At 43.8% G+C, this 71,216-nt stretch overlaps 2 protein-coding genes and 3 pseudogenes across 2 annotated transcripts in view; 4 read left to right on the top strand and 1 right to left on the bottom strand.

The window, feature by feature from the left end:
* Window positions 1–6,236: 6,236 nt before the first annotated feature.
* LOC142442398 (nucleosome assembly protein 1-like 1) lies at window positions 6,237–9,677 on the top strand (annotated as a pseudogene).
* Window positions 9,678–18,246: 8,569 nt separating this feature from the next.
* On the top strand, window positions 18,247–23,985 carry CXCL9 (C-X-C motif chemokine ligand 9). Its single transcript, XM_075543552.1, has 4 exons — window positions 18,247–18,382; window positions 20,334–20,460; window positions 21,808–21,892; window positions 23,881–23,985. The coding sequence occupies exons 1-4, from the start codon at window positions 18,319–18,321 to the stop codon at window positions 23,983–23,985; spliced, it is 381 nt and encodes a 126-aa protein (XP_075399667.1). The 5' UTR covers window positions 18,247–18,318.
* A 10,129-nt stretch (window positions 23,986–34,114) lies between these two features.
* On the top strand, window positions 34,115–34,708 carry LOC142442400 (E3 ubiquitin-protein ligase RNF4 pseudogene; annotated as a pseudogene).
* Window positions 34,709–49,546: 14,838 nt separating this feature from the next.
* SDAD1 (SDA1 domain containing 1) overlaps window positions 49,547–71,216 on the top strand; it is a 25,101-nt gene continuing 3,431 nt past the window's right edge. Inside the window, exons 1-20 of the mRNA XM_075544187.1 lie at window positions 49,547–49,707; window positions 53,793–53,897; window positions 54,273–54,371; window positions 55,678–55,788; window positions 57,362–57,433; window positions 57,504–57,604; window positions 58,775–58,832; window positions 60,367–60,441; window positions 61,543–61,644; window positions 62,249–62,318; window positions 63,818–63,921; window positions 64,559–64,616; window positions 65,678–65,736; window positions 66,260–66,336; window positions 67,209–67,306; window positions 67,414–67,490; window positions 68,421–68,550; window positions 70,043–70,137; window positions 70,266–70,456; window positions 70,578–70,662. Coding sequence (XP_075400302.1) covers window positions 49,618–49,707; window positions 53,793–53,897; window positions 54,273–54,371; window positions 55,678–55,788; window positions 57,362–57,433; window positions 57,504–57,604; window positions 58,775–58,832; window positions 60,367–60,441; window positions 61,543–61,644; window positions 62,249–62,318; window positions 63,818–63,921; window positions 64,559–64,616; window positions 65,678–65,736; window positions 66,260–66,336; window positions 67,209–67,306; window positions 67,414–67,490; window positions 68,421–68,550; window positions 70,043–70,137; window positions 70,266–70,456; window positions 70,578–70,662 — 1,857 coding nt within the window. The 5' untranslated portion in view covers window positions 49,547–49,617. The remainder of the gene's footprint in view (window positions 49,708–53,792; window positions 53,898–54,272; window positions 54,372–55,677; window positions 55,789–57,361; window positions 57,434–57,503; window positions 57,605–58,774; window positions 58,833–60,366; window positions 60,442–61,542; window positions 61,645–62,248; window positions 62,319–63,817; window positions 63,922–64,558; window positions 64,617–65,677; window positions 65,737–66,259; window positions 66,337–67,208; window positions 67,307–67,413; window positions 67,491–68,420; window positions 68,551–70,042; window positions 70,138–70,265; window positions 70,457–70,577; window positions 70,663–71,216) is intronic.
* On the bottom strand, window positions 52,147–52,245 carry LOC142444033 (U6 spliceosomal RNA; annotated as a pseudogene).

Genomic DNA, 71,216 nt, shown 5'->3' on the forward strand with positions numbered 1-71,216 from the left:
CTCCAATATTTACAATAGTACCAGGCATTGAGTAAATATTGACTAAACGAATAAATAGATTACTGACTCTTGCTACACTAAAATCCTTTGGAAATCCAAATACAGGCCAATTTTCAAAATACCTTGATTTAACTAGGCTTTAAATTTTGGAAGAAAATAAACTTAAACATAATGAAAAGGGTGTTAGTTCTGTTGGTTGACTCATGTGCGAGGCACTGGGACCCAAGATCTTCTCCCATGACAGTAGCTAATATGCCTTCTGGCAAATCATTTACAGACTATGAGGACACCTATGTGTGAAGAGGAATGAGGTTTTAAAAGGGGAATTTTGAAATATATAACTTTCAAAACTAGTAAGTTTTATACTTTAACAGCAGTAGTAGGGGAAATCCATACCCCTAGAGGTTCACTCTAAGAGACATTCCTTTATTTATTCAAAATAAATAATAACATCGTATTTTCACTTGTGGTAGAGTTAAGCAGGTTGCTTACATATTGTGCAGGACACTCAAACCTAATTAGAGCAAGAATAGCAAGATAGACTTATTTCCTAGGCTCAGATGCAAGAGAAAAAAATCCCTTAGTTAACTTTGCCATGGGAAAGAAGGGGAAAAGAAAAAAAGAGATGTTGAAAAAGGTGATTTGTCTGCACTTACACCAGTGACCATCAAGTCAGCTCTGACCAATTGTGTCAGAGTAGAACTGTGCTTCTTGCAGTTTTCAATGGATGCAACCTTCCCAAAATACCACACTCTTACTTCCAAGGCACCTCTGGGTGAACTCAAGTCTCCAATCTTGCTGTGAGCAGTGGAGTGTATTAACCCTTGGCACACCATGGGGCTCCAACGTGAACCTAAGCTGATTCGGATTCACAGTGGCCCTCTAGGGTAGAGAGGAACTACCTGAGAGGGTTTCCTTGGCTGTGATCATCACAAACACGTATTTCAAGATCTGTGATCCCGAAAAGCAGCTGATGGGTTCAAATCACAAATCTTACTATGAACAAACACATTAACTGGTGGCGCCACCTAGTGACTCCCCTGTGCCACTCACCCCACTACGAGAAGAGTTTTATCTGCCCACTAACTGGTAGTTTGGGGGGGGGGGGGAGGGTTCAATGACTTACTAAAATGATATGCCAAGTGTTATATAAATGTACATACAAAGGCAAATCAAAAAGCGTTATTATAAAATCATAGAAAGCTATTGTTTCTTGACATATCCACTCATTTAGGTCTCCACAACCTTGCAGGCCAAGTTTCCATAACCCTTCCTCAAATAATTCTTTGATTTTCAATTTAAACCATGTCACCAGCAATTGTGGCCCTATTCCAGGAACTCAACTAGTGTCCATCTTCAGTGTTGACGTTTGGAAACAAAGAAGTCTGAAGGGGCAAGAAGATCAAGACTGTTAGGTTTGCCCACGAAATCCATGTAAGACCGGCCCTTATTACCTTAGATCAGCGGTTTTCAACCTGTGAGCTGTGACCACTTTTGGGGTCAAATGACCCTTTCACAGGGGTCACCCAATTCATAACAGTAGCAAAATTACAGTTACGAAGAAGCAACGGAAATAATTTTATGGTTGGGGGGTTACCACAACATAAGGAATTATATTAAAGGGTCACGGCATTAGGAAGGTTGAGAACCACTGCCTTAGATGGTATTTCCTAAAGTGGGTGATACTGCCCCTGGGGGCAATGCATAGGTACCTTGTTCTGATAGGGAAAATTCCTCAGCACAACTTGCCTTGCTTTTTCCTCAGCAATTCACTTTTTCATTTTCTTGAATTTTTTTTTTCTTAACTAACCCTCAAGAAAACCTATCAAGATTATACATTTGGAATTCCAGACAACAGTCTCTATAACCTTCCGAAATGCCCTCTCCCTTTGATCTCTCTGGTAGCACATTCCAAACCCTTCCAGACCGAATTCAAGCAATTCCTTCCTCCAGGGAGCCCTCTGTGCTTCCCAGCCCATCAACAAGAGCTGGAGGCTTTTCTGCGCGCCTTCAAGGCCTCTGTACAGTCCTTTATCAAAGAGCTCTTCTCCCGCAGTCACTGTTAACTTACATGCCATCTTCACCCATTAAACTTTACACTCTTTAAGGGCAGAGATTGCTATCCACAGTTATGTCCCCAGGATCAAGAATCATCAGCATCATAAAAGGTTGAAGAAGTGACTGAATGAATGGTAAAAGACTGTCATTCTTTTTCTTGTAAAGTAGCACAATTTAAAAGGAACTTAAAACAAACATACAAATTCTAAACATGGAAATTATCCCTTACCATCAGGTTGATTCCTTATCTTTCCTCCTCCTCCAAGATAATTTTGTCTTTAAGCTATGCCTCAGCTTCATCACGACTATGGTTACATGTCATCCACTATAAGCTGACTTGCCAAAAGTCAGAGAGCAAAAACGCAGTGCTAGTGCCAGCATTTAGCTACAGCTGTCCTTTAAATGATGTCCTGCCATCACCTCTCGGGCTGGTGTATTCACAGATTCAGCTGTCCTTAAGCTTTCGGTGGGAATTTGAACCAGGACAGTATATAATCACGCGCACACGGGATGAACTCATTCCATTCTCTTATTTATGTGAGAATAAAATATAAAACCTCACAACTGAAATTCCCTTTCAAGTAGTTTACTCCCGGAAAACCTGCAACAGCTGCGATCTCTGTCAGGCTGGAACGTCTCAGGGCAGAAAAACGGAGATCATTTCCCCGGAGAAGTAGCTGTGCTCCCTGGTCAGAGGTGGAAAACTTTGTGAGACTTGGAAAAACCAAGCCGTCTGGGTGGTGTTCTGACTCTCTCAAGTCGCACCCTCTATAATAACACTTTGGAAGGAGACTCCCTGCATCGACGAAGAAATAGGAAAACTGACTTCGGTCGTTGTAAGACAGGAAAGACTAATAACAACTTATAAATTATCAAGGGTTCGTGAGGGAGGGTGAAAAATGAGGAGCCGATACCAAGGGCTCAAGGAGATAGAAAATGTTTTGAAAATGATGATGGCAACAGATGTACAAAAGTGCTTGACACAGTGGATGGAGAGATGGATTGCGATGAGTTGTACGAGCTCCCAATAAGATGATTTTTTAAGAAACAAGAAAGAAAGAAAGGTCGGGATGTTAAGTAAGATTGAGAAGTTCAAGGAGCTTCTTTCAGAAGTAACCCTTTTTAAAATTTCTTTTCAAGTCAGCATCCATTCATACCAATAATAGCTGCTGCGAGCCGGGGAAGTCCACAGTATGAAAAAAATCCAAACATGGGTTTCACTGTGACACCAACTTCCCCCCTCACTGGGAAAAGGATGCAGTTAATTTGCACTGGGGCAGGGTTCGTCACACTGACTCCTCATCCAGAAAGATGCAGGGGCGGGGGGTGTCCTGAGGTTACAGCTGCAAACGGTGGCTCCTTTGGGACACAGGACCGGAATGTTCTCGGTGCGATGAGACACGGTGGGGCCGCAGGGAAAGTGGGAATTGTCTGTTGATTTCAACATCCTCCTCGCCCGGGCTTCCCCGCTTTGCGGGCTGTGGGAACCGGCTACAAAGTCCTCTCACGGGTTTCTGTTTCTTCTAAAAGGCTCCTCCCGCCGACCCAGGCCCAAACGGGCTCGGTCTCCTGAGCGCGCGAGCTTCGGCCCAACGGCCGCGCGGAGGCCCCCGCGCAGGGAAGGAGGCCGCAGACCGAGACCCAGGCCCATCCCACCGGGACGGACTCACCCAGCATGCGACCTTGTCTGTTGTCCGAAGGGCCTGGGCCCACGGTCCCCAACCCACCACGGAGGCTTCTCCGAGCCTTCCCTGGCGTCCGTCCTTCGGCCCTTCGAGGCCAGCGCCCCGGGCCTCGCAGGTCCCCGTGAAGGCCCGCCGCCACCCCGGGGACTATCGGGGCGCCCGGGCAGCAGGGAGGGGCCGCCCGAGGGCCACACCACTACCTGTCTCCGACGAGCGTCCCTCCACCGGGCCGGCAGGTAAGGCAGGCACACGCGGAGGCGCTAGTAGCGAGGCGCTAGCAGCGGCTTCAACCCTCACAGAAGGTTCCGGAAGCCCCGCCAGCTGGGCATGCGCACTGCGGCGCCTTGGCCCCAAGCGCGGCCCGGCTCTGTGGGCCCATCCCCCCGCGCTGACCAAGCCCGGCCCATGACGGCCCTTTAACTCCTGCCAGGCCCTCCTTCCGCCCTCCCTAGTCTAGCGGGGCAAGGTGATGTTATGTAGCAAAAGTATCCCGAATAAAATCGTCTTGCCGTGAATAACGTCTCGTGGAGAAGAGGTACCGCTCCACGCCTCCGGATCTCAGAAGTCTAACGGTGGAAAAGGTTTTGTTGGGTGCTGGCCACTCTGTTCTGACTCAAAGCAACCCTGTACACAGCAGAACCGAGCACTGGGGGCCTGCCCCACGCTCACCATAGTGTCTATGTTTGAGCCCGTTGTTGCAGCCATCGGAACCAGCCAGCTCGTGGAGGGTCTTCGTGCGCATCCTCCACCCCCGTCGGCCAAGCATGATGGCCTTCCCTAGCAATGGTCCTTCCTGATGTCCACACATGCCCATGGTGTGTGAGATGAAGTCCTCCTCACTTCTAAGGAGCATTCTGGCTGTACTTCTTCCAAGACAGATTTGTTTGCTCTTTTGGCAGTCATGGTATGTTTACTACTCTTAGCAACACCACGATTCAAATGCATCAAATCTTCTTCCATCTTCCTGATTCACTGTCCAGTTTTCCTATGCATATGAGGTGATTGAAAATACCAGGGTGTGAGTCAAGTACACCTTAGTCCTCAAAGTGACAGTTTTACTTTTTAATACTTTAAAAAAGAGGTCGGTGTGGAAGATTTGCCCAATACAATGTGTCATTTGATTCCTTGACTGCTGTGTCCATGGGCATTGATTGTGGATCCAAGTAAAATGAAATCCTTCCAGCGTCAAACCTTTTCTCCATCTACAATGATGTGGCTTATTGATCCAGTTGTGAAGGTTTTTTCTTTCTCTTATCTTCTTTTGAACGTTAAGGTGTAATCCCTACTGAAGGTTGTGGTCTTTGTTCCTTGTGAACAAGTGCTTCAAGTCCTCCTCACTTCCAGCTCGCAAGGTCATGTCCTCTGCATATCTCACACTGTTCATGAATTGTCCTCCCTTTCTGATGCTTCATTGTACTTCATATAGTTCCGTTTCTAAGATTGTTTGCTCAGCCTACAGATGAAGTATGGTCAAAGGACGCACCCTGTCACCTACCTGTCCTGATTTTGAGCCATGTGGAATGCCATTATTCTGTAGGAAGAACTGCCTCTTGTCTATGTAGTTTCCTCGTGAGCACAATGAAGTGCCCTGGAATTCCCACTCTCACAAGGTTGTGCATAAATTATTATTATCTACGCAGTTGAATGTCTTCATATAGTCAATATGTTTAGTATAGTTTACTGTCAGCCAAGATTCATCCTATATCATTAGCAAATGCTATCCCTTCTTTCACATCTTCTTCTGAACCTCACTTGAGTTCAGGGCAGTTAGTTCCCTGTCTGTGTACTGCAACATCTTGTGTTCTTTCCATCTTTTTTGGATGCTTCTACGTCAAACAATTTTTTAAACCAATGAAAATTGTATGAATAACACCTGGAAATGATGCTTGCACAGATATCTAAGGTGTTAAGGTTCCGGAGCAACGGGTTATGAATGAGGAGCAAGCACATTTCTGGCAGGGAAATAGCATGAACAAAAGCTATGTGTGAGAAATAGCATTCTCCCTTTGAAGAACTGAAAGAAGAGAGAGCAAGGGTACTGGGAGAAAGATGCTGGAAAAGTAGGCAGCAGTTGGTCATGCTGGGCCTTAATCTTTATCCTAAATATTTTCTATTTTTCTTTATTCACTGCAGAAAATAGCCACTATTTCTATGGTTCTTTACAATTGACCGTGCATTGCTACTAAGTAGCAATCTTAACCAGTGACAGTTTTCTCAGATAAGGGAGTTGGAGGTCAATGGAGAACGTTTTTTGTACATAGTCTGCCCTTAAGTAGCAAAAATGTTTCCTGAGCCCATCCTCACCATAATGGCAGGCATAGTCTTTACCCAGACTGCTGTTGTTGTTCTTAGGTGCCAGTGCATCTGCTCCAAGTCATAGCAACTCCCTGCACAACAAAACCAGACAGCTGCTTTCTTAGCTGCCTCCACTGCTGCTCTGAGTCACTGCCTGGCTCTGCGTCCTAGCCACCAATAATTTGGAATTTTTACAACATGGCAGACATTGATAACAAAGAACAGTATGAACTGGGTCAAGATTTGGATGATGTTGAAGTAGAAGAAGAAACCGGCAAAGAAACAAAAATCAATGCGTGTCACCTGACTTTTCAGAGGATGCAAAATTCTCAGATTCTTGCTGCCTTTCAAGAAAGACGTGATGGTCTAGTAGAAGCAGCACCAGGATACGTTGAAAGCTTGCCTAACTAGGGTCGTTCAAAGACAAGTAAATGGTTTGGTTTAGTTTGGTTTTATAAGAAAGAGCTTTCTATAAAAAAAGCAATTGTATATTGAGAAAACATCCCAGCCCAGTCCAGACCAAGTCCATAAGTCTGATATTAGCTCATATGTCTGATACCAGCCTGTAAATTCCTCTTCAGACTCATGCAAAACATGTAATGACACCGAATGCAGGAAGATCACAGGCCAGTGGGTGGAAAGACTTGTGGATCCAGTGGCAGTGGAAGCATCTTAGTGCCGGCAGAGGTCTCCACGTGGCTTCTCCAGCTCCAGGGCTCTAGTATAGTTCCATGTGTCTTGTCAGAAAGACAACGAAGCAGAGTCTATCTATCTGGCCTCCAGTGAGCTATTTATCTCCTTCATACCTCCAAATGAGTCATCAAGCTGTGACCTGATTGACAAGCTAGACTCCACCCCTTCACAAGTTGACACCAGGTTATGTAGCTACCACAATCTGACCTCCCTTGGCCTCCCTATGAAAGGCCAGGATCAGACATTCCTTCAGCTTCCAGCCTTCTTTACCCTGTCCTGACACCAGCCATTCCTCTCATGGTGCTCTGCTTCTATGCTGGGGTTGATCATTCCACAGGACTCACCAACAATCCTCGCAATTAAGGAGGTTTATGAAGAGAGTTAACAGGTTACCACAAGTTGGGATCAGTAAAACAGTAAGAATACAGTCATTGGTCCACCCCAGCACCTCTCTTCAGCCAGCAAGCAAATCCCCCTCTGGTCCTCAGCTTCTCAGCCAAGTGGTCCCTTGACCTTTGCCTCCATAGACCAGGAAACTTGCCTGTCAATGGGTCTCACAGTCCCATAATCACAGGCCAGATGAGAAGGAACCCCTTAGTCTCAGCGCTGCTCATCTGAGTCTCTGGTGCCTCTGGTCTCAACCTCTGCCACTGCCGACAGGCATTTTGTCCGTGCTCGTTTGCTTGTCCACAGTGGCTCCTCAACACAGAGGAGTGACTGGACGTGTGGCTTTTGTCTTTCAGCAGAACATACCCCCAAGGAAGCAAAGGGTGGACTTGGTTCACATGCTACTAGATGAGAGGCTTAATCCTGCTCTTATTAGCATAGCAGAAAAATACCACCCAAATGAAATTATAGCCACTGCCATTGGGCCCAGAATGATAGCGCATCACATAAGGAATTATGTCTAGAAGGGCCATCTTAACTGACTACTACTCAGGGACCCAGGAAAAGAGGGGTCTTATCATGGCAAGCCCAATCTGGTAGCTTGAACAAAGTCAGGAAACAGCTCCCAGAGGGGTCAGCGGTGACAATTCATCCTAAATCTGGGACCAGAAGAATGATGGACTAAGCAGCACAGGCCTGCACCACTGGAGGAGGTAACAAAACGAATAGTCATACTACAGACCAGGCACAACTGCAAACACTTTGCGTAGTGCTGGGAAGGGGTGGTGGTGGGAGGAGATATGCAAGCATTTTATAGAGACTCCTTGATTAAACCCCAAAGGACAAAGAAAACATAAACAGGAGACAGAATGGGAGAGCCACAATTTGGACGGACATTTCCAGCATTTCATATTGCAGCTGTTCTCCAAGTCGCAAGCTCTCCCCATATCAGGTGTGGAAATGTGCTGGGGTCCCTTCGCCAGGCAGGAGCTTTCTCTGAGAAAAGGCCATGGTCTCAGCAGCCAGGTATGCGCAGTGAGTGAATGGTCTTAAAGCTAAATGTGCACAGATAAAAACCAAAGTCTATGAGGAAATTCATGATCTTGAAAGACAATATGCTGGTCTCTGCCTCCATTTGATAAGCATTTTGAGATCACCAATGCAATTTATGAACCTACAGAAGAATATGAGCAGGAACCAGAGGAAGACGATGAAATTGCAGAGGAACTGAAAGAAAAGGTCAAGGTTGAGGATGAGAACGATGAAGAAAAAGAAGACCCCAAAGGAATTTCCGAACTTTTGATTGACTGTTTTTAAGACTGTTGACTTGCTTAATGATATGGTTCAGGAACACAATGAACCTATTCTGAAGCACTTGAAAGATATGAAAATGAAGTTCTCAGACGCTGGCCAGATGTGTCTTCTTACGCGTGGGTTTATTGCTTCATTGTTGCCTGACTGCATGTTTAACTTCAAGCTTTTAAGATCCCAGACACTATATCTTTTAATAGCCGGGCACCATACTTTGTCATCACCACATCTGCTTATGCACCCATTTTATCTTCAACAATCGTATAGAGAGTGGCAGCGGGGGGTGGGGGTGGGGGTGAGCATCCCAGAATGCCAATTTGTTAGAACAAAGTGTTCTTGTATTGAGAGGAGGTATGAGTTGAGGCTCAAGGCCCATCTGCAGCCTCAGTGTATTGCCTTATAAATATATGTACATAGGCAAATAACACTATTGCTATGGATTAATGTGTTTACATAAGTGCACACCTCTGTTAATCTATTTATGCCTTTGCTTCCTAGAGCTTGCCTCTGTTTCCTTTTCCCTCCTCCTGCCCTGCCATCACTTTCCCTCTTCTTCCCCCTCTTAGTGCTTCCTCTCCACTAGCCCGGTGTTGCTCTAATACACACGGGATCTCTAACCTCTCCTACATGCTGGTTCTGCTTCCCTAGTTGTTCCCCTGTCCATGATGCCATCTGCTCACCACACCCTTCTCTCCACCTCCTTCTGCCCACTCTGCCTTCTGGAGCCATTGGCCCCATTGCCTTCTCCCATAGCTTCCCTCCCATGTCCAACCCATATAATTAAGCAAACCATCAATGTCCTAGTCCGAACGATAAGAAAACATACGGTTGAAGAAAGCAAAGAAAAGAGAAAAAGATGAGAGAGAGAGAAAGAAAAGAAAAGAAATCCTACATAAGTCCAGGTTTGTTAGCTTGCCCCTATGAGACCCTCCCCCCTGGTCCTGAGGGAGAAGGAATTGATTTTAAAGACCAATTTATTCTGCCTCTCATTTGAACTATAGTTTTTCTGTAAGATATGTTGAATGCATAAATTCTCCCAAGCATGTTCATTGCTGTATTGTTTGGTTCTTGTTGACTATTTTTATTATAGCCATTAGATTGCAGTTTATGTAACAACATAACTGGTAAATGAAACCTATTTCTTGCTTTGCAAATTATTTTCCTGAAAAGCCAAAGTATTTTGTTCAGCCAGTAGGTAAATGGGTTTAAATATGCTTGCATTAATTGTGCCTTTCAGTACGTCATTAACAAAATGCAGTGGCTTATACTAAAAGAGACAACTTCAGGTTTTTTTTTTAAAAACTTTGTGAGTCAAGTATATGGTTAAGAATTTCCAGTAAAACCACCTTTGATAGCTATCAGATTGTTTAGATTTTATTGACAATTAACTATAAAGATGCTAACTCATGGAATGGATATTGCTTGCCCAAGGAATAAATAAAATAAAAACTAATCGTTTTGGACATTTAAAAAAACACCTGACCATTCCTGTACCATCATCACAGTATCTTTGAACCCATTGCTGCAGCCACTGTGTCCACCTCACTAAAGGTCTTCCTCTTTTTCACTGACTCTACTTTACCAAGCATGGTGTTCATTTCCAGGGACTGGTCTCTTCTGATAACATGTCCAAAGCACGTGAGACAAAGTCTTGCCATCTTCTCTCCCAAGGCATATTCTGGCTGTACTTACTGCAACACAGCTGTGTTTGTTCTTCTGACAATCCATAGTATTTTCATTATTCTTCACTATAATTCAGATGTATCAATTCTACTCTGGTTTTCTTCATTCTTTCTTTGCCAAGGTTAAGGAAAGCCAGATGACTAAGCTGAATGCATCAAAATTCACAACCTTTTTTTTTCTTCAAAAAGAATTCCAGAGGGGGGAAAAAAAAAAGAATTCCAGAGGAAGCAACACTTCAACTGACACAATAGAAATAAAGAGAATTATGACAGAATGTTGTGAGCAGCTGATTCACTACTGAATGGATAGCCTAGGTGAAATGGACAAATTTTTAGAACTGACTCAAGAGGAAATGGAAGGTCATCCAAGACTCATAAGAAGTCAAGAAATTAAACCAGTGAATCAAACCACCCCCTAAAATGGCCTAGTCCAGATAGCTTCATTGGGGAATTCTCCCAAACATTAGAGAAGAATTGACACCAGCAGTGTATAAACACTTCCAAAAGATGGAAAAGGAAGGAATACTCTTTAATTCTTTTTTTTTTTTTTTGAGATGCAAAAGCGGCAAAAGGAGTTTATTAGCTAGCTCGAGTTAGGGCTTCCTCCCCCCGCTGCCCAGAGTAGCGGGGATGCAGCGTACAAAGGGAATTGGCCCTGAGCCCTTTGTTCCCTGGGCTTTTATATGCCCAGGGACAAGGGGGCCCTCTTTAATTCTTCTATGAAGTAAACATATCCGTGATGTCCAAGTCAGAAAAAAGCATCACAAAGAAAGAAAGCAATATTTCTTATGAATAGAGATGCAAAATTTCAACAACAAAATACCAACTAATATAAACCAATAGCATATTGAAATAGTCATTACATTATGTCATAGAGCGACTGTTCCAGGAATTCAGGAATGATTAAATGTTAGAAAATCAATGCAATACACCCATCGTTAGAACAAAGGAGAAGAAACATGTGATCATCTCTATGGGTGCAGAAAAAGCATTTGATAAAATCCAATGCTTTTTCTAAATACAAACCCTAAAGAAGATTGGAATAGGAGGAAAACTCATTATGATGACTCAGGGCATATATGAAAAGCCAACAGTCAATATTATACTTAAAGGAGAAAGATTGATCTGACATCACCAAGCTGTTGTATCCATCAGCATCCGTGTTGGAACCAGCCTACAGCCTCACACACACCCTCCGTCCACCCTCCCGGTATCGCCACTCTCACCACTGGTCCTGAAGGGATCATCTGCTCTGGATTCCCTGTGTTTCCAGTTCCTATCTGTACTAGTGTACATCCTCTGGTCTAGCCAGATTTGGAAGGTGGAATTGGGATCATGATTGGGGGGGGGGGAGTGGGAGCGGAAGCATTAAAGAACTAGAGGAAAGTTGTGTGTGTCATCGTTGCTACACTGCAGCCTTTCAAACTCTTTTAATTGGTTTTGGTGACCTCCATAATGTGAATCCATCTTGCCGATCCGGGATGGCCACTTTATTTTATTTGGTCCTGTTCCCCTCTACTTTTGTCAAGCCGGCTCCTCATCACACTTCCCAACCTATCCCCTCTCTGTCACACAGACCATGCCGTCTCATTCACCTGGGTCTACGCCTTTCCCGTCCTTTCTCCAGCAAGAACACTTCTGCAGCTAATAGAGGAAGTCAGCAAACTTGCAAAGCACAAAATCAATAAGCAAAATTTAATTGGGTCTGTCTACCCCAGCAATGTTGAGTCTGAATGGGAAATTAAGCAAACAAGTCCATTTATAACAGCATCAAAGAGAATAAGATTCCTAGGAAAAAAGCTAATCAATGATATGAATGACATACAATGAGAACTGGAAAACACTGCTCAACGAGATAAATTCGCTACCATCAAGTCGATTTAAATTCATACTGACCGTATAAGACAAAATAGAACTTCTCTACAGGCTTTCCAAAACTGTATGACTTTATAGGAGTAAATAGGCATATCTTTCTTCCACGTATTTATGAGTGGATTTGAACTGCCAACCTTGCCCTTAAAAGCCCAATTATTAACCCGCTGTACCATCAGAGCTCCTTGAACAATATTTAAATAAATAGGTGTTCCACGTTCATGCATAGGGAGATTTCATATTGCTAAGATGTCGATACCACTCAAAGATTCAATACAATTCCAATCAAAATTCCAACAGCATTCTTTACAGAAATAGAAAACCAATCATCAATTTTAAATGGAAAAACAAAAAAAACCAGAGTAGTTAAAACAATGCTGAGAGAATGTAAACTTCCTGATTTTAAAATATACTATACAGCAACAGTAAGCAAAACAGCCTGGTTTGTGAATGATAATTGACCCATAGACCAATTGAATAGAATGGAGAGTTTAGAAATACACTCATAGTGGTCAACTTATTGTGGAAAGGAGAATCTAGTCAATAAGTAGTGCTGGGAAACTGAATTTCCACGTGCAGAAAAATGAAACAATACTTACCTAACAGTGCACACAAAAACAAATTCAAAATGGATTAAGGTCCTATATATACAAACTATAACCGTAAAATTCTCAGAAGAGTAAGCAGGGGCAATGCTGATAGGTCTATATTTCAATGATAAATTATCTATATTATAATAACAAAAGCTCAAACAGCAAAAGACTAAATAAATAGAACTTCATAGAAATGTGAAACTTTTGTACATCAAAAAACTTTACTAGAAAAGTAAAAAGCCTTTTCCCTAATCATTTCTATCACCAAGTCCATTAAAAAAATCATTCTATTGGTTGTCCTTACAGCTCTTACCACAATCCATACATCAATTGTATCAAGCACATCTGTACATATGTTGTCATCATTTTCGGAACATTTTCTTTCCACTTGAGCCCTTGATATCAGCTCTTTTTTCCCCTTCCTCTCCCACCCTCCCACCCTTATGAACCCTTGATAACTGGTCAATTATTTTAATTTCCATATCTTACACCATCCACTGTCTTCCTTCACCGATGTTTCCATTGTTCGTCCCCCTCAGCTGTGTGGGGTGGGGAGGGTTATAAGTCTATCATTGCCATCTGCTCCCCTTTTCTCCTCCTTCTCCCCCCACCTTCCTCCTGCCCTCATGGTATCATTACTCTCATTATCATTTTTAAGGGGTTTATCTGTCCTGGATTCTGTGTGTAGAGAGCTCTGGTCTGTGCCAGTGCACATGCTCTGGTCTAGCTGGATTTGTAGGGTAGAACTGGGGTCATGGTGGTGGGTGGGAAGGAAGCATTGAAGAAGTAGAGGAATGTTGTGTGTTTTACTGGTGCTATAGTGCACCCAGGCTGACTCATCCCTTCCTTGTGACCCTTCTGGGAGGGGATGTCCAATTGTCTATGGATGGGCTTTGGGTTGATTTGATTGTTTGGTTTGGGTCTTCTGATGCCTGATACCTGATCCCATCAACACCTCAAGATCAAAAAAAAAAAAAAAAGAAAAGTAAAAAGCTAAGCTGCCAACTGGGAAAATATCCCTGGAAACCACGTCTGATAAAAATCTAATATATATATATATAAACTTCAATAACTTAACAACAAAAAACAGCTAATCTAATTGTAAATGAGCCCAGGACTTGAGTAGCTATTTCATTAAAGAGACATTCTAATTGCCACCAAACACCTTAAATGATACCATTATAGTGTTATGAGGATGACTGAGATAATAATAAGAAAATAATCTTTGTTGTGGATGGACAAAATTGGAATCCGTATTCATTGCTTGTGGGAATACAACATGATATCTCCATTGTGGAAAATAGGGTGGCAGTCCCTCACAACACTAAAATATGACTGCCGTGTGACCTAGCAAGTCTGCTCCTCCTGTGTACGCAGAAGACTTGAAAGCAGAAACTCAAAAGCGAAATGTGTACGTCATTGTCCATTTCAAGCTATTCACAATAGCCAAAAGGTAGAAGCAACCTGACTGCTCATTAACACGTGAATGGAAAAACACAGTGTGGTGTGTACGTGCACCGGAACACCACTTAGCTAGGAGGAGACACGAAGTCTGCATGCATCCTTCAGTATGGACGGAGTTTGAAGACATTATGCTCAGTGAAAGAAGTCAATCACCAAAAAGACAGCTATTCTATGATTTCATTTAAATAAAAAGACAAGACAATGTTTATTAGTGGTAATTAAAGGTGGCACAGGTGGGATAAGCATGAGCTATTGGTGATGGAAAGAGCATGCTATTAAGGGTAGAGTTTCTTGGCCCATTCTTGAAACTACTATGCATAAGTTCTACACCTGTTTAAAAAAATTCTAATCAGTAAAAGTGTGATACATATATTTACAACAATGACAAAAAGAAAAATAAACAAATAGTAACTGCCGAAGCTGCTACCATGTTTCCCCGAAAATAAGACCTACTAACAGTTTTGCCTCTTGCTGAAATATAAGGCATCCTCCCAAAAATAAGACCTCCCCAAAATAAGCCCCCCCCCCCCGCAAAGCTACCGTAACTCTGGACCGTAGCGGCAGGTGTTAGCTACAGCACAGCCGGAGCAGACAGGAAGTGTGAGGTCTCTTTTAATAAAACAATAAATGTGTACCGTATTCTTCTTCGTGGAAAAATAAGATATCCCCTGAAAAGAAAACCTAGTGCGTGTTTGGGAGCAAAAATTAATATAAGACACTGTCTTATTTTTCAGGGAAACAGGGTAATAAATAACCAAACACCATAAGATTTTGTTCCTCAGTTGGAAGTTTTGGATCCTGGTTTCATGGGGAGTCCCAGTTAATTGTCCTAATTCTGTGTCTGATGCTTCTGTTACACTTGCTGGGTCATTGTGTGGTTAGTGCCTGGGATCATAAAAGCTGGCAAGCAGCCATGCAAAGCACAATGGGTCTCTGTTGTTCGTGGAACAAGGAAGGAGGCATGAAAAAAAATAATCATTTACAAATTGTCAAGGGTTCATGGAGGGAAGGTGGGGGAGTGGGAGGAAATGAGCTGATACCAAGGGCTCCAGTAGAAAGAAAATGTTTTGAGAATGATGATGGCAACATATGTTCAAAGGTGGTTGACACAATGGCTGTATTCTTGGGTTGTGATAAGAGCTGTACAAGCCCCAGGAGGAAGAGGATATGAGATGTGGGCCTAAATCGCCTCCTTAACTATGAAACCAAAAGGACTGAATGATGTCCAGCTAGTTTACTAAACATTTTCATCAAAAATTCCTTAGAAGAATCTTAATTAAAGGGTGAAAATGCAGAGCTTCTCCAGACTTTTTGGAGGGTCGATGAACCCTTGAACTGTGGCCCTGCGATTATCTTTAAACCGGAAACCAAAACTATCCCCTTAAGACTTCCTAAAACTAAACAAGAGTTTAACCTAACTAGAAAAAACGGTTTGCCTTGAGCATGATGCTCTTAAAATCTATGTGGGATCAAACTCACAATGGCAACTCAAACGATTAGGAACCAATGAGTTTACATTCCCAAAGGAGGAAGGACTCAGAAGAGAAGGGTTAGAATGGGGTATAACTTGAATGTAATCAATGTCATAAAATAATACATGTAGAAACGGATTGGTTGATGTGTACTTTGCTGTGTATACTTTCAACAACAAAAAGAAAACTTAAAGAAAAAAAAAGACACTAGGCATATCAATTTCAACTCTCCACTGGTACCTCTAATACACGAATCTATCATTTTTAATAACCACATAAAATACCCCAATCAATGGATCTGAAGAATATAGAATATTTGTTTTATAGGCGAAGCTTTTTAAAATTAATTTTATTAACAGTTTAATGGCCTGTAATTCATATATCATGTAATTCAATAGTTTAATCATTTTAAAAAGAGTTGTACAAGCATCACCATAATCAATTTCAGAACATTTTCTTCTTTCTTGTATTCATTATTATTAACTCTCCATTTTCTCCCAACCTTCTGTGCTATAAACCCAAGAAACCATTAATCCAGTTACTGTTTCTATAGATTTACCTAGCCTGGATTTTATATGGAGAAAAACATGCAAAACAAAACAAAACCAACAACAACAAAGTAAATCAGAGAAAAACCTCAATAAAAAAGTAGAAAATATTAAAAGTTAGAACAAATTTAGGTCAGAGAGGAGATCAAATGATAAGATACAAAGAGTTACCAAAAATGGAATTTTTTTCAAAGCTATATATTTAAATTTTTAAATAAAACAACCTTGTCGCCTTCAAAGTACTCTCCATTACACTTAATACATTTGTCAAATCTGCAACTCCATTCTCGAAAACAGTTTTCAAACTCATTTGTTTGGATGGCTGACAGCACCTGCCCCTTTTTTCTTCACCCTTTCTCCATCCTCAAATCGCTGTCCTTTCATGTCCCTCTCATTCACGGAAACAAAAAGAAGTGATGTGGAGTGAGGTCAGGTGAGTAAGGTGCATGGGGCAAGAGAGGCATGCTATCTTTTGCAAAAAACTGGCACACTGCGATGGCTGTGTGAGCAGGTGCATTGCTGTGGTGGCAAACCAGTCCCCTGTTTTCAGAACCTCCACCTACAAGTGAACATTTTCGTCTGTTCAGGAAGTTAACAGACATCCAGAAAAAAGTTTGCCATCAATCAACTTTTCACCTTTTTTGAAATGAGAAAACCACTCATACACTTGTGTTTTCCTATAGTGTTGTCCATGTAAACTGTGTTCAACATCACAACAGTTTCTGCAGCATTTTTCCAGAGCAGGAAACAAAATTTCACATGTTGCATGCAATCTTAAATCACCAAAAATGAGGTTCAAGAGAAACTACTTTTACGAAAAATTCACTGTGACATGAAAGAACCTCCAGATGGCATCGCTGGGTGCACTAACTCAGAGCAAGTTGCTCTCTCCTCGCCTGGTGGGGAAATGCACACTGTGGCGTTCTGCCAGGGGTGCTGTTTCCCTTTTCAGTGGGGGTACCCTCTCATCTACCATAACGGACTTCACAATGCTCGCTGTCTGATAACAGGGCTGTTCCTATCCCTTCACTGTGATCACAAGGGATTCGCCAGAGGTTTGATCCAGGGCTCCTCAAGCTTTTTAAACGGGGCCAGTTCACTGTCCCTCAGACTGGTAGAGGGCCGGACTATAGTTTTAAAAAAAACTAGGAACAAATTCCTATGCACACCGCACATATCTTATTTTGGCGTAGGACAGGCAGTGGCGGCAAAAACATCCGGGAGGCCAGATAAATGTCCTTGGTGGGCCACATGTGGCCTGTGAGCCATAGTTTGGGGATGGCTGGTTTAATCCATGTGTGGACCCTGCAAATATTTAGGCTTCCACTGTCATCCATAGCCTTCGGTAAATCACAATTTAAGCCCTGATGCCTTCCCTCCTTCATGTTTGGATTTTGTTATTCACAATCCTTGGATCACACAGGCTGCTTGCTGCTTCCCTGTGCTCTTAGCTGATGCATTACTTAGCCAGATGCTCGTTTCAAGGCCAGAAATGCCATTCTTCCTGGTTTCTTCATCATAGTTTGCTAAAGCAGCCATATCTTCAATGATTTCTTTATGAGCAAAATAAAACATTATTTTTAATTTGGGCTAGAATTAAGTGTGAGTAGGGTGAATTTTTAACACTACAAACAGTTTATTAGAATTCTTCTTTCAAGTTTGAAAAGTTAGTAGGATTATGCAATATTCTCATTTACATAGAGTTGCTGTGGGTTGGAACTGACTTCATGGCAACAAACAATAATAGAAACAAGGTGACAGATTTAGAAATAATTTTTCATTTCTTATAAAGTCTGACCTAGAGAATATTGTGGGATTTAAATTCTTAAATACAACACCATGTGCTTACATTCTGCTGACGTCTTTAATTGACCCATTAACATATTTTTTTAAAGCTTAAAAAAGAGAGAGAATTCCATAATTCATTATACAACCTATTCTATACCCAGGTGAGCCCTCTGTCTGTGTGCTAAAAGCTGCCAGTGAGTTGGTTTCACATCCCTTACTATAAACCACTCATTTATGTGAAATGGAAATAAACATGCAGAAATTCCCTTGGATCTGAGACTAGGATTTCCCCCGGCATAATCAAGTGTGTGGTCAGTTTTGCTACATTAGCTGAGAACTTCAGCCAATCACAGTGAGGAGAGAAATGGATTTCCTAAATAAATATGCTTCCCCAAAGCATGTTCTCCTAAGAATTTCTGAGGCGTGAAGCTCAATTCAAGAGTGACTCACTAAACCGTCACGTCTTCACTATGAAAAAATGTGGTGTTCTCCTCCTCTTGGGTATCATCTTCCTGGTTCTGGTTGGAGTTCAAGGTAAGGAAATCTGAATTCGATTAGAAGAGTCGAGTCAATTGTTATGTAAAAGTGATGATTATGAAGGCCTCCTGGTTCCCCATGGAGGTGAGTGTCCTGCGTACTCGGAAAGTGTTATGGGTCACTTGCAAAAGCGTTCTCTGATGAGGTCGGTGATTAGGCAAAGCTCATGCCCGGAACTTGCTTAGAGCAAACGCAAGTCTTCTCAGTCCTGGTGTGTGAATTCCTGACAGAAAATGTTCAATAAATGCTTATTGGACTGGGTGATACCGGGATGAAAGCATGTCTCTTCAATGTGTTTTATCACCCTGATATTGTTTCTTGATAAATATGCCTGTGATGACTGATTAAGAATCCAGTCATGATGGAGGTTCCTATCTGCTTATTAACAGCTTGGTTAAACCCAAAACTCGCTGCCATTGTGTTGATTGATGCCCACTATAAACTTTATAACACAGGGTAGACCTGCCTGTGTAAGTTTCAGAGACTGTAACTCTTTACAGGAGTAAAAAACCCATCTTTCTCCTGAGGAGCGACTGGTAGCTTCGAACTACTGACCTTGCAGTTAGCAGTATAACCACTATGCCACAGCTTGATGACCCTAGGGAAATTACTTAATCTTTCTAAACCTCAGCTTCCCCATCTTTAAAGTGAAGATGTTATATTTATACCTTTTCTACTTACCACAGAAATTATGGCATGTAGTAAGCATGAGTAAATTATATATTGAAGGAGGAGGGAGGGGAAAAAAAAGAGGACCTGATGCAAAGGGCCTAAATGGAGAGCAAATGCTTTGAGAATGATTTGGGCAGGGAATGTATGGATGTGCTTTATACAATTGATGTATGTATATGTATGGATTGTGATAAGAGTTGTATGAGTCCCTAATAAAATGTAAAAAAAAGAAAAGAGAAAAAAAAGAAAATGATTAGGGCAAAGGATGTACAGATGTGCTTTATACAATTGATGTATGTATATGTATGGACTGTGATAAGAGTTGTATGAGCCCCTAATAAAATGTTTTTTAAAAATTAAAAAAAACACACCTATAGACATGACGGAAGGGAGGTTCACTCTGCTATGGGAATGTGTTAATCTGTGCATTTTAGATATTTAAATCCACAGACACACGTGTATAAAAGAGAGTTGTAATTAAATATTAAATGCACATCAAGAAAAAAAATTATATATTGAAGGAATACAGATCATGTGCTTTCAAAAGTTTAAAGCACTGTACAAAAGCAAGGCTGTGGGACATGAGAAAGACAGAAAGAGTATTAGTAATTGGTTAGTATAAATAGAGATTTCTGCTCAAACCAATACTATATTGCACTAAATTCAGGTGATTAGTGAATACTCAGGGCTTTGGGAATTGCTGAAGACACCAAGGCCTGTATAGCACACATGAATTTGCACTTCGGGTATCTGTGTGTCTGACCCGTCAGAGTATTAAGTCTTGTAAAGATATCTTTCCCTTCTAGTGTTTTAAGGTAACGTGGTTAGGAGCAGGGCAGAGAGATCAGAGGTGAAACCCTGACTCCACCCTCCTACAGCTATGTGATCTGGTTCTTTACTTAACCTCGCTGAACTTAGTTAATGAATCACAGTATCTAAAAAACGGAAGCTCGATCCTACTTGGGAAGTTTGTGGCTATAACTTACGGAATCTAGTACAGGATAAGACTAATCACTATTAAGTCAAATGCATCATGTTCCAGACCTCCTGTGTTGATTGAGCCATGGCCTGCACCCATGTGCTCTACCTTTTCCGTTCAAAAATCTCTGGCTGTCAAGGTCATTCCAACTCACGGCAACCCATGTGTTACAGAGGAGTCCACGGACAGTTGTTTCGGCTATGTGTGGAACCGGATCGCCAGGCCTCTCTTCTGAGGTGCCGGGGGAGGATTCAAACCGCTAGCCCTTGTTTATTAGTCGTTCTGCTCTTTCTTTAGGGATTCTGATTGGGGGACGTGGACGTTGCTCCTGCATTGAAACTAGCCCCAAGAAGATACAATTACGATCCTTAAAAGATCTTAAACAATTTGCTCCAAGTGCTTCTTGTGAAAGTACTGAAATAATGTAAGTAAGAACCCATCCAACATGCCTGGGCCACATTAGAAGGGGCATGAAGCTTGCTGTGAATATTAAATTTAGAGTGCCTTCCCACACTTAAAATGCAGAGGGTGAGGCTCTCCACAAATCTAGACTGGAACTTTCTTTTCTTCTCTTAAAAACCGAGGAATTTTCTAGGCGAAATCAGGAACTAAGATGATTCCTTACCAAAGGAATACATGTTGATTATAGAAAATGTTTAATGAAGATGAACCCTGTCATCCTATGGCAAATAGTGTTACATACCCTTGGTGTGCAGTCTTCCAAATCTCCCTTGTTTGAGAGATAGACAAGGGAGCTTCAAAAAGTTCATGGAAAATATTAAATTGAAAAATAGTGGAATTTTACCATCAACTTTTTAAAGTCCCTTTGTATATGTGTGTTGTCATATACTACATATTATTTTGTAAAGTCTGTTTTCAGTAATAGTGTACTATGCAGATTTTCTTATATCGGTAAAGCTTCTCTAAGAGTGTCATTTTTTGTATGTACAAAAATATACTTTTGTATTTTTTGTACCATAATTTTGTCAAATTATGGTATGAATACACCATAATTTCTATGACAGACCTACTATTGTTGGAAATGAATATTAATTCTACATTTTTGCTATTGAAATCAAACTTCTGTTATAGTATTATTTCTTAATTTCCTTCCCTATTAATACCTATCTAGAAATAGAAATTCTAGGTTAAATAATATGCATATTTTAAGTTTTTTAATACCTAAATTACAGATGATATGTACAACACTTGTTCTTATTCTCAGACTTTATAGAGATGGTTTTTTTTGTTTGATTGCTTGGTGGATTTTTGTTTTTGTTCTTTAAATTAATCCTGAAAGGTCTGCTGTAAGTAATTTTAAAAATTCAATCAGCATCTTTATCTTTTCTTAGGAAAACATTTAATTACATTTTAAGTATTTTCATTGAAAAATACATACTTTATTATTTCTGCAAAAAGTATAGTTATATTGGCAACTTGAAAATTTCCTTTCAGATTTGAATGTAAATAATTATTACCAAGCAGAATAAAACCAATATTGTCCTGCGGATATGTCTCTTCAAACCAATATTATCCTGCAGATATAAGTCTCTCTAAATCTATGTATAGATTGGATTCTTCAAAGTTTAGGTTTGCAATTCATCTCAGGTTCCTCACTCATTTAGAAAATGAGAAGAAAGGGAACAGAATGGAGGATTCACTTCTAGTGTTGAGACAAATACATTCTAACTGGGGGGCTAAATTTTGGGGGAGATAGAAAACATTTGCATTCTTAAAAAAGAAAACTATCATGTTGTTATTTCCTTGGCAGTGCTACGTTGAAGAATGGGTATCAAACATGTTTAAACCCAGATTTAGCACATGTGAAGAAACTGGTGAAAAACTGGGAGAAACAGGTTGGTGCAAAAGAGAAACAGAGCTTCCTTCTGGAAACCTGTTGGGAATTCAGAGACTCTGCACAGCTTCTTTAAGGATGCACATGCAGTTCATTTTATTATGCTCTTATTTTCTTTCCTGCAATGATGGTTTTGCCTTGTAGGATAACTGTACCCTTTCCTACATTACCGCTTGTCTATCTTCCCCACTGAAAACATATGTTCCATGAGGGCTGGGAGCTGGTCGCTGTTATTCAACCTAATACATACATAGTGAATTACATGGTGCACACTGAAGCTCGAAGCATAATAAGATACAGGCCAACAATGTGCAATGTGAGAAATCTAAAACAAATACGTACAAGAATATTGAAGATTGCAGAGGAATTGAGTTATTTGCCTGTGAGGCAGGGAGGAAGTGATGGGGGAAGCTCTCCGATCAGATGGCATTGGATTGGGGTGGTGCACGGTAAGTAGCTCCCTGGGAGGGTAAGAATAGTGAACAAACAGCAGAGTCATACTTGCTGTGTTGAGGGAGGCTCAAGTTTGCAGGGAGGGAGTAAAGGGATTGAAGGGATCTACTGGTTTCCTAGGGCATCTTTAACAAATTACCCACAAAGTGGGTGGATATTTACTGTCTCTCTGTTCTGGCTGCTAGAAATCTGAACCCAGTTCTCAACAGGACCATGCTTCCTCTTTCTGCGATCAGTCCATCCTGTCTCTTGCAGCTTCCGATAGCCCAGACAAGGTTTAGCATTCCTTGGCTTGTAGATGGATCTTCGTATTGCAGGTTTCCCCCTCTCCCCCCAACCCCCGTCTCACCCACCTGTCTCTGTCTCTGTGTTTCTTATCTTAAAAGGCAACGGTCAACTTACATTGCACTCAACTGGATGGCAATGAGTTTGGCTTGTTGTTGTTTTGCCGCCTTGTGTGACCTCATATTAATTTAACTGATTGACGTCTTCAAGACGTCATTTCCAAACAAAATCGCATGGACCGGTATCAGGAGTTGGAACATCAACATTTCTTTTGAGTGGGGAGGGGACAATTTAATCCATAACAAACTACAAAAGTAGACCAGCATGGAAAGGATCCTACATGCCAGACTAAAATGTTGCACAGAGGACCTGGAATGGCCCTGTCTATCTTCCCCACTAGCGTGTGTCTTTCATGAGGGCAGGGAACTGGTCTTTCTTATTTAATCCAGGAAATGCACAGTGCATGGAATGATACATAGTGAATGGAATGATAAGGATACAACGGTGATCCTATATGGCCCCTTCCCCCAGTAGCAAGTAACTATGTTCACATTGCAATGTGAGAGAGATAAAATAAGGAGGCGTGGTTAGGAGCGTGGGTCCTACAATAACCAGCAACTGTTTCTGCCGAATACTAGCTAGACGTTGGCAAAGTCACGCATCCAAGCGTGTCCAAAGTAGATGATACAAGTACCAACCTCAGAGGCCTGCTTCTGGGGCAAGGCAGTGGTCAGGGTTTGCAGTGATGAGAAGACAGAAGAAAAGGCACACGACCAGGAAGGTTGCTGCCGCCTCGTCAGAGGGAACCAAGTAGCTAAGAAAGGAGCTCCTTTAGAGATGTCGGACAGTGTAAGACATGACAAAATAATAATAAGTTATCAAGGGTTCATGAGGGAGAGGGGCGGGGAGGGAGGGGAAAATGAGCTGATACCAAGGGCTCAAGTAGAAAGCAAATGTTTTGAGAACGATGATGGCAACAAATGTACAAATGTGCTGGACACAATGTATGGATGGATGGATTGTGATAAGAGTTGTATGAGCCCCCAATAAAATTAGTTTTAAAAAAAGAAAGAAAAGAGCTCCTTTAAATGCGAATTAACTTTAAGTCAGTTTTAAAGAGTAAAAGAGGTCAGTCAGTCAGGAGACTCCAAATATAATATAAAGATGAACAAATATTAAGATTTTAAAAAGCAAAAAAATTTTTTTAAGATTAAAAATAGCATCTTTCCCCCCTCCTCCCTCTATTCACAGGTCAGCGAAAAGAAAAAGCAAAAGAAAGGAAGGAAACGTCCAAAAAACAAGAAAGCTAAAAAAGAAAGAAAGCCTCCACGCCCGTATGGAAAGAAGACTCCATAAGAGGACACTTCACCAGCAAAGACTTTGTATTAAAAATTGGCTATTTTTTAAAAGTGTAGTGAAGTAATTCCCAGAGTGAAAAATGTCTAATGCATAAGCACGTTAATTTGACTAGAAAGCGTAAACATGATTGTGAAATTGGGAGTTGCTTCTCAATTCCCAGTGGTAGGAATTGGTAGACACGGCTGCTTGTTTTTGTTCTTCTGCCCCCCGCCAACTGAATTTCATCATGCTTAAGATCACATTGAATAAGACCCACACCAGGACAGAGGCCCCCACAAACGCATCCCCCCACCCCCCACGCAACAGCTGCCTAGGAGAATCCTCCCACGCTTCCTGGACCTCACACTGCGGCCTTCCAAAAGGGTGCTGAGGCCCCTGTCAGCAAAGCCCCAGCTGTCAGCATGTCCGTGAACCTCACAGTTTGGGACGGAGCTGACCTCACCAAGCTGCTGAAGCCGGCAGCCTCTGGGATGCAGTCTGCCTACAGGCCTCACGCACAACACGTCTGAGCGATCTGTTGTTTCTGAGGAGCTTCGGCTTTCCCAGCCTTCTCTCTGACTCTACCTTGCCTGTCCGGGTTCACCACTTCCCTTTGCATCGTTCCTCTGAGCTTCAGTCAAGCCAGTTCCTCATCATCCTGTGACAAGTCACAGCCTGCGTCCTCTCCACGGCCCATACCAGGCTCTCTCATTTATCTGGGTCTCCTCCTTTCGCACCCTCTGCCCACCCCCACGACTGTCTTTCTCTCTCTCCCCATCCCCACTTGATGCAGTCTCCAAGGCTGGGTTCAAGGTCTGTTTCTTAAACAAAACCTTTCAGAACATTTGAATGGTCTTAAGACTTTTAATTCACTTGTGTTCATGACCCCTCAGCAGACATGTAATTGTTAATTAGTTGATTTCCGTGTTTATTCTGTCTCTCCAACCAGATTGTCAGCTCCTGGAGGCCAGGCACCAAATTATATAGATGACTAAATCTGTCCAATGCCAAATATGAGAATACTTCAAAGAGTTTGTGGGGAAATCCCATTATCTTTTCCTTTCATTTTCCATGAATTTTTCAAAGCGCCTTTGTATACTGTGGCTCTAGATTTAGAACAATTTCTTAATTGTAATTGACCCAGTTAGCAGGGTAACCCAACCATCTCTACAGAGCAGGAGCGGATTTGTGTGGCTACTTCATACCCCGTAACCTCTGGTAACCCCTCTTACTCATCTTCACAGTGTCACAGCAGAGACAGGGGCTTGCAGCAGCCTCGTTCTTTCATGACAGGATGTTTACTTGGCTTCCTTAACAGACAAGGAGCATATGCTTACAGTACTCTATTTGGGACTGTCTTTAAAATACCGAGGACAGCTAAAATCATCAGGTCTGACAATGGGAAAGGGTATTTTAGAGATCAGATCACCCAGTACCTGGTCTTTTCTTGCCTGGTACAAACAGGTCAATACCATTCCTGAGAAGTGTGATCTGACAAGATAGGCTCCAAAATCTTTTGGGAAACTCATTTCAGGGCAGAATCAATTTCATTGTCGGGTTAACTTCTTTCACAGTCTTCAAGGAATTGTGATTATCAGTGGCTATACCACCTCCCGTGAAGCAAGGGGGCTGGAAGACGCCAAGACCTGGAAGAGCATGGAAGCCCTGCGAGGCCCTGCAGAAGGGCTTCAGGGAATGCAGGAGGGAGGAGAGGTGTCACTGGCCAGAACTGAAGCCTGTCTACTTACTTCGCCAGGTTTTGCTGCTCTCCCTCAGGCTGCAGATGATTTTCATCACTTCTCAGGGGGGAGCTCACCCCAGCCTCTTGTCTAATTATCTATGACTCTGTCCACTTCTGTGTAACCTCCCTCCCCCTGAAAACTCTAAGTGCTGCAGAATTTGAGTGTCTGTGGCCCATTACTATAGAGCACACAAGTAAAGCAGATAATGCAGAATAACCAAGGATCATACGTGTGTAGTGAATAGCTATGATACATATGCATCATATATACATATGACACATATATAAACATTATATGGAGCCCTGATAACTCAGTGGTCTAGTGCTTGCTTACTAACCCAAAGGCTGATGGTTTGAAACCACTAGTGATCTGTGGGAGAAAGATGTGTTAGGCTGCTTCTGTGGAGATCACTGCTTTAGAAACCTGATGGGGCAGTTCTACTCTGTCCAAAGGTTCACTGTGAGTCAGTCAACTCAATGGCTCACAGCAGCAATAACATACATTATAATCCCTTGTCATTTGTGGATGCATGAATTTTTTCTAAGCAAACAACTATTAAATTCAAAATAGTATCGACATATATATCTTGTACTTGGAATTTCTTGTTTGTTTAAAAGAATGGTATCACTAAACAGAACTTTGCTCAAAAAGTACATTTAAATCTTGATTTCTACCCTCTTTGGGAATAGGGTTTTCTGTGAAAAAATATTAAGCACTGCTTTATAACAACATTGACTTGGAAGAGGTATGTGTTTGTTATGAGCTTTACTTGCTCATTTTCAAGAGTCACGCTATTCAAGTGAGATATACACCCTGCCCCCAGCCCCACCCCCGCAAAAATGATCTCTTTTCCATCACCTAAAATGATATGTGTAGAGAAATATTAGAAAAACCTCAAGTCGTTATGGTGGTGACCTAAACATAAGATATTTTAAGAGTCCAGAAAATTTGTCCTGGAGACTATATGCAGTGTAACACCTCACTGATTGAGGCTGGACCCGGCAGTGGTGATATCTGGACTCCTACATCACAGCCACTGATGGAGACTGCCCACAAGAGTCTAACCTCCGAGGCCGGAGGTGCCGTGGGAAGGGCTACACTTCGGAGATGTCTGGGATTGCAGGCTCACCCCTTATTAGCTGCATGAGCGTGGTTAAAGTACTCTGTTGAAGGTCCGTGTGTGTCAGTTTTCTCAGACAGGGTTGTTGTGAGGATCAGGCTCAGCATTGACCTCAATGTTAGTCCCAACCATCTCCGACCGCTCCCATCGCTCGGCAGCACCTTCCTCACAACCGGGGGTGGTCCCCATCTCGGAAGCAGAAGTGTTTCCAGAACGGAGCAAATCACCTGGAGAAATGAGACCAAATGCTTCTCTGACCGGTTTCAGCATTGGCATTTTTATCACCTTGTCTAGGCTGTCACTGTCCTTCCTTGGACCGCTCAGTAGCAGCTGCTGCTTTCCCTGCTGCTTCTTTGCCTCAAGTCTTCGCGTGTTCTCTGCCGTTCATTTTTTGCACGGCAGCCAGAATGATCCTGTTAGAGCAGTGTTTCTCAACCTGTGGGTCTTGACCCCTTGGGGGTTGAACCACCCTTTCATAGGGGTCGCCATCAGGACTCCTGGTACAAAAATTTCAAAGGTGCCTAAGATAATTGTTGTTTGTTAGTTGCCACCAAGTTGATTCTGACTCAAGGTGACTCCATGTGTCATGTCACAGTTTTAAAAGTCTGGTCTCCATAACATGATCTACACTTTTAAAACTTCATCAAGATCCAAAATAATCTTTTGTTTTATATATGCAGTTCTTTGTTGCCCTGTTCACTACCACCACATACACATATACAGTTTTCTTGATTACAGAAACCTTGCCCTGTTCCTCACTTCGTTACTCAATTCCCACACCAATACCTGGCACACAGGAAGCACTCAGTACACCTGGTTTTAGTTGACTGACATATACTTCATCCTAGTTTTCCTTGCAAGTTTTTTCTTAATCGATCTCAACTATTCCTATCACAGTTATCTAAGCCTATCATACTCATTTCTGCTTTCAGCAATGTCAAAACTTTTTTTAAAGTTTTATTGACATATAATTCTCATATCATACTATTCAATGATTTAACTATATTAAAGAGTTGTGTAATCATCACCAAAATCAATCTTAGAGCTTTTTTGTCATTCTTATACTCATTGCTATTAGCTCACTGTTTCCCTGCAACTTCTTCTGCCTTCACCCAAAGAAACTATTACCCTACTTACTGTCTCTATAACTTTTCCTACTCTGGATTTTATAAAGAAAATCAGGCATCAAAGAACAAAAAATCATGTCATTGGGTGCACACCTCCATGATACAATCGCTGAAGACAAATGGGTGCATAAGCAAATGTGGCGAAGAAAGCTGATGGTGCCCGGCTATCAAAAGTTATAGCATCTGGGGTCTTAAAGGCTTGAAGGTAAACAAATATGGATTGTGCTAAGAGTTGTATGAGTCCCTAATAAAACTTTTTTTTTAAAGAAACACAAGTTGTATACGTGAAATAGATAGATAGATAGATAGATAGATAGATAGATAGATAGATAGATAGATAGATAGATAAATACATTGGGGAGGCGAAGAAAATCATACAAAGAAAAACCTTAACAACTGTAACAAAATAAAACATAGAAAAACCTCAATCCAAAAGAAAGCCAAAAGTAATATAAAGGAGCTCTGGGCATGGAGTGGTTCCATGTTGGGCTGCTAACCAGAAGATCAGCAGTTCCATTATACTAGCTGCTCTTCTGGAGAAAGATGAGGCTTTCAGTCAGTATTGACTCGATGGCATTGACTTTGAGAACAAATGAAGCATAGCTGAAAAGTATAAGATGATAAGAAAACAAATGATAATTTGTTAAATTTAAACCTAACTCTATCTGTAGTGATCCACTTTCCAGTTCACTCTGCCCGAGAACAAGACCATTCATATCTCTAGATCATGATCAGAGAGAGTTCAGTGGAGGCTTAATCTGTGTGGGAACTCCGCACACGGGCTTGGGGCTCTCACTGTTATCCGTAGCTTTCAGCACACTGGGTGCTCAAAATTTAAGTTTCATTGCAAGCCCCTTCTCTGATCTTGAATTTGTATCACACAAATTGCTTCTTCCCTGTGGACCTAGCTGGCACCTCAGTTAGACAGCTGCTTGGTTTAGGCAAAGATTTTAAGGTCCCCGATGCTATTCTTTCTGATAGAAGAAAAGAAACCATCTGATTCTTTTATTAATCTTTGCTATAGAACCGTTATCTTCAGTGATCCATTTGTGAAGGTAAGTATCTAGCTGGGCCACATCATTCAAAAGAATTGTTCTTAGTTTAGGGATTATGGTTAAGTGCGAGCTCAAAATCCATCCATACATCTAAGGTGTGTGTGTGTGTGTGTGTGTGTGTGTGTGTGTGTGTGTGAATATATATACATATATGTCCCTGCTTATGTTAGTCCGGGTAGACTAGAGAAACAAATTCATGAACACGCTCGTGTGTGTAGGAAAGAGATTTATATACAAGAGTAATTGAACATTATGAAAACATCCCATCCCAGTCCAGATCAAGTCCATATGTCCAATACCAATCTATAAAGTCCTCTTCAGACTCGTGAAACACATGCAATCATGCTGAATGCAGAAAGATCACAGGTCAGTGGGTGGAAAGTCTTGTGGATCCAGGGGCATTGTAAGCATCTCAGCACTGCAGAGGTCTCCATGTGTCTCCTCCAGGTCCAGGGCTCCTGCTGCAATCAGCATGGCTTCATGTGTCTTGTCAGTAGAGAGTGTCTCAGTGAGTGAGCTGATGAGAGAGAGAGAGAGAGAGTCTTCCGCCTCCAAGGAGGAATACAGGAGTTCCCAGAATCCTCAGGAGAAGGCCAAGCCACAGAGGCCTCATTGGCCTCCTGAGTGACAGGCTAGACTCCACCCCTACACTCTGAATCCTCAAATTGACACCAGATTATGTAACTACCACACTACTCTACTTTAGTGTCAACATTATCAGCTTTTTGAGAGAAAATATAAGTAACCTCATGAAGCCTTTGGTGATTCTACTAATAGTTTCATTAAGCTAGCCAATGATAATGAATTTGAAGTACTATTGTGATAAGATTATTCACATATCACCAAAAACCAAAACTAAATGCACTGTCATTGAGTTAATTCTGACTTATAACGACCCTATAGGACAGGGTGGAATTGCTTCTGTGGGTTTCTGAGACTATATTCTTTGTCAGAGTAAAAAGCCTCATCTTTCTTCAGAGGGGCGGCTGATAGTTTTGAACTTTGCGGCTCACAGTCCACTCCATAAGCACTACATCACCAGGGCTTCTCATATAAGGCAACAAGACCTGTCACAAAAAGCGAAGAAAATATGAAAGTGTGGGGTCTGTGGTTAAGTTGCCCGTTACTGGACAACCTCAGACGCAGAGATTTGGTTTGCCCCTTGCTAGAGCCATTGTGTCCATTCATCTTGCAAGGTACTTCTCTTTTATGCTTCACCAAACGTGTTCTTCTCTCGGGGCTGACTTCTCTGACAATATGCCTCTGTCTCCACAGGCCAGGAAAGGAAACGGCCGTATTTGCATAAATAGACCTATCTGCACTGTATAAAACTACACCCTTTGGGGACCAGCCCTCCTCTTCGCCTCTCACTAGGGCGTCACAACTTTAAGTCCGAAGGAGTATTGCAGTTCCTGTCATCTGCAGCATGTGTGTTTGAGGTGAAGTCCAGTTCATGTCGTGGGTTTTCATGATCGGATCCTTCTGATGTGGCCTGTGGCATCCTGTACTCCTTGAGAAAACAAAATCTAAAATCCACGTAGCCTAGAGAAGTGGGCCTGAATCTCTAAGACTGTGGTTCTCAATCGTCCTAATGCCTGGACCTTCTAATACAGTTCCTCATGCTGTGGTGACCCTCAACCATAAAATTATTTTTGTTGCTACTTTATAACTATAGTACTGCTACTGTTGTGAATCAGTAACCCCTGTGAAAAGGTCATTTGACCCCCAAAGGGGTTGCAACCCACAGGTTAAGAACCGCTGCTCTGAGGGTTGAACAGAAACTCAATTAAAATACATAATTAGTCATATAATGCTGAGTGGGATCTCCCCTATATTAGCAATTTCCAGCATTTTCCCCAAGGGCAAACCGCCCCACCTCCCTTGTCCTTCCTTGCTCTTCCTGCCACCCGAAGTGAAATCACTGCCTTAGTGACAGACATGCCCCCGCGCCCTGGGTCATACTTGTTCACCTGCCCCATCCTCATCCATCGGAGCCCATCTATACGTGATTGTAGTCCCACTTTTCCATAGCTCCATCCCCACCAACCAAACAACAGTCACACGCCTTCTTGGACATCTTTGCTCTCCCTTTCTTTCCTGTTTGAAATAAACTTGTCTGTCCCTAAAGACTCCAAGTCCCCTTCGATTTTACCGTCCCTCCTTTTGTAGCCACTCAGACCAATATTTCCATCCGAGGGGGTAGGAATTGGAAGGGTTTTTGTTTGGTGATTTCTTTGTTTTTAACTTTTATTTTCCTGTTAAAACCTCCACCCCCATCTGCTCTTATCTGGTACACTTCACCCAGTTCATAATCTTTTATACAGATGTAGACTAATTTTGTAATTTACTTACTTCCTGAAATGTTGAGTTGGATACCACCCGCCCTCCCCTCTCTGGCACTCTACACAAATTTGCTATCAAAATGTCTCAATGGAGCTAATTAACTTTTTCTTTTTCTTCTTTTTTATTTGTAATTTTAAAAAATAATTTATTGAGGGCTCATACAACTTTTATCAAAATCCATACATCCATCCATTGTGTCAAGCACATTTGTACATTTGTTGCCATCATCATTCTGAAAACATTTGTTTTCTGCTTGAGCCTTTGGTATCAGCTCATTTTTCCCCTCCCTCCCTCACCTACCCTACCTCATAAACTCCTGATAATTTATAAATTTTTTTTCATGTCTTACACTGTCCAATGTCTTCCTTTACCCACTTTTCTGTTGTCTGTCCCCCAGGGAAGGGGTTATATGTAGATCATTGTGATCAGTTCCCCTTTTCTCCCCCACTTTCCCCTCCCCCCCTAGTATCTCTATTCTCACCACTGGTCCTGAAGGAATCATCTGTCCTGGATTCCCTGTGTTTCCAGTTCCAATCTGTACCAGTGTATATCATCTGGTCTAGCCAGATTTGTAAGGTAGAATTGGGATCATGATAGTGGGAGGAGGAAGCATTAAAGAACTAGAGGAAAATTGTATTTTCGTCATTAATATACTGCACCCTGACTGGCTAGTGTCCTCCCCGGAACCCTTCTGTAAGGGAATGTCCAGTTACCTACAGATAGGTTTTGAGTCTCCACTCAGTACTCCCCCTCATTCACAATGAGATGGCTTTTTGTTCTTTGATGTCTGATACCTGATCCCTTCGACACCTCATAATGACAGAGGCTGGTGTGCTTCTTCCATGTGGGCTTTGTTGCTTCTCAGCTAGATGGCTGCTTGTTTATCTTCAAACATTTAAGGTCCAGATGCAATATCTTTTGATAGCCGGGAACCATCAGCTTTCTTCACATTTGCTTATTCACCCACTTTGCCTTCAGTAATCGTGTCAGGAAGGTGACCATCATGTAATGCCAGGTTAATAGAACAAAGTGTTCTTGCACTGAGGCAGTACTTGAGTAGAGGCCTAATGTCCATCTGCTACCTTAATACTAAACCTATGAATATATGCACATAGATCTATTTCCCCATCATTATATATTAATATATTTACATATGTACATGCCTGTATTTAAACCTCTATAAATGCCTTTTGCCTCCTAGTTCTTTCCCTTTTTTACTTTACTTTTGTCCCACTATCATGCTCAGCCTTCATTTGGGTTTCAGTAATTCCTCTTGGTTACATTGCCCTTGATCAAGCCCTACCAGGCCTCCTGCACTAATCCTCACCACTAATTTTGAATCACTGGTTGTTCCATTGTCCCTGGGTTCGTTGCTATTTAACTTATCAGGAAGGAAAGTAGCTTGATTTTCCTTCTCAATTTCATCCCGTTTGTTGTTGTTGGGGTGCCTTTGAGTTGTGGGTGGTTCCGATGTGCCAAGAGCAAAACCCTGCCTGGTCCTGTGCCATCCTCACAGTGGTTGTTATGTGTGAATTCACTGTTGCAGCCACGGTGTCAATCCTTCTCATTGAGAGTCTTCTTGTTTGTTTTGGGTTTTTGCTGGCCTTCCATTTTACCAGGGGCTGATCTCTCCTGGCACCAGGCCTCTGTCTAGGTTGTTGTGGGTGCCCTCGAGTCAGCTCCAGCCCGTAGCGACCCTATGCACCGCAGAACGAAACACTGCCCGGTCCTGCACCAGCCTTAGCACTGTTACTGTGCCTGAGCCCACTGCTGCAGCCACCGTGTCAATTCACCTTGCTGAGGGACTTCCTCTTTTTTGCCACCCCTCCACTTTACCAAACAAGATGCTCTTCTCCAGGGACTGATTTCTTCTGACAATATGCCTTTGCCTACACAGGGCAGAAAAGGAACGTGACCGTATTTGCATAAATATATGTATATGCAAGGTAGAAAGCATCTGTGATTGCAATATCTCTATTATCCTTCCAATAAGAAAATAACTTTCATTCTCCCAAAAGGACAAAAAAAAAAAAACACATGTAGCTTTCTTTACATTAACCAGCTGAGAGATCACTGGCATTTAAGCTGAAAAGTATAGTTGATAGCCAACTATATGTTCATTGATTTTCCTTTATCAGTTGCTCTGAGGTATAAACCTTGGAAAGGTATAGACTGCTTTTCAGTATAAGCAAAATATAACTTCAAGTTTTAAATAGAACAATTCTAAAAGTTTGAAAGTATGCTACACAGATAAAGAATTTTCAGAAGCACAGGGAGGCCCGTCCCTAACTTGCCCGTCCCTAACCAGCGCTGCTGCCCGGAGACTGATGACGAGCCATCGGAGTGCAGCAGGAGGAGGGACCTCATCAGCAAGAACTAGGAGCGAAGTGCATCCTCTGGATCTGAAATCCCTGGGCAGTGAGCCTGAATCCAGATGACAGCTACATCAGGGGAGCAGCAGCAGAACCAGGAGCCAGAGCATGGAGCAGAGTGATGGACTTCCCACCCCATGGAATTGAAAACTCAGATGGAATCATCTCATCAGTGGCTCCCAGAAGATTCCCTCCTCCGTGGGAGCACAGCCGTGGGAGAAGTGAAGACAGAGGACTGGCACCAGGATCTGAGTTCAAAGGTCCAAGAAAATCTGGGCTCTGACCTCTTATGTAAACCAGAGAGTGACTGAAGAAAGTTGTGAGACATTGACAACTTTAACATTCATTGTACCTTTGGTCATAAGTCATCTGGATCCAAAGGAACACAATGGATACGAGAATGTGCTGTGGTGGACAAGCCCCCAAGCCAGCTGGGGAAAGAGACCCAACCCCAGAAATGGCCTTGGAAACAGAGCCGATAGAACTCACGGCAAGCGATGGGGAGGAAGTCGCTGACCTCACCTGTGAGCCTTTAGAGCCCGCGGTGATTGACCTAACTCGCAATGACTCTGTTGTAATTACTGGAGCGAGGAGGAGACGAAGGAGAAACGCAGAACCAGGGGCAGGTCAAGCAGGCGACTGTGTGGCGAGCTGTGATGAGGAGGGGCAGGTGCAGGATGGAGACGTCTGTGTGGTCCACGGTGCTCCCCACAATGCCCTGGGAGAAGAAGCTTCCAGCTGCCCGCCACCTGGCTGTATCTGGTGTCGCATTTGCATGGATGGGAATTCAGAGATTGAGCAAAGCAGACGATGCATCTATTCTACGGAATGTGGCCACATCTGCAGTCAGTGCCTTTGCAGTTTCCTTAAATACACGAAGACGTGTCCGGTGTGCTGGAAAATTATCCATGGCCATCAGTACCACCGCTGCTCTGCTGCTGAGGGACAGACAGACAGCTTGCCTGGAGTTTTCCACGTCTAGTGCTGGTGCTAAGGATAATTGACATCCAAAGCTGTGCACTCCGAAGGCCCGGTTTTTTCATCTGCTGTCTGGAATATGTAAGAAACCCTTGTTTCTGCACACAGCAACACCCCTTTGGTTTCTCTTTGGTTTTGTGCGGCACGGCTGGACCTTGGTTGTCTCTGTACCAGCGACAGGCGACAGTCCTGGTAATCAATGTTTAGTTATCTGCATGTGACCACATGGGAACATTTCAAAGAGGAACACTGCCTCAGAGGTGGTAGAACAGAGGCAGAAGGAACGGAGGAGATGGATAACTTTACAGAGGAGAGCAAGTTTGGACTTCGCGTATGAAAAGAATAAATCTCACTCTTGTCTAAGCAGCCATTAGATTGGGTCTCGGTTAGGTAAATGGAAACCACACTGAGTCTAATGGATTAGGCAGGGTGCCACTTCTGGATTTACTGACTCCATTGGAAGTGTAAGTCAGTCTGTCCTCTCTGGCCTCCAACCAGCAGAGTGAAGGGGGTATACAGGCAGGCAACTGCTCTGCTGAGTCTCCTAGCGGCCTGTAAATCCAGCCTAGACACACTGAAATAAGGAGGCCATGTTCTGTGCTGTCTGGAACCTACTGGGCCAGAAGGGGGTTGCTGCATCACCTTGGATTTACAGTGGTGCCTGCCTTCCACCACACTGATCAACACGCCTTCACGCAGCTCTGTGAACAAACGAGCCCACGCCCCACTGTCTCTGCTGCTCCAGAGGCCTGGCTGGGTGAGAGGCCCTGGGAAGAATCCTCCACTGTCTTCCTCTGAGAGACTTGCGCAGGGCGCACAGTTCAGCCTGCTCTTTAGAATTGGAGGTGGTAGTTGCTGGGCAGGGGAGCCCTGGTGGTGTAGTGGGTTAAACATTGGGCTGCTAACCACAAGATCAACCGTTGGAGAACACCAGCTGCTCCTTGGGAGAAAGAAGAGACTCTCTACTCCCGGAGAGAGTTCCAGTCTTAGAAACCCAGAGGCGCAGTTCTCCTCTGTCCTACAGGGTTGTGAGGAGTCGGGATCCGGTCGACTCAATGGCAGTGAGTGCTTGGCTTGGTTTCTGTGCCCTCCCTCTTTGGCCCAGAAGGAGATCTGTAGTGAAGCCTGGCAGTAAACGGTTCTCTATGGTTTTAGCCGGCTTGCTCCTCTCCATGGAGGCCTCGTTTTGCCAGCGAAGGAATGCCCATTGTGCCAGGAAAGCAATGCCCGTGCCTGCCTACTCCCTGCATTCACTACAATGTCACCTGCACCCCTGATCTCAGTTGTCCTACTTGGGGTAAGATACACAAGGCCAATGTGATGCATGCCTTTATAGATTCTGTGGGTCTCTTTATATGTTCTATAATAAAATGAGACAGAAAACATGAAAATTAAAAATAAAGAATTTTCATCATTTGAATATAGTATTTAGTTGCAGTGATTATGTGAGGGACTGCTAACCACAGGATCTGTTCAAAGCCACCAGCCTCATTATGGGAGAAATTCATGGCTTTCTATTCCAGTATGGAGTCACAGTCTTGGAAACCCACAGGAGCAAGTCTATCCTGTCTTATTGGGTCACTCTGAGTCAGAATTGCCTCAGTGACAGTGAGTTAGAGTGAGTTTCAATTCAAATGTTTTATTAAATGAATTTTAAAGACCAGACAATGGGCATCAGAACATTCACAACAAACAGTAAACAAACCAACAAAAACGCATTGGGGAAAATGGAGTGGGGGTTAGAATGGAGACCCAAAGCCCATCTGTGGACAATGGAACATGCCCGCACAGAGGGGTTGCAGGGAAGAGGTGAGTCAATCAGGGTGCAGTAGAGCACTAATGGGTCATGCAATATACTTCTAACCCCTTGAGCCTCCTCACCCCCCACTATCATAACCCCAGTGTCGCTTCCCAATTTAGACTAGACGGGAACATGTACATAGATGTACGCAAGAGATGAAACTCACAACACATGGCACCCAGGAACGGGACTAGGAATAAAGATACCAAAAGGGTAGGGGGAAAGGGGGGAGAGGTGGGGAGGGAGGGGGCACCAATCGCAATGAATCGCACATAACCACACACCTATCCAGGGGGAGGAACAACAGAAATCAGAGGGGAAAGGAGAAAGCGGTGGGTGTGAGATATGAAAATAATTAACGATCTACAATCTATCAAGGGGTCATAAGGGTTGGGGGGCGGGGAGGGAACAAAGAAGGAGCTGATCCCAAGGCTCAATGGAAAGTAAATGTCAGGAAAAGAATGATGGAATACATGTACTAATATGTCGGATACAATTGATGTATGGATTGTAACAAGAGTTGTAAAAACCCCCAATAAAAGTAATTTTTAAAAAGAAAAGAAAACGGAGGAGGAGGAGAAATGCTGATCTCTTCCTGTCCTGGGACTTAGACCTCGCTCTTCTCCCTTCTGTGTGGCGTTCAGCACCGTGCAGACACAGGGACCTACTGTCAGCGTCCCTTTCCCACCAGAGGGGGCAGTCTATGTTCCCCCTAGAGAAGGAGGCGCGAAACCTAAGGTCTATAAGGTAGGAAGAGAAAGATCAAAGCAGATCCCCAAACACACAGGGATCGATCTCGTTACTTACATGAAAGGAAGGCAAGCAACCATCTCTTGCCTTATTGGTTCAACCAATATGGAACCCACCAGGATTTACCTCGTGAGAAATGTCACTTTGGTTTAAGGCCTTTGACTAGCGCACGTTTTTTAGGGCATGGTAGTTAAAGCGAAGGAAACAGGTTCTCGGGATGCTGCTCAAGACTGAAGCAGTCAAAGGACAGAGGAGAGGCGGGAGGAAGGCGTCTGTGGACACGACAGTAGGCTTGCGTTTTTGTTTTTTGTTTTCGGGGTGGTTTCTCGGAGGTCGGCCCGCCGCCCGGCTGGCAGTGGGAGGAGCTTGGGACCGCTCCAGGACAGGTGGCCCGCACTCCAGGACAGGTGACTCCCACTTGGGGAAGTCACCGGGAAGGGGCTTTCCAGCGCGACGTCGGGGGGCGGCGGCGGTGGTGAAAATGAAGCGCCTGGACCCCGAGAAGAGACCGGTCTCCCTCTCAGCCCAGGTCGGCTGACCTAGCCGGCTCTCGGCACCGGATTGGCTGGGTGGGGGAGCCAGGGAGCCGTGACCTTGGACCCGAGAGGCAGAAGCAGGAGCTTTACTTAGTTAATAAATAAGTGCTTATTGACTTTTTCCCGTGAGTTGGGCGGCTGCTCGCGGAGCAGACTTGCGGGATTTACCGTGGACATTTCGAACAGGTTTGGGTTCGTCCCCCCCCCCCCCCCGTGGTAAAGTTGCTGCTTTGGGCTGGGGTGGGGGGTGGGGGGTGAGGCTGAGGGAGCCTGCCAGGGATGAGGAATTTCGCTGTGGCGCTCGACGCCTCTCCGAGGAACTGGGCCCAGACCGGCTCTGTAGGGGAAGGAGGTGCCCTCAGTGTTGGCTGGTTAGCTGTCAGTAGGCTTGCGTTTTAAAGTCAGGTGTCTACCAAGAACTTTCCTGGGGTGGGAGTGACTGGCATTAAAACAATGCTGTGTTCTATTCAGTTGAAGAGGCAAGGCTCTCTGGGACTCTTTTAAATAAAGAAAAATTTAAGAGTTCTCATAAATGGTGGGCTGGGGGCTTAAGCTGGAAAATGTATAAGGCCTGTCAAAGAAAACTGGGAACTTTTGAATTATGGCATGGGTGAAGAATATTCAAAGTACCACGGGCTGAAAGAAGAATGAACCCATCTTGAAAGAAGAGCAAGCAGAATGAATGGCAAGACTTTTTCTCATGTACTTGGCCATTTTGTTCAGGAGGGACCAGTCCCATGCTTGCTAAAGTAGCAATTCATCACAAAAGACTAAGCCCCTCAAGAAGAAGGATTGCCAGCGTGGCTGCAACAATAGGCTCGGACACAGGGATGACTCTCATTGTACTGTTGGTGGAGTCTCTATGGTGTGGGAACCAACGTGACAGCGCCTGCCACGTCCCGGATCTGGATATTGAAGGGGACTCCGGGATGCCGGAGCACGTGGGTTATGTGGCAGCCATGGGTCTCCCTTCCAAAAGAATAGGCTGTTCCGCTGAGAGGGGGAAGTGAGCTGACAGGCTCCACTGTAGCACCTTCAGGATTCATCTCGGCTTCCCAACGGAGTCTGCTACTTACTGGGCCGCGCTAGCCGAGGACTAAGGAAAGATGGACCACGAGAGTGTGGCCATTTCTGCCCACACGGGACTCCTCTGCTGGGCAGTCTTTAGTCAGGAACTGCCAGGGAGTTGACTGCGACCTCATCAAACTGCATCGCTGTGTGATGCTCGCTTTGCCCAGTCCTGCTTCCTCCTGCATTTATTTTCATAGGCATTGCCGCCAATGAATTTCTTGCATGCTTGATTCTGTCATAGTGCCGCTGCTCAGAAGATCCAAATGACAACGTCGACATTTAATATGCACGAAGCTTCAAAACGTTCACGAAAAAGGGAAATCGAAAGATAATGAAATTTTCTCGGGAACTGTTTGAGTTCCTCTCATATATTTTATTTTAAGCAATTGGCTACTGTTATCTTTATTATCTCCTATGTTGTTGTTGTTCTTAGGTGCTAACAAGTCAGCTCCAACCCATAAAGACCCTGTGCACAACAGAACAAAACACTGCAGAGTCCTGTGCCAGCCTCACAATTGTTCCTATGCCCCAGGCAATTGATGCAGCCATTGTGCCAATCCAGCTCCTTGACGGCCTTCCTGGTTTGGCTGCCCTTCTATTTTACCAAGCTGATGTCTTTGTCCAGGGACTGATCTCTCCTAACACCTTGTCCAAAGAATGTGAGGCAAACTCTTGCCATCCTTGCCTCTAAGGAGGCCCTGACCTCACTTCTTCCAAGACAGATTGCTAAAAAGCAATCCGTGGCACTTTCACTAGTCTTGTCTCAGCACAACAATTCTTCTTTTGTCTTCCTTATTCAATGCCTAACGTGCACATGCATATGACGCAAGGGACAATACCTTAGCCCTTAGTCCTCAGAGTAACATCCTTGCTCTTCAACACTATAAAGAGGCTTTGTGCAGCAGATTTACTTAATTCAATATGTCTTTTGATCAGCTGACTTCTGCTTCTATGAGCACTGATTGTGGATCCGAACGACACAAAATCCTTTACAACTTCAACCATGTCTCCATTTATCATGATGGTACTTCTTGGTCGAATTGTGAGGGTTCTGGTCTTCCTTGCATTGAGTTGTAATCCACACTGAAGGCTACAATCCTTGAGCTTCATCAGCAAGCTCTTCAAGTCCTCCTTACAAGCAAGGTTGTGCCATCTGCATCTTGCAGGCTGTTAATAAGCCTTCCTCCAATCCTGATACTTCATTCGTTTTCATATGACCCAGCTTCTCTGTTTATTTTCTCAGCATCTAGATTAAATAACTATGGTGAGAGGATAAAACTCTGATGAACACACCCCACCTTTCCTGATTTTAGACCGTGCAATATTCCCTTGGTTGGTTCACACAACTGCCTCGTGACCCATGTACAGCTTCCTCATGAGCACAATGCAGTGTTCTGGAATTCCCATTATTCTCAAGGTTATCCACAGTTTATTAAGGTCCACACAGTCAAATGCCTTTGCATAGTCAATGAAACACGAGTAAACGTCTTTCTGATTGTCTCTGCTTTGAGCCAAGATCTATCTGACATCAGCAATGATATCACTTGTTCTACATCTTCTGAATCCAGCCTGAACTTCTGGCAGTTTCCAGTCACTGCACGGCTACAACCATGATTGAATAGTCTTGAGCAAAATTTAGGTTGCGTCCACTATCAATGATATAGTTCTACAATTTAAACATTCTGTTGGGTCACCTAATAAATCTCTTCCAGTCAGTTGGCCAACTTAGCTATCTTCCAAAATTCCTGTCATAAGCCTGTGAGTGCTTCTTCAGCTTTCTGAAACACTTCAGTGGGTCTTGCATCAACTCCTGGAGCCTTGTTTTTGGCTAATTATTTCAGTGTAGGTTGAACTTCTTCCTTCAGCACCATTGGTTCTTGCTCATGTGCTACCTCCTGAGGGGTGGACTGTTGATTAGTGTGTTCTTTCCATCTTTTCTTGATGCTGCCTGTATCATTTAATATTTTGCCTGTAGAATCTTTCAAATTTTTAACTTAAGGCTTGAATTTTTTCTTGGGTTCTTTCAGTTTCAGATATGCTGAGGTGTTCTTCCCTTTTCGTTTTCTACATGCAGGTCCTTGACATTTCTTTATAATATTCAGCTTTGTTTTCTCCAGCTGCCCTTTGAAATTTTCTATTCAGCTCCATGGCTTCATCCTCTCTTCCATTTGCTCTAGTGACACCACAATTAAGAGCAAGTTTCAGAGTCTCTTCTGACATCTTTCCTGTCCTTTTAGCGATCTTTTGCTTTCTTCATGAATTATGGTCATGATGTCCTCCCACAGCTCATCGTGTCTTCTGTTATCAGTGTTCAATGTGTCAAACCTGTTCTTGAGATGTTCTCAAAATTCAGGCGGAATAGACTTGAGGACATAATTTGACTGTTGTGGACTTTTAAATTTTTTCTTCAGCGTTATGCTGAACTTACATATGAGCAATTGCTGGGCTGTTCCACAGTCAGCCCTTGGTCTGGTTTCAGCTGCTGTTATTGAGCTTCTCTCGAGTGTCTTCCCACAGATGAAGTCAATTTTATTTCTGTATATTATTCCATCTGAAGAAGTCCATGTATGTAGTCATCTTTTGTGTTGTTAGAGAAGGGTATTTGCTATGAACAAGTCATTGGTTTTGCAAAATCCTATCATAGGATCTCTAGCTTTATTTCTGTCTCCAAGTCCACATTTTCCAACTACTATTGCTTCTGTTTCCAACTCTTTCATTCCAATTGCCCATAACTATCAATGCATCATGATTTAATATTTGATCAAGTTCAGACTGAAATCATTGGTAGAATTCTTTGATTTTTCATCAATAGCTTTTGTGGCTGGTACATAACATTTGAATAATAGTTGTATTGATTGGATTTCCTTGAAGACAGATAGGTATAATCCAATCACAGATAAGCATTGTACTTCATGATCAATTAGCAAGATCCTTTCTGAATGCCAATCCATTTCTTTTGGTTGTGTTCCTCTCAACATGGTAAATCATATGATTTTCTGATTCAAAATGGCCAATACTGGTCCATTTCAGCTCACTAATGCTTAGGATATCGATCTTCATGTGTTCCATTTCATTTTTGACCATTTGCAACTTTTCTAAAATCATAGTATACACATTCCAAGTTCTGATCATTAGAAGCTTCTTACAGCTGTTTCTCTTTGCCCCTTCAGCAAATGAAGATACAGTAGGCTCCATCCCACAGGTTTTCCCCAACTGACATCACCATGGTTGACTCCCCTCCAAGAAATCAGAGCCTCTCCAGTCACACTTCCAGCGCTCTCAAAACTGGGGGTCCCATGGTCGGGCAGGATCTCCAACAATGTCCGCCTTCCTTTGTTTAGTGTTCAGGATTTAACCGTGCTTCGGAGCTGTGCCTGCGGCTTTCGAAGGCTCTTCCTACCAGGTGGGGAGCCAAGTACTTCTCCTTGTCTGTTGGTAGTCCGGAAGCTCCGCTGAAACCTGTGCGCTTTGGGTGTCTCTGCTGGCATTTGAAACACCAGTACATGTTACCACAGTATGAGCAACATCATACTAGTCGTGGATTATCTCCTATACTCCCTAATGAGAAACCCTGCTGGTGATGTGGGTTGGGCACTGGGCTGCTAACCCCAACAAGGCAAAGCCACCGAGGGGGGAGAAAAGAGAGGCTTTCTGCTCCCATAAAGATGTATCTTCTGAAAAGCCTCTACAGGGTCTCTGTGCGTGGGTGAAAATCAACTCAGCGTCTGCAGGTTTGAGTTTGGGTTTCAATAGCCCCTCCTGGGGGTCCTGCTGCTACTCCTCATTCTGGGGGGGGGTTGGGGGGGGAGGGCAGTGGGGGGAACTAATCCTTCCTAAGGGGACATCAGCTTATTCCTCACAGTCTGCTCTTTTAACCCATTGTGCTACCAGGGCTCCTATGGAAATTCAAAACCATACTCACTGCCATCAAGTTAATTCTCACTCCAACACACCCTATGGACAGAGTTGAACTGCCCCTGGGGGTTTCCAAAACTTTTCATCTTTATGCGAGCAGACAGCCTCATCTTTCTCTCTTGGAGCAACTGATGGGTTACAGTGAGCAACTCAGTGGATAGGCCATTACATCACCAAAGTTCCTTCAAAGGGAAATCAGGACACCCAAATCCACTACATTAACTGTCCTTTCATGATCTAAGTTAATCCAGCAGCGACATTAGATCTCACAGATGAAGCAATGAACAGCCCCAGGTTCAGCTGGCGAGTCCAAGAGCTATGACAAAAAGACCCTACTTCCATTACCCACTGAGGTTAAACTGTGGCATACGGTGCCATGGTCTGTCTACAGAGGACCCATCTACCTGCTCCCCATTCACAAATTCCTTACTGAGTCTCCAAAGCTGATGAAAATGCACCCCCCTTTGGAAGCTTTTCTGTAAAATAAATATAAAATAAAAACCATTAGATGTTCTTGAGAAATACTTTTACTTTAAGAACTTGGCTGTAGTGGTTTACGAAAAAGAGGAAAGGAAAGGGAAAAGGCACAAGTAGTCCCTATAAATCTTAAGGTTGATGGATTTGTCCTGAGGCAAACCCAAGAGTTCTTTTTAAAAAAAAAGTTTTATTGGCTTATAATTTACTTATCACACAACTGACTAGTTCAATCATCTTAAGAAGAGTGGTGAAATCATCCCAATCGACTTTAGAACATTTTCTTCTTTCTTGTACTCATTGATTAGCTAGTTTCCCCCCAGTCTCCCCTGCCAAGCTCCCAAGAGACCAGTTACTGTCTCAATGGACTTACCTATGCTGCATTTCATCGACAGAAAGAGAAAAAGAGCTGGCAACAATAACAAAACGGAGAAACACCTCAATCAAAACCTATGGATCAAAAAGGCGATCAACTATAAAACCAATAGCTCTTTAAACAACAAGCAACAAACTCCCATCTATTGCTACTGTCGCATCCATTCCAACTCGTACGGACCAGGCAAAGCTGCACTGCCCCCAGTGGGTTTCAGACACAGACTGCACGTCATCTCCTTAAGGTGTGGTTGGTGGATTCGAACCGCCAACCTTTCAGTTAGCAGTTGAGTCCTGAACCACTGCCTGTGAGCCTATTTCTACAGATTGTCCACAAAGGACAAGGGAGAGGTAGGACTTGTGAGCGAAATACAATAAAGCCTGGAGGACAGGGGGAGGGGAAAAGGAAGACAAATGCAAAACTAAATTAGCTTGGAAAAGACTACAGTTTCTTCTGATGTCAGTTTCCTATTGTTTTTTTTTTTCGTGATAAATAATTTTATTGGGGGTTCTTACAACTCTTAAAACAATCCATACATCAATTGTACCAATCATATCTGTTTCCATCATGGTTTTCAAAATAGTTTCTTTCTGTTTGAGCCTTGGTATCAGCTCCTTTTTGCCCCCTCCCTTCCCAGCTCATAGGACCCTGTTTTTATGTGTCCATTTTGTCAGAGGGTGTAATTCTCTTATCAAAGAGAAAAGCGTGAGCTCCCTCTAGTGGCTAATTGGGCTCATACACATATTAGAGAATATGCATAACAAATTAGGTTCCTCTATTGCTTTGCGTGGAGCACTAGTGGCACTGTTGGGTAGGCATTGTCATACTAACCACAAGGTCAGTTGTTCAGAAACTACCAGCCTCTGTGAGGAGCAAAGATGAGGCTACCTGCAACCTTGGGAACCAGAGGGGTCAGAATTGACTGAATGGCAGTTTGTTTTTGCTTTTTTAAAATCATTTTATTGGGGGCTCAAACAATTCTTATCACAATCCATACATACATCCATTGTGTCAAGAACATATGTACATTTGTTGCCATCATCATTCTCAAAACATTTGCCTTCTACTTGAGTCCTTAATATCTGCTGCTGATTTCCCCCCTCCTTTCCCACTGTCCCCTACCTCATGAACCCTTCATAATTCATAAATTATTATTATTTTGTCATATATTACACTGTCATATGTCTCCTCCACCTTCTTCTCCAATGTCCCTCCCCCAGGGAGGAGGCTATACGTAGATTCTTGTAATCAGTTCCCCCTTTCAACCCCACATTCTCTTCACCCTCCAGGCATCGCCACTCTCACCACTGGTCCTGAAGGAATCATCTGTCCTGGATTCCCTGTGTTTTCAGTTGCTATCTGTACCAATGTACATCCTCTGGTCTAGCCAGATTTGTAAGGTAGAATTGGGATCGTGATAGTGGGGGGGCACATTTAAGAACTAGAGGAAAGTTATATGTTTAATCGTTGCTACCCTGCACCTTGACTGGCTCATCTCCTCCTCACAACCCTTCAGTAAGGGGATGTTCAGTTGGCTACCGATGGGCTTTGAGTCTCCACTCTACACTCACCCACATTTTCAATGATATGCTTTTTTGTTCTTTGATGCTTGATACCTGATCCCTTTGACAACTCGTGGTCGCACAGGCTGTTGTGTTTCTTCCATGTGGGCTTTGTTGCTTCTGAGCTAGATGGCCATTTGTTTATCTTTGAGCCTTTAAGACCCCAGATGCTATATCTTTTGATAGCTGGGCACCATCAGCTTTCTTCACCACATTTGCTTATGCACACGTTTGTCTTCATTTAGATGGCAGTTTTTAACAAATTTATGGGATAAAAGATGAGACTAAAGATTTGCTATCCGGGAAACCCAAAGAGGGTAGTTCTACTCTCTCCTACATAGTAGTTGTGAATAGAATCAACTCAATGGCAGAAGATTTGGGGTGTTTTAAACAAGACCAAGTAGCTGTGGGTTAGGCACTGGGCTATTGATCACAAGGTCATTCATTCAAATCTACTAGTTGCTCCTCCGGAGAAGATGAGGCTCTGGCCTCCCCCCAAATATTTGCAGTCCCTAAATAGAAAATTCGCTTTGGATCACTGAGTCAAACCGACTCAACGGCAAGAAGTTCGGTTTGGGTTTAATGATTTTTAAAAGGATGAAATGAGCATGGACTCTGAAGTCCTGACTTGAGCCGTCTAAGAAGGGGAAAGTCCGCCTGACAGCCGTGTTCTTGTGCTGAATGAAAGCAAAGCAATGTTAGAGATCCAAACACCAGTTGAGATCTCCTGTGATGGCGATGGAATGAGCCATGAAATGAATCCCTGCATTCACTTCTCTCTCTTATGAGCCGCTATCTTCCTTGTCAACAATCTAGCCTATTCTTATCTTCCCTACCCACCTCTCCTTCCTCCCTGTTTCCCCCTCCACCCTTGGCAATCTTCAAAGTCTATTCCTTTGGTATGAAAGTGTCTTGCTTTTTTACTTTTCCTTTACATAAGTGGTCTCATATAATATGTGTCCTTTTGTGCTTGACTAATTTCACTCAACAGAATGTTCTCCAGACCCATCCATGGCTGAGGTGGTGCTGGTTCCTTAGCTCTATGCATCATCTTCTATTGTGTGCATGGACCAGAGTTTCACCACCCGTTCATCTACTGATGGCCACTTAGGTGGTCTCCATCTTCTGCTGAACATTGCTGCAATGAACACGGATGTGCATTTATCTGTTATTGTTATGACTCTTCTTTAGGGAATATTTTCCATGGGTGTTTTTTTTAATCCTGTTAAGAAACCAAAGTTTTCTTATTTTTCCATTTATTCCCTTTTTCCCCAAACCACCTTTTCCACTGATTGTGGGCTGTTGCAACAATCCCTACCATTCTGACATTAACTGCAAATTTAATTTGTTTAGAAAGATAAATGCAATAGTATCTGTGAGGTGGAGATTAAAGATGCCCCAAATGTATGACTTTTCCAAAAGGCTACCGCACTCCATTGTTCCTGATCTCAACCACCACTCTTCCCCTTAATGTGTTCCCTCCTGTCCCAGGGTCCTGCAGTTCATGGCAGCATCTTCTGCAGACTGTTCACCCAAGAAAACAAAGGGTGGGGTTCGTTCCCCGTAGGGGCCACCAAAAAAAAAAAAAGGAAAACAAAGGGTGGTGACTTGAGTCACACCCTCTAGTAAGGTGGGAACTCAAAATATATCCTACCTAAATCCTATCTCATTATCCTAACTGAGAAAACACACACACACACACACACACACACACACAGCCATCAAGCCAATTCTAAGCCATTGTATTTGTAGTGACACTGTGGGACAGATAAGAATTGCCCCTGGGGGTTTCCAAGATCATGAATCTTGATGGGAGCAGAAAGCCTCTTCTTCCTTTCATGGAGCTAAATGAGATTATAACCACAGGCATTGAAGCTAGAATTTGCAGTCCATCACAAAAGGGAGAACTGTGATTGGAAGGCCCATGATAAGTAATTAGCTACATCTCAGGAGCTGTGGTAGTGGCGTTACAGGGTGGTCTGTGATCCACAAGGTCAATAGTTCGAAACCACCAGCAGCTCCTTGGAAGAAAGGCTGGGATCTCTACTCCCATAAAGAGCTACAATCTCAGAAACCCATTGGGGCAGTTCTGTCCTGCCCTATAGGGTGGCTGTGAGTCAGTACTGACTCCATGGCAGTGAGTCTGAGGGTTTTGTTCAGACTCTATTGTTGTCGTTGGCAGGTGCTGTCCTCTATGTACAACAAAACAAAGCATGGTCCTGAACCATCCATCCTCACAATTGTCATGTTTGGGCTCATTGTCACAGAACTTGTCAGTCCATTTCATCAAGGGTCTTCCTCTTTGTCCTGGATCTTCTACACTACCAAGTATGATGTCCTTCTCCAGGAACTGGTCGCTACGATAACATGTCCCAAGTATGTGAGAGTAAGTCTCGTCATTTCACTACTAATCACAGCCTTCTGGCTGTACTTCTTTCCAGACAGATTTGTTCAGTAAAGGGGAAAAGCACATTTAACATATCCTTAAATTATTTCATTATTATTCGTGTCAAAAGCAAAATTTTAAATAACACAAATATTTATCTCCCATCACATAATTATAAGTTATGAAACCTTCAGACCCAAGTCATGTGCTTCTGTTGAGCACAAAATACGTGCCGCACAATGGGCTGCTGAGCCCATACCGATTCACAGCCACTCCATAGGACAGAAGAGAATGGCCCATAAAATTTCTTAGGCTGAAATATTTTCAAAAGAAGTTTGCCAGATGTTCTCCAACAGAGCTGCTGGGCTAGAACTGCTCACCTTCAAGTCAGTTCTGAGTCATTCTTCATTAGACCACACCTCCTTAGGATCTCCTTTCTGGGAACTTAGCAGAATGGCAGAGCCATGTGGTAAACCTTTCAGATGAAGCAATGTAGATTTTGTTCTAAAAATAAAAAGCCAATGCTGTTTTTTAAATGAATAGAAACCTAAGAAAGCAACAGAGCAGACCCAATCCTATGCTGAGAATCAGAACATTTCACAGTTACGATTCCATTTGATGAAATTCAGAAACCCAAGTTTTTCTGGAGCAGTGGAAAGGATCCCTACATAAAAAGAAAAAAGTCCTTAGGAAGGAAGAAAGGCTTGGAAAAGTCTGATAGATTGAAGGCATGGTCGAAGTTGGGAGGTGGGGGTGGGGGTGGGAAGCATACAGCAGGGAAGAAACTGAAGACAATGACATGGAAGAACCAACCCCAAACTGGACAAAACAGGTAAAAACCACATAGGGAAGCTTCTTAAAAACAGGTAAAAACCACATAGGAAAGCTTCTTAAAAAGAAAAAAAAAAGAACAAAAATAAAGCTCTCGACCATCAAGTTGATTCTGACTGAAACGAACTCAATAGGGCAGGGGAGAACTACCCCTGTGGGTTTTCGAGACTGTAACTTTTTGAGAGTACAAAGCCTCAACTATCTCCCAAGGAGCAGCGGGTGGTTTTGAATTGCTGACCTTGAGGTGGCAGCCGAACATACCACTATCTCCTCATCAAGGCTCCCATCAAGGACACGGCTTATGCCCTTCAGTATTTCGCAACCCTACCCCAAAAAGCTCTAAAACTGGATAAGACTATCTAGGTCAGTGGTTCTCAACCTGTAGGTCTCGGCCCCTTTGGGGTCAAACAACCCTTTCACAGGAGTCGCCTAATACATCCTGCACATGATAATATCAGATATTTACATTACAATTCATAACAGTAGCAAAATGACAGTTATGGATAGTAACGAGAATAATGTTATGGTTGGGGGTCACGACAACATGAGGAGCTGTATGAAAGGGTCGTGGCATGGAGAAGGTTGAGAACCACTGCTCTAGATCATATGTCGCCCTACCCCACCCCCACCTCCAAGGGGCTTTCTACTCTGTCCTGAGTCTGCATCCACTCCATAGCAAGGACTTCTGAGTTTGGGGACTTTAGGTTTCAGTCATTAAAATACACTATAAGCTGTCTGTTTCCTGAGGGTGCTGGAATAATTAAATAAGCTATCAGGCAAGCCTTGGACTGCTACCCTTAAAGTCTGCGGTTCAAGCCCACCAGCCCCTCCACAGAAGAAAGATGAGGCTATCCACTCAGGCATAGATATACAAACCTTTTATATCGTGTAAAGAATCGCAAGGACTCCGTTGGCGGTGTTTAATACACGCGCAACAACAAAAAGAGCTGTGACCTTCCGACAGTTTTAGAAACGTAAGCAGGGCTAGCTAGCAGAAACCGAGACGAATAAAAAGACCTAGCGTAACCCCACGCGGAGCAGTTCGGTAGTGAGTAAGTTTGGCACTCCGAGCTTTCCGTAGTCTCTTCAGGCTTGAGACGGCGCCGCCTACCGAGCGGACCATGTGCTACTTCCGGTGGCACGCGGAAGCACGATTCCGAACCGCGGCGGACACGCGCTGAGGGGCTGCCGGCTGGGGGCCTTCCTGCGCCGCCATGTCCGCCAGGAACAACAACAAGCTGCCCAGCAACCTCCCGCAGTTGCAGAACCTGATCAAGCGGGACCCGCCGGCCTACGTCGAAGAGGTGGGAGCGGCGCGCGTAGCCGCGACTCCGGCCGGGGAAGGCGCAGAGCGGAGCGCGGGTCCCGGCTCGCCGCCGCTCCTCCTCCTCCTCAGTCCAGGGGTCTCGGGAGAGAGGATGGAGAAGCGACGCGGCGTAGGGCGCGTTCCCCACCACTGGGGAACCTCGGCCTCTTCGGCTTTTCCGAGTTGTGCACACTGGAGAGTCCATTCCCGCCCGGGCACCCCAGCGACACCAGACCTGCCTCGTAGGGCTTCCTAGGCTGTGACCGATGGCCGGCAGCAGAACAGACCCGGCTTTCTGCTCCGGTCGTGATTACAGCCTAGAGAACGCCATGGGGCAGTTCTCCTGCCCTCTTCGGGTCCGCTCCGAGGTCTTCCATCAGTGCCCGATCGCCGGGTCTTTGTAAAACGGAAGGGTTCCGTGCTTCAGCTTCCGCGGTAGCAGGCAAGCGCTTAACCACTGCACCACCAGAGCCCCTCGCGAGTTTCGGCATACACCAACGCTGCCACCGGCAAAACTCCACTCTTTCAGGGCTTCTCTTCGACTTCACCGCGGGATGGGTTAAATGGCTCGCGGTCAACCTCTAGCTTCCATTCAGGCTTCTGCACCGTTTCCTCTCCGTTCAGAAACCCCTGCCTTGAGGAGGCCGCGGTGTTTGGGGCGACGTGCTAAACATGCTCTTCACTGTCTCCTCGCCCTGTGCCCCCCGCTGTCGGGGAGGGGGGTCTTATCAGATGGAAGACACGGACTCCGACCCTGTTTATTTAATTAAGCCCGATTCAAACTCTTTGCAAGCTGCCAGGGCCACGGTGCTAGAATTTGCGTGGGGAAATGGTGAGGCTGAAAGAGGAGATTAGGTTCTAGTTGTGAGGCAATTTATTCAGATCGAGAAAGCTCACTAAGGGTGTTTGAGCGGAGAAGTGACAGATGGAGGCTTCAGACTATGAGTCTGATAGGTGCTTCTTCCACATACCCGTTTGTAGACTTGAGAGAGACATCTCTCCCAAGCTCCTGCTGCAATTGTTTATAACCCTCCCTCACTGAGTTGTGATTTCTCCAGTGGCTGACACTGTCACTCCTCACTAACTTTTCACTTTCCTCCCCTCCCCCCCCCCACGTCTTTCACTTGGCACTTTTCTGTAAATGCTTTTTAACAAATAACTGTCACAGTGGTTTAGGCCTTCAGGCATGGATATGAGTAGGGAAAAATAAAAAAATATAAGCAATATTTGGCGAGGCTTTCTCTTCCCATAAAGAATTACATTCTTGGAAACCCACAAGGGCAGTTGGACACTGCCCTATAGGCTGGCTGTGGGTGAGAATTGACCCATGGCTGTGAATGAGTTGAGGCAAGGTTATAAGATGGTTTAAGGCACTGTAAAACCACAGACAAAATAAGGTGAGAGGCCCCTATTCCTAGCTCCTTTATTCAATAATAATATAACCGAGTCTGTGTCTATTTTAAAGTCCTAGATGATTGCTCATTCACTAAACAAATAGAAATACAAATGTAGATGTATATAGCGCTCATAATGTGTCAGTATAATTATGGACACTGGGCATATAGTGATTAACAAGACAAATATCAGAGCTGTATGCCCTGTGGTTTTAAGTTCTAGGGACAGTTGACTAAGAGGGTGGGGGAAGCGAGATGGGAATATGGGCTACTGATTTCAATCCTGATCACCAGAAACACTTCTCTGTGATGATGGTATGGAATCCGACAGGTGAAGCAAATTCTCAGCAGGGACTAAGGCACAGAAGCTCTGAGGGACAAGGAACAGGCGCAGCCAGTGTGGCTAAAGCTCAGCGAGCATGGACGTGATCAGTGCGTGATGATGCCGAGAGTGCAGGTAGGGCCAGGTCCTGGAGGAGTTTGGATTTGCTCTTGAGTGCACCCAGCAAGCAGTAGGGGGTTTTCATAGAGCTGTCACACCGTCTGATTTATAGTCTTTCAAATGTACTTTGGGGCTATATATAGAAAGGATTGTGGGGAGCAAGACTGGAAGCATGGTCATTAAAATAATGGCTGTCAGCATAATCCAGGCAACAGATGGTGGTACCAGTCGAAGTGGACAGATTGAAACTAGCTCTATGGGAGGTAAAACTAAGAGGACTTCCTGGTGGAGTGGATGTGGGGGTGAGAAGAAGACGCATTGAAGACTGGAGAGGGCTTTTCATTTCAGCCTCTGGGGAGATGCCAGTGCTCTCACTCAGCACTATCACCACAAGTCTACTGTGTGGTGGGCCCTGAACGTCTGTACAAGGGACTCCAAAAAGTTCGTGGGAAAATCCCATTATCCTTACTTCACTTACCCACCCCCCACCCACCCTCACACTGACAGATTTTATTGTGAGGAGGTTCCCACCTGGGATCCCCCTCTTAAATAAAAAACGTGAATAGAAGAGATTTAGAATAGACTGTACAACACTTATCAAAAAATTAAGGAACCTTTCACAAGTTTGCATGTCATCCTTGCTCAGGAGCCCTGCAAGCTCTGAGTTGTACCAGTTTTAGTATATGTGCTGCCAAAGCAAGCTGCTGTTATCTTTCTTGTTAATTTTCTAGTCTGTTTTTCCATTAAAGTTTTGAAGCCCTCTCGTGTATATACATCTATGGTGATAAAGTGTACAGATAAAACCCTATCATTAAAGTCACCTTCTAATACAATAACAAGTAATACAGAGTACATTAAATGATGCCAAGGGCAAACAAAGTTGGTAAGTGGTGGTGTACACGTTGGAGAAGAGAGTGTAGGGGGATCAGTCAGTGAGGTCTAAGGGGTCCTGGTGGCGTAGTGGGTTAAGCATTGGGGTGATGCCTGCAAAGCAGCCATTCAATCCACCAATTGCTCTATGGGAGGAAGAGGACAGTGTCAGGAGCGCTCTACAGCCATGCTATTCTGTCCTCTAAGGTTAGCATTATGATTCAGAATCAGCTCGATGGCCCTGAGGGGAGACCTTGACATGGCAACCTTTTAGAAACGCGCGTTCAAGGCAGAGAAGGAGAGCTGTACAGTAATCTGGGTGCTCAGAAGAGCAGATGAGAAGCCTGGAATCTGCCCTGTAGGCTTGTGTAACAATAGAGAGGGCCTTGTGGCTGGAACTGGGGAATGGGGACAGGAAGGTGAGCTGGGGCCCAGATCTTGTAGGACTGGGCTGCTTGTAGTCCTTGGGGCTTTACTGAATGAGGCAGGCTGCTTTTAGAAGGTTGTGAACAGAAGCACAGAATACCTGACTCCTTTTTTATGAGATCGGGATCACTTTACGTGCCTGATTTTAAGAGGCAGTGCAGGGGGACAGAGGTAGAAGCAGAAACACCTGTTAGGGAACTGTTGGAGTTATTCAAGCAAGAGATGATGGCAGCTTGAACCAGAATGGTAGAAGTGGTGAGAAATGTATTTGATTTTTGCATGCAGTAGATAGAGAAAGCCCTGGGGAAGCTCAGCGTTTAGACTTTAGTGAACTACCGAGTAACCAGCCAAAGGAATCAGCAAGCCTGAAGTGAAATAGGAAAGCCAGCTGTTGTCCCGGAAGTCAAGTCTGGTGTTCCTAGGGGAAGTCGAGACCAATGATGTCAGATGCTCAAGAGCCATATAAAGTAAGCACTGAAAACCTGGCCATTACACTTAGCACTGTGATGAGGCAGTTACCCGAATACGAGCAACTGAGGTGAAACGACTGGGGTGTGGTTCCACTTAAATATGCAGGATGGGCAAGTCCAAAGAGACAGAAAGTAGATTCGCGGGTTGCCGGGCTCGGGGCACAGGGAGGTGTTCGTAGGAAGGGTGATGAAAATGTTCTAGAACTGTTGGTGAGAGTTGCACAGCTTTGTGAATATGCAAATGCCACTCTTGCTTCACTATTGTACACGTCATCCCAGTTACATGTCTGATGATAATTCTAGAGAGTAGCTTATCTTCCGGGTCCTTCGGTGTTCCAAGCTTGTTTTGAAGCCGTCAGTAAGGAGCAGTTAGTACTCCTGTATTCTTCCACCGGATCTTATTTTACATGCTACTGTCATCCTGCACCGAGAAAATTCTATGCTAGAAGGTGACACACTTAAATTTTTCTTTTTCCCACAGTTTCTACAGCAGTATAATCACTACAAATCCAATGTGGAGATTTTTAAATTACAACCAAATAAACCCAGCAAAGAACTGGCTGAGCTGGTGATGTTTATGGCACAGGTAAGGTGGTAACTTCTGAATAAACAAAGACCAATTTGCACAGTTGACAGAAAAATGTTCTGTCATTCCCCTGAATGGACATTTTTTTAAGTTTTAAAAAATTTTGACGTTCCTCTTTGGCAACGTTTGCTTTTTCCCTGTAGTAAGATAGAGGGTTCCTCCATCCAGAACAAGGCTTTCTAACTCTTGTTTTCTTCAAGGTCATGTCTTGTACATTTTAACTAAGGCTAGAGGAACCATGAGAGGGGTGGGAGAAGCTAGCGTTGAGAAGAAAAAAGTCGTTTGGGACCACCTGCTCCTTTTCTGGGACATCTGAAATATGTGCGCCTGTATAACTGAGACAGAAACTTCTGAAGAGCCATTGCTTTGCCACAGATTGGACACTGCTACCCAGAACAGCTCAGTAGCTTTCCTCAGGAACTGAAGGATCTGCTCTCCTACAATCACACTGTCTTGGATTCTGATCTTCGAATGGTAGGTCCAGTTTTTGGATGGATAAATTCTCGTGCGTGTGCGTATGTGTGTAAAACGTGTTGAAACAAGAACAGCTTCGCAGCCGACCACCTCTTAAAAATGTAAATCAGAATGTGTCCCCTTTCCCTAAAATCCTTCCATGCCTTCTCAGATGGCAAAGTACAAACTTATTTTCCTGGCCTGTAGGAGCTTGCTCCCATGTTTCTGATCTTACCACCTTCCATCTCCCCTTTTCTGCTGCACTTACGAGTCATGGTCTTTCTGATTTTCCACCATGTTAACCCTGCAGGGAGGCTCATCCGCATCTCTTCAATAGGTGATTCCTTCTAGTCATTCAAATTCAGGCCCTGGGCTGGCTTTTTACCAAAGGTAGCTGCTGGTTTTTTTCCAGGACTTCCTGATCCATTCCAGGTTCTTATCCATTCTGACTTAAACAGGTAGAAACAAGATATATTTCCTAGCGAAAAGAAGCAAAATATCCCCACATGTTGACTCTTACTTAATAAAAATCCACAAAATTGAACTTCTGTTCATTTTTCTTTGACAACATAGCTACCTGTTTATATGATTTTTGTTAGCTTGTTTGTGGGCTCAGTTATGTTTATTATTTTTATGTTAAAAGTATCACAGTTTGGTGTGTTGGGCCTTCTTAGCCCTTTCGGTGGTGCCCCAGATGTTTTGGACAGCATTTTGGCCCAAACTGTTTCCTGGTTGTTTTTTCCTGCCTCACGACAAGGTTAACCATTCTCCCAGGCTTCTTGTTTTATCTGGTGAAGAATGTATGTATGTATTTATCTGGTGAAGAATGACTGGGTGAAAGGTGGTGGGAAGCAAGCGGACTGCGTTTCCAGTGGGCCGCTTCCGGCTAATACTGAGAGGTCTTCACAGTAATACCTTTTAAACCTAGGAATTTACAGTGCTACTGTAGTGTGTTATGATCCATACTCCACCTGATCTTCAGAGATTCTTTTCTCACTGGACTTTTGTCCTATGGTGATAGTTTCCCCGAGAGACCCTCTCGGTCCTCTGTATAAAGTGGCCCTCCCCCTGTCACTGAGTGTCAGTCATTTACGCTACATCGTTCAGGAAACTTATCATTATCAGAAGTAATGACGTGTTTACATGTTTACTACTCTATCCCCTCCTCTGTCGCACCCCCAATGTAAGCTCCATGAGTACAGGCCATTTTATTCAATGCCTAGAATAATGTCTTACACATGGAAGACATTCAATGCTTTTGGAATGTATGTGCTTTGTTTTCTCGTTGTTATCACTGCCTTATAGTATGTTTTATTTCCTCCCTGAGACATTTTGCAAAGCTTTGATCTTACTGAGAAACAAGAATCTGATCAACCCATCAAGTTTGCTCGAGCTCTTCTTTGAACTTCTGCGCTGCCATGATAAGCTTCTGCGAAAGGTAAAGAACGAGACGCTTTCCCCTGATGTCTCATTCTTATAAGGACTGTAAAACCCACAGTGTTTGGGGCTCTTGTATTCTTGGTGCTTTATATTATTGGTTGAAGTTAAGAGTAGGGAGGAAAAAAGTCCCGTTGTGAGTACAATGTGGTAATACTAGCTAACATTTATTGGGGGCTCACTTTGTCTAACACCATTCTAAGAGCCTTCTGGTATTAACTCATTCACTCCTTACAAATCCCTTTGTGGTAGGTGATGGTGGTATTGCTGTTACTACTCTCATTTTTCAGATGACAAGGCTGAAGCTCAGTGAGAGACAGACAGAGAGATACAGCTTTTCAGGGATGGAGCTGACTGGCTAAGTCGAGCAGGGACACCCAGCTTGTACCTCCCCCCCCTGCAAAGAAAACGAACTTTTAATGAACATTTCCCCAAAAAAACAAACCATTTCCCTATTGCTTTGTATTTCCTTATATAAATGGGACCAGAAGCTGAAGACTTAGTAATGAAGTTTAAGGATGAAAAACGTAGGGTTTTTTCTTAAACACTCATTCATTCACATTTTTTCGTCATAAGTGTGAAGAGGCCACCGTCATTTAGTCTCAGCCATCGTGTGTTTGGCATGTGTGGAGCGAAGTGGTCCGTAGGCACAGCAGGGCGCCACTCGCTAACATTTACATTCTCAAGGCCGTCCTGGGTGCAGTAACTTCTCTTCGCTCTTGTTGAAGAGACGGTTCTCATGCCATTGACTCACTTCAAGTCCAGAATGGATGATCGTATATTCGTGGAGTTGTACAAGCCTGATGAATGGTGTTTTCTCACAGTCCGATAAAGAAACCCTATACGGTACTCATTACCAGGCACTCTGTTAGCCTCCCTCTAGTTAGGTGCTTTGGGTCTGCATATATTTGCCCATGCTGGATGTTGACTATAAGCGGGATTATGTGGTCTTGGGTCTCACACTGGCGTCTTTCGTTAGCACAGTGTTTTCATGGCTCAACCATGTTGTGACACGTTGTTCCCTGTCATGCTGACTGAGAGCTCACTGTGTGAGTACACTAGATTTTGTATATCCACTCGTCAGTCAGTGGGAGTTGGGATTGTTTCTACCTCAGGGCTGTTGTGAAAAATGCTATTTTGAAATTGGTCATATATGAATTGTGAGGTAAATATATGTTTTCTTTTCTCTTGGGTATATAGGTAGGCATAGAATGAATAGCTGGACTGTATGGAACATTGATGCTGAACCATCTTGTTCCTGTAAAATATGCATCATAAAGCATTTGCCAGCTCTGAGCCCTTCATGTGCACAGCTCAGTGACACTAATGACGTCCGCTGTGCTGTGCAAACCTCCCCACATCTGTTTCCAAATAGCCCACTCACCCATGTTGGGGACTCCGCGCTCTTAATGCTGCACCTTTAACCAGGGAGTGAGGGTGCTTTGGTCCTTTTATGATGTAACGAAAAGAGTGTAAAGTGAAATCATCCTCAACATTTTATGTTCCTCCACATGGGGCACGCTTAGAAATGTTGGTGAGGCTTAATGGGTGTGTACTTCTGTTCTTTTCCTCAGACTTTGTACACTCACATTGTGACTGACATCAAGAACATCAATGCAAAACACAAGAACAATAAAGTGAATGTGGTGAGTAGCTTTTTGTCGTCCGTGTTCACTACACTGTCCCATCGGAGCACTGAGCCTCTCTCGTTCCCAGGTGCTGCAAAACTTCATGTACACCATGCTAAGGGACAGCAATGCAACTGCAGCTAAGATCTCCTTGGATGTGATGATTGAGCTCTACAGAAGAAACATCTGGTAAGAGACATACAGTGCTCTGTTCAGAAATAGATCCCTTGACGTATGGAGTTACAGAGCACATTCAGAAATGCTTTCCGTGACCTCATGATCTGTAAAAGCTCTGTGATAGACCACGTGGAAGTAAAAGACAGGTAATCCAAATGACCAATAACAACATTGACCATGCTCTGTTGACGTCAGGCACTCGGCATTACCTCTTCCCCCGTCACCAGAGCTAATGCAGCTTCTCTGAAATTATTCGTAGGGATTGAAATGAAGTGCAGAGATCTTAGGTTTATTAGCTAGTAAAGGGCAGATCGGAAAAGCAAACCCAGGCTTTGCAAACTCCAGAGTCTGTTCGTTCCGCTTCATAGGTTTCAATATTTTCAAGTCAGTTTGTCTTATGAGTGTAAAATGCTGTTTCACAGACTTCTGTTTATTGGTATGGTAGCACCAACTTTTTGGTTTTCCTTGTTAACGATTTTATTAGCGTCTAATTCACACCCTATAATTCAGTAGTCCAGCGATCTTAAGAGTAGTACTGTCATTTCCATACTCAACGGTAGGACCTGTGCTTCTTTCTTGTACTCGTCGTTACCAGCTCCCCGTTTCCCCATCCTTCCCTGCCATACCCCTAAGAAGCAAACCACTAATCCAGCTATAGTCTCTACAGATTTACCTATCCTGGATTTCATAAGCAGAAAAACAGACACACCGAAAACAACAAGAAACTTAACAACGGTAACAAAATCAAACAGAAAAATCTCCACACAAAGAAAGAAGCAAATACTGAAAAGCAGAGCAAGTTTAGAATGTCTCAAAGGGGAGATCAGCGATCAGATGCCGAATGCCACCCTGACTGCATCTGCAGAAATCCACTTTCCAGGGCGCGCTACTCGAAAGGGGTTCGCTGGGGTTCAACCAGGTCTAATTCCCCTTCACGCTTTTTAACCGAAACAGCTGTAAATGGGTCAAAGGAGAGATCAAATGATAGGATACTACATTTTAACTTGACTTCTTGTTGATTGATTACTATTACTTTACCAGCATTGACTGTCTTAACAACCCATACCAAAGTCTAAACATACTAAAAGATTTGGTGTGCTGTCTATTTTGTTCTATTACTTGTGCTGTAAAACACAGCATAATCGAGATTTGTTTTAAAGAACAGTCATTGTCTTCCCTCAGGAATGATGCCAAAACTGTCAACGTTATCACAACTGCATGCTTCTCTCCGGTGACCAAGGTGAGCTGGAGGACAGTGGGGACGTGTTGGTCTTTCTGTGTGACATAGCTTCTGTGGAGGGAAGGTGAAGGGGATGGATGTGTGATGAGACAGTATGCTTGAACAACAACAACAACAACAACAACAACAACAAACAAGCCAAACCCATCGCCATCAAATTACTTCCAACTCACAGGAACAAAGTAGAAACCACCCCACCCCCAACAGTTTTTCCAAGGCTGTAAATCTTTAGAGAAGCAGATGGCTGTCTTTCTTACACGGAGCCACTGCTGGCTTCGAACCACTGCTCTTTCAGTTAACAAATGCTTAACCACTGTAGCACCGGTTTGTGCTTAAAACCCCCAGTGCTGTCCAGTTGACTGTGGCTCATTGCATTTCTGTGGTACAGAATAGAACTGCTCTCTAGGGTTTCCGCAACTCTGCATCTTTATTATGAGAACAGACAACCTCCTCTTTCTCCCAGAGTGGCTAGTGGGTTTGAACCCCAGACTTTGCCGTTAGCAGCCCAGTGCTGAACAGTTTGTGACTCCCCTAAACCACAAATTGAATCGGGGACGCGGTCTAAGAGCCAATAAATCAAACTCTCTGCTGTCGAATCAATTCCTACTCATCATGCCCCTCTAGGACAGAAGAATTGCCCTGTAGGTTTCCAAGATGAAATCTTGATGGGAGTTGAAAACTGTAAAATCTTTTTCCTGAGGTTTATTCAAACTGCTGGACTTGAGCTTGACAGCCCACGCATGACCCTGATGTCACCATAGCTTTCTTTGTACCTAGACTGATACCTTGATTTCCTTATACTGTAGAGGAGTCAGACAACATTATCAAGGAGAGTTAAAAGTGCTAAATAGTAGGTTTGAAGTTTAGATTTTATGAGATCCCTATAATGCTTGACTTTTCTCTTGGGAAATACAAACTCAAGCACAGCCAATAGTGACTTAATGTTTTGCTTTCTGCCAAAGGCTGTGAGGTCACTGTTCTTGTCAGGGATGTAGAAATTCTTGGCATTCTCCTCTGAAGGGTAGTTGGTTGTTAGGTGCTGTCCAGTGGTTCCACCTTACTCATAGTGACACTGTGCACAACAGAACAAAGCACCACCCAGCCCTGCGCCATCCGCACCGCTGTTTGTATGTGCCAGCCCCTGGCTGCGGTCACCGTGTCAGTCCATCTCCTTGAGGGCCTTCCTCTCTTTCCCGCCCCTCCACTTTGCCAAGCAGGATGTCCTTCTCCAGGGACTGGTCTCTTCCTAAGTACGTGAGAAGTCTCTCCATTCCTGTCTTCTAAGCAGCATTCTGGCTGTACTTCTACTAGGGGTCCATTTGTTCTTTTGGCAGTTTTTTCCATCAAGCTAAACTTACGCAAAATTAAGTATTTATGGGACAATATCATAAAAACATTTTTTTAATTTAGAAAGATGAGCTAAAATTGTACTTCACTTTGGTCCCCTACCTCCCCCGTGTCCTCGTTCATGCTCACTTATAACAAAGATGCCAGTATCTATTGGACACTGGGTTCAGTGATGGACTTTCCTTAGATCCTGGTGGCTGCTTTGACATTCTTCCTCGGGAAAGATGAGCAGGAGAAGCAGGACAGCGACTCGGACTCTGAGGTTAGTGTAACCACATTGCTTTCGAGCTTTATGGTTTATGAGAGTTTCTTACAAGCTGTGCGATCCATGGTGGCTCAAGTTAGAAAGAAGCTTCTGTGTCACAGTTATCCTCTATTGAGTTCTGTCATGTTAGAAGATTTTATTCCATTTGGAACTTGTCACGTGTATTCAGTAAGATTGGTTAAATCAAAAACAAACAAAGTCAAAACTTCAAACCATTGCCATCAAGACGATTCTGACTTTTAATGACACTGAGTAGTTTCTGAGGTTGTAAATCCCTACGGGAGCAGCAGCCTCATCTGTCTCCCTTGGAGTGGCTGGGGGGATAGAATGAGACTGGAATATGTGAAATGATCTTTTAGTTGTTGTTGTATTAAATGCTGTATAAAGTAGACATTCTCTTTGTGACTACGCTAGATACACAGATAAAGTGCAATTTTTCTTGACTGTGTGATTTCCACTTCTCAGTTCTTTCCTCAGTGGTAACCACTTTGTTTCATAGCGTCAACATGTGATGTGTAATGAGTATGTAATGTGCGCATAACACAGTTCTTTAAAACCTGTGTGTGTGTTATAGATCATCCATATTATTATGCAGATTGCAAAAACTCATTGACATTGAACTGTTTCTGACAGCCAGCCCCTGTAGGACTTCCGATGTGTTACTGTGAATAGTATGGGAGAGGCACCCTCCTCTTTCTCCCTCAGAATAGCTCTTGGCTCAGGTCACTGACATTTCTGTTCCGAGCTTCCTGCCTAGCTCACAGCACCATTCAGTGTAGACTGCAAAATCATGCAGACACTTTTGTTATCTGCCTTATTCTTTCACAGATAAGAATATGGATGTTCTGTGAAAAGGCCATGTTGATCTTTTGTCTCTCCCCCCCCCCAGTGTCTCTGTTCAATGAAATAAAAAGTTGCATTCTGTCAGTATGCCTCCGTAAGAAGCAAGGCAGAGACAGAAAATTAATGTAGTAGAAACCCTCGTATGTGCCTGTTGGCACAAGGCACCTACAGTTTGCGCTTGCTTTAAAAAGTGGCTGACTAGGTTACTCTTGCCCTCTGTGCAGCGATGACTTGACAAAGCCGTTTCCTCCGCAGGATGAAGGGCCAACAGCGAGAGACCTCCTCGTGCAGTACGCCACGGGGAAGAAAAGCTCCAAGCACAAGAAGAAGCTGGAGAAGGCCATGAAGGTGCTCAAGGTGAGGCTCGTGCCTGGGGAAGGAGGAAGAAATTGTGCGGCTTTTATCAAGAACTTTGAAAATTTTGAAATAAAGGATATTTTTGAAAGCTTATGTAACGTGATAAATTTAGTAATATATGATAAATCTTCAAGCCCTTGCCTTTTTAGATGAATAGATTTATTTATTCAGCTCTAGCACAGTCTGACTTGGATGCACTAATGTGGTTGAATTGACATTTCACCTGTTCTAATCCAGATGACCTGTATTAGTATGTCTCTGCCAGATGTGTCTCCGCAGGGGAGCGCATAAATGAAGTATATTGGGTATTTTATAACACTTATTCTGAAAATAGTTAATTTGGCCCTTGTGTGCTTTTTTTAAATGTATATTTTCATATGCCCTTAAGTCTCACAGGTGCTAATAGATATCTCATTCTTGAGATTTAAACGTAAACCACAAAAACCACCTTTATTTAGTTCTTCCAATTAAAGGACAGTTCTGAATAAAATTTGTTTTCCGTTTTCAGTAGTGAGGTGAACTTAGAACAACTTGTAGCGCACCTTGATAATCCCAGGAGGAATTCGCTCTGTCCTTGAGAGTAACTGTTTTCCTCTCCCTCCAGAAACAAAAGAAGAAGAAGAAACCGGAGGTGTTTAACTTCTCAGCCATTCACTTGATTCATGATCCCCAAGGTACCGTGACGGTGACTTTTTAAAGAATCTTTATGACCATGACATTTAAGCTCCCTGTTAACTTACATGGTTTCTTCCCTGCAGTGAGGCCAGCAAGGCAATACTGAGATAATTAGCAAATAAATAACCGGTTGTTAACAGTTGGTTACAGCCTAGAGAATTATGTTCTCAATTTAGCAGAGATTTCCAGTCCACAGCAAAATAAGATTCGTGCTTCTAACAGCAAAGTGGTGGGGGGGCATTTTATTGACCAAATGAAAAGTTAGCCGTCTTCTGTTAGTCCTCCCTGCTGCTGCCCCACATGGCTTTGTAGAAACCGGGAGGCTAGGAAGGCCCGTCTTACCACCTGAGTGATTTCTAAAAGGATGCTGATGCCAGATTCTGTGATCCTGAAGATTCTGATTTAGTTGGCATGGGATGTGGCTGCTTACTAACCCAAACACCAAACTCCTCCTCGCTGCCGTCAAGTCAATTCTCCGTGGAGAAAGACTGGGCTTTCTTCTCCTGTAAACAGTTGCAGTCTCGGGAACCCACAGGGCCTGCTCTGGGTCAGCCTCGCCTCGATGGCAGTGAGTTTGGTGTGTGGTTTGGTTCCCTAATGTATGACAAAGCTGGCGGCTCTTGTTTTAGGCCATTGATTCTTGCATTTTAATGGCTGTACAAATCAGCAGGATCTTTTTATAGCACACCTTCTGAGTGGAAGTCTGGGGTGGGGCCTAAGATGTTCTGTTGCTGACTAGCAAGCTCCTGTGGCTGTGGAGCGCCTACCAACAGTTGCCCTAGAGAAGCGGTTCTCAACCTAGGGGTCGAACAGCCCCTTCACAGGGGTCGCCTGATTCATAGCAGTAGCAAAATGACAGTGATGCAGTAGCAGCGAAAATCATGTTATGGTTGGGGGTCACCACCACATGAAAGGGTCGCGGCATGAGGAAGGGTGAGAACACCGCTCTAGAGCATAGGTTCTTAAACTCAGTTGGCCTACTGCCCCTTTTCAAAAAGAAAAATTACTGGCAATTACAGACTTTTGTTCTATGTTGTTAGTAGGTTCAGTCGGCTCCAACACCACCTAGTCCTGCACCATCCCCACAATTGTTAGGTTGGGGCCCATTGTTGCAGCCCCTGCCTCAGTTCATCTTGTTGAGGGACCTCCCTTTTTCACCACTGCCCTATGTAGCCCAGATGTAGTCTAGGATGAAGTGTACCTGTCCAGCCCCCGGGTTGTCCAATGACGCCCCTAGGGGTGGTTATCACCCGCTTTGGAAAACACTGCTCTAGATGTTAATGCTGAACATCTCAGAAACCCTTAAGACTTGTAATTGAAGGTCTCTATCTATGTAGGAACCTTTTCATCCTCTGTCATGTAGCTGTTTTTACTGCCCTGGATCAGCATAGTGACTGCAGGCACAGCCAGAAGGGGTCACTATCTCACTGCATCTTTCCTCACACCTGTTAGATAATGGTGTACAGGCTTTCCACTTCTCTGATGCTCTCCTTTCCAGATTTTGCTGAAAAACTACTCAAACAACTCGAGAGCTCCAAGGAGAGATTTGAAGTGAAGATGATGCTCATGAACCTCATCTCCAGATTGGTGGGAATTCATGAGGTTGGAATTACGTTTTATTCTCTTGGATGTTAGAAGCCAAATTATTTTTTGGTCAAAGGAATGCCATTCAGTAGAGCAGTGACTTATTCTGGCCCTCGACCTTTTAAAGTCACAGTTTACAGAAAAAAATAATATCATAAAAATACCTATGTGTTTATTTTTCTTTCTAATTCGTATGGTGGTTAATTCACACATATGAATTCATTTTATGAACAGACTATTCTCTGCCCTGTTTTTCTGGTCTCTTTTCATTTTAACTGTGTGTCAGAAGGACATTTTCCTAAGTCAGCATGGCCCACATATTTCTGTGCGTGGTTACAGCATTCCTCAGGGAGCCCGGTGGTCGCCGTGCGTATGCCGTAGCTACCCATTTAGAGCAGAAGAGTACCTTTTGTTTGCCTCCCCCATCCTGTTATGATTTTGTTTCTTTGACATCCTGAGGACCGCTGCGTCACTTGAGAGAGAATTCCTTTTGGGGGGTTAATATAGCTTCTTGAGCATCGCGGGCATGGCGGCTGATTGAGAAAACACAAAACGAGCCTCAGTGCATTGTGCTTGGTGGTATCATTGCATGTGGGGCCAGTCCCACAGCTTCAGGTGCAAAAATGTTAAAGCCCATGTATTACTCTCTCCACAGCTCTTCCTCTTTAACTTCTATCCCTTTGTTCAAAGGTTTCTGCAGCCCCACCAAAGAGGTAAGCCACCTTTCCACATTCACTGATGGTCTAGGTGTTGGCATAGCGACCCAGTGTGCTGGGCGGGGATCCCTGACAACAGAGTTAGGAGTGACGTGGCTTCTGGGTTGGAGAAGGGGAGAAGGTACATGACCTCTTTCCAGAGTGGCCATAGGCATGTTGTTGAAAAAAATAATAAACTAGTTGGTTCTTCAGATCAGGTCTTTTTGTGATACCATAAATATTCCTGTGAAGATTGTAAAGTAGTTTGGCCTTTTACTGTAACTTTGGAACAGATTTCCAGATTTTTACCTTGCCACTCTTACTAAAAACCTCATACAAGCAAGCAAGAAAGAAGAGATGGTCATTTTTGCCTTTGAACTTGAACCGAGCTAGGAATGAAGCTAATTCTGAGTGTTCAACACGAGTCAAGCACTGTGCTGGGGACTTATATACATCAGTTCCTCTAATCCTCACACTGCTCCTCGAAGGTGTAGAAAGAATAGACAAAGACCAGGGTCACACAGGCAAGTCCTCCTTCCTTCTGCCAAAGGCCCTGTTTGTTTCCATACACTGTGCTGCCCCCTGCCTCTTTTGAAGGGAGAGCATGCTTAGCCAGTGGGATCCCTCTGTGAGTGAGCGTAAGGCGCAGTTCTAGAAGAGGAACGCTGCCCTAGGTGTAAGACGGGACCTCAGAAAGCTCGTAGAAAACAATGTTACTATGAGATAATGGCATTTTCCCATGCACTTGGTGACATCCCCTCAGATTTGTCCAGGTGAAAGAAGGGTGTGAAGCAGAAGGGAGCTGAGTGAGAGTGATTGGGGTACACCTAGAGAGCGATGCAGAGTCTGGAGGCAGGTTCTGTTTTGGATGGTGGTCAAGAAAGACCTTTCTGGTTGAGCCACAATTCACTGGCTAAGGGAAGGGTAAGTCTGAGCCCGAAGGTCTCTGGGGATTAGGTGTGGCAGGTGGGGTCAGCAGCATTAGTAGTGAGGCAGAAACGGGCACGCCCTCTTTGATGTCATCCCACAGACAGTGATAAGCCGACTCTGACCTGTCTGCTCTCTCTCTGCCCGTTTAGAAGTCACAAAGATCCTTCTGTTTGCTGCACAAGCTTCGCACCACCTGGTTCCCCCGGAGGTGAGCTCCTGTAAGCCTCGTGCCTGGATCCAGTGCCTAACTAGTGGCACCGCTCTGATGTCCCTCAAGATGACCTCTCCCACAGAGATTACTGCGCTCCATCTTTGCTCTCGGGGTTGCCATTGGTTTCTGGACCTTTAACGCTTAAGGACATATGTAGAGGAATCTCTCTGTACCGCCCGCAGGAAGTGAACTTTGTTTGGGACAGCTTATTCAGAATTCTGTTTAATAAGCAGAATTTATGAGTAAGGGAAGGCGAGCATAGTACGTTGATTCAGTCTTTCCCAAAGCTGGGGATTCCCGTCCTTGTTTAATACCTATCATAGGCCATAGCGTTTTCTTCCTGATCCATATTGAAGCATGCTGTTCAGTGAGAATCCTTCCAGTTCCCAAACTGAATCTTGGGGCTGTTTATTCCCAACAAATACTATATTGCCCAATATTTTGTCAAATAATTTGTATTCAAATATTTGAATAGACGTGGCCGTTTCATCAGCACTCATTTCTCTTATCCCCAATTCAGATCATTCAGTCATTGCTCATGACGGTGGCCAACAATTTTGTCACTGACAAGAACTCTGGAGAAGTTATGACCGTAGGGTATGTACAGCATCCTTAGAAGTGGTGACTTTGCAAAGCATTTTTGCTTCTTTGTTTTTTAAATACCACATATACTCGAGTTTAAGCCGACCTGAATATCAGCCAGGCACCTAATTTTACCACAAAAACTGCATTAAAAACGTGCTGAAAAACTCATACTTGATGGTGTATCGGGTTTCCTGTAAGTGGAGCTCGCTTGCCAAGATGTAAGAGTGTCACCCAGCAACGCAGTCTCTAGAAAAGCAATAGCTGCGTGTACTGTCCTGTGTTAGGTGGCTGGGTGTTTTGTTTTCTTTGGCCAGAATTGTGAAGAGGGAGTAGGAAGAAAGATACTTGTCCTTCCAATCAAACCTGCGGTCTTTGTACTAGCTTGACTCTTTGAAGTCAATGACAGTTCAGCAACTCAGAGGTTTTACTTCCATCTGCTACCCAGAATCGATAGCTTCCCCTGGAACGATTGATTTGTTCCAGCAAGTAAGATTCATCTCCTACAAATGGAATCATTTTTCATGCCAAGGCGATTCAGCAGCCCTCGTTATGAATTCAAAAATGCTTCATGAGAGTGCACAATGGTTTAAGAATTTTGTTCTGTCTGCTCAGTGTTGATAGTTGGAAGATGAGGTTGACATACCAGTCTGTAGACCGGTCAGCATCCTGGGTAGTGCACTGCCTAGAATAAAAGCCACCTAAGTCCAGCCACACCCCACTCTACACTCACAGCCCCTGTCATCTTACGGTTTTAGAGCCATGAGCCACAGTAAGCCCAGCTGTATTTATTTGTATTTAGTTGTTTTAAGAAACCTCCTCAGGTTGACCCACATGAAATTGTTTAGTTGGTTGGTTGACCTTTTTTAAACATTTCCCTTTTCCAGAATCAATGCCATCAAAGAGATAACAGCTCGATGTCCCCTAGCCATGACTGAAGAACTTCTCCAAGACCTGGCTCAGTATAAAACGCACAAAGATAAGAGTGAGTTGCATGCTATTTTCTGTAGACCATAGAATGTGGAGTGGCCCGTTTTTTGCCTTGTGAGAGTCTCTGCTGTGGACCCCCTAATTAATAATGTTCTCTTCCAGATGTGATGATGTCTGCTAGAACTTTGATTCAGCTCTTCCGAACACTGAATCCTCAGATGTTGCACAAGAAATTCCGGGTATGTGGAGTTGCTCATGTTGATCTAGACCAGTGGTTCTCAACCTGCCTAATGCCGCGACCCTTTAATCCAGATCCCCATGTTGTGGCAACCCCTGAACCATAAAATTATTTTCATTGCTACTTCTTTTTTTGTTTTTTTGTTTGTTCTTTTAAAATTTAGCAATATGTTTTATTTGATTCAGTATATCCAAAATATAATTTCAACATGTAACCAATATTTAAAAACCACTGACAATCCTTACAATGTTTGGGTGTTCCCTCGTTGCTGCTTCTTAACTGTCATTTTGCTACTGTTAGGAATCGGACGACCCCTGTGAAAGGGTCATTACACCCCCAAAGGGTTCACGACCCACAGGCTGAAAACCGCTGCTCTAGAGGTTCTGGTCTCAACAGGGAGAATAATTTCATATTAGCTGAATGTTTGTGCTCGTGGTGCCTCCCAGCTGAGTGCCAGTGAAGTGAGGCGCACAGTTTCATTCTCTGAGCTCAGTACGACTGGCCAGCCTAATGCCACTGCTGTCAGTAGTGTGTGCTTGGCACGTGCCTTTCGATGATGGCTGAGATGTGCCATTCTGTTGACAGCTTCTGACAGCTTGGAGTCAGTCCGTCCATGGTTGATGTCTGCGTTGAATGGTGCTAGCTGGGGAGGAGCAGGGAGTGTGTGTAATGGAAGCGATGGTGGCACCCGACTTGAAAACCATAGCACTTACTCTCTGGTGCCAGCAGTGCTTGGTCTGGGTCTGCAGAGAACGGGGAAGTAGTGAGCAGGGTTGTGACTGTGGGGATTTAATTTGGGCTGAGAGGGATGCGGACTAATTTCATCATTTCATTTCCTCTGTTTGTAAACGATGCTTCCTTCTCGGTCTGCCCTGGAGAGCCCCTTGTTTGATGGGTGTTTTGTTATAATGAGCCATTTTCTCTGCTGCAGGGAAAGCCCACGGAAGCCTCTGTAGAAGCGAGAATGCAAGAATACGGAGAACTGGATGCTAAAGATTACATCCCAGGGGCAGAAGTTCTGGAGGTTGAGAAAAAGGAACAGAATGCTGAAAATGATGAAGGTTCTTGTTTTGTTTTGTTTTTGCAGGTTCATTTTATCTCGCTGTTGATTCAAGGCAGAGTCACCCAAAGTCACCGTTTCTGTTGACCTTTTAATCTTTGGGCATTTGAAAAGTCTCTCGCTCAGTAGATCTTTGCTGAGTGATAGCTACATGTCGAGCAGCTTTGTATGTTGAGGATCAGATGAACATGTTCCTACTTTTAAGATACTTATCTTCAAGTGTAGGCGGTGCCTTTGCATGTCCTTGGGTGCTACATGCTCTTTGGCACCTGAGCAAGACAGTGGGGTTTGTTGTGTGACAGTTGATGAGGGTTAGCCCTAAGAGCAGGAATCCCCAATTCCTCAGGTTCATCCTGTTGAAGAGTAACTGAGGTCTGCTATTCTAATCCCCAGGGCAGCAACATGTGTCAGAGTCCTTCATTATTTCAAAATAACTTTCCTAAGTACTAATGTGTGCCAGCCTCACTCAGTTCCAAGTTCAATGAGTAAGGTTCCTGCCCTTGACATTTCAGAAACAACCGAGCAGTAAGGTGCTGGCAGGGTTCGTGAGTAGAGTGGAGGCATAAAGGCAGGTTCCAAATGGCTTGAGACATGGTGAGCCATGGGCTAAATCTTGAATGATAAGGCAAATATTTGGCAAAGAGAGGCCAAATAATAGAGACTTTCCAAGAAAAGTATGTGAGAAAGTCTTAAAGTATTTAGGGATCTGTTAGAATGTAGGCTACAGGTGGGATGAGACTAGATAGAGTTGGGGGGGGGGGTTATTGTGAGAGGTTGTGTGTGTAATTGGGAAATTACCTTGTGGATCATGGAAAACTACCAAGGGAAACAATTTAGAATGTTTGCTTGGGTGCCTACGTGAAGAACAATTAGTACCTCTTCCTTGAATCTTCTCTAAGGACTTTTTTCACATCAAGAATCTTCTACTCGGACCGATGTCATCAGCTGAGTTGGCTGTGTGACTAAGATAAACGTGCAAACGCAGATGTGAGATGGATGTCGACTCGCTAGAAAGAGCAACGGCTCTGCAGTCAGTGGTGTCCATGTAGCGTGCACGCTTTAGCAGTATGACTTGGGCAAGTTACTGAACTCCTTTAAGAAACACGTTGTGAGGTTTTGGCATACGGTAGATAATTTGTGGTTGTTAGAGGCGATGAAGCACGGGCTGGTCCTGGCCATCCTCCGCACCGTGGCTGTGTTCGAGCCCATTACTGCAGCCACTGTCCGCCCATCTTGTTGAGGTTCTTGTGGTTGACCCTCCACTTCACCAAGCCTGATGCCCTCCAGTGACATGGTAGACACTTGGTCAGTACTTAGCTTCCATTCCTTTAATTAAATAGATTGATAAGGCTTGTTTAACAAGAGAGACTGCTTAATTCTTAGTCAGAAGAAACTTATTTAAGGTTCACTAACTTTAATTTTGCTTGTTTTTCTCGGTAAACCGTGGGTGCCCAGCCCAAAATAGTCCTAACAGCGTGCTCCTTTTCATACAGATGGGTGGGAAAGTGCCAGTCTCAGCGAGGAGGAGGACGATGATGGCGAATGGGTCGACGTGCACCACTCTTCCGATGAAGAACAGCAAGAAATAGTATGCTGCCCCTTTCCTCATAGAAATGCCCTGCCCTAGTGCTTGCTGAGTCTTTGCATTGCCGGGCCGGGTCTGGGGTAGAGTTGCAATGGCTGCACTCCCACTTGAGCCTTTGTTTGTACTTGAAGACCAAGAAGCTGGACAGCATGCCCGGGGAGGAGCGGAAAGCCAAAGCTGCAGCCATCAGCACCAGCCGGGTCTTAACCCAGGAAGACTTCCAGAAGATCCGCCTGGCCCAGATGAGAAAAGAACTCAGTGCTGCTCCCGGGAAAGCGGAAAAGAGGAAGTTTATAGAAATAGACAGCGACGAGGAGCCCAGGTAAGTGGCCCATGCACCCGGTCTCCACTCCACGTGGCCTCACCGTAAGTTGCGGTAGAGGAGAAAGGAACCCCACAGCCCCACTGTTGGCTCATGCCCCGCTCTTTTTCCTCAACTGCAGGGGCGAGTTACTGTCCCTTCGAGACATCGAGCGCCTTCATAAAAAGCCAAAGTCTGACAAGGAGACAAGACTGGCAACCGCAATGGTGAGTGAGGCAGAGCATCCCCCGCGTGTCAAAGAAGAAACAGAAAGCATCTAAGATGAGTGATAGATAGTCCAGAGTGTGTACAGCACAGCAGGGCAAACTGTAAAATCAGACATTCTTCTTATCAAGACTTAATTATAAGCAATGTTAGGATCATAAGTATGGCATCATTATAATCAAGAATATGATGCACAGGAATTAGGTTTTCACTGAAATGTGAGTTGCTATCTGTGAGGTACACTATTGCATCCTAAAATGGATGTTCCTACTCTCTGCGGGACACTGAAATGATCCAAGGGGTCTGTAAAGAGATACCCATACTCTATCCTGAATTATGAACTACAGTACAAAAGTCTTGCTGGGCAGAATTGAATTTGTTTGGTTTTTGTTTTTGTTTTCATTAGGCCAAATAAATTTGGGAATCTATAGTATATACTCACGAAATCACCACCCAGCTACTAGGAAAAATTGAATCTGCCTCTAGCAAGTTCCTCATCATTCATGCCTGTGTACACGCTCAACTTCATTTCCTAAATCTCACCTTGTCTTAGAAA

This window comes from Tenrec ecaudatus, chromosome 3 (assembly GCF_050624435.1).
Source record: "Tenrec ecaudatus isolate mTenEca1 chromosome 3, mTenEca1.hap1, whole genome shotgun sequence".
Classification (NCBI taxonomy): domain Eukaryota; kingdom Metazoa; phylum Chordata; class Mammalia; order Afrosoricida; family Tenrecidae; genus Tenrec; species Tenrec ecaudatus.

Bases quoted from the DNA above. Each gene is read 5' to 3' on its own strand.
- CXCL9 (XM_075543552.1), top strand. From the start codon at position 18,319: ATGAAAAAATGTGGTGTTCTCCTCCTCTTGGGTATCATCTTCCTGGTT. The intron at 20,461-21,807 runs GTAAGTAAGAAC...TTTCCTTGGCAG, and splicing joins TGTGAAAGTACTGAAATAAT to TGCTACGTTGAAGAATGGGT. The intron at 21,893-23,880 runs GTTGGTGCAAAA...CTCTATTCACAG, and splicing joins TGAAAAACTGGGAGAAACAG to GTCAGCGAAAAGAAAAAGCA.